The 72,089-nt window shown below is 38.4% G+C and overlaps 5 protein-coding genes across 7 annotated transcripts; all 5 read left to right on the forward strand.

The window, feature by feature from the left end:
- The first annotated feature begins 1,102 nt into the window (after positions 1 to 1,102).
- Positions 1,103 to 27,660, forward strand: LOC137172073 (microfibril-associated glycoprotein 4-like). Its single transcript, XM_067576332.1, has 6 exons — positions 1,103 to 1,116; positions 1,392 to 1,547; positions 2,313 to 2,351; positions 2,483 to 2,579; positions 18,682 to 18,849; positions 27,294 to 27,660. Exons 1-6 carry the CDS (start codon positions 1,108 to 1,110, stop codon positions 27,545 to 27,547), a joined length of 723 nt encoding a protein of 240 aa, XP_067432433.1. The 5' UTR covers positions 1,103 to 1,107; the 3' UTR covers positions 27,548 to 27,660.
- Positions 27,661 to 31,791: 4,131 nt separating this feature from the next.
- On the forward strand, positions 31,792 to 35,378 carry LOC137172075 (microfibril-associated glycoprotein 4-like). The gene is made up of 6 exons (XM_067576337.1): positions 31,792 to 31,915; positions 32,184 to 32,339; positions 32,794 to 32,832; positions 32,970 to 33,066; positions 33,167 to 33,334; positions 34,888 to 35,378. The coding sequence occupies exons 1-6, from the start codon at positions 31,907 to 31,909 to the stop codon at positions 35,139 to 35,141; spliced, it is 723 nt and encodes a 240-aa protein (XP_067432438.1). The 5' UTR covers positions 31,792 to 31,906; the 3' UTR covers positions 35,142 to 35,378.
- A 6,724-nt stretch (positions 35,379 to 42,102) lies between these two features.
- Positions 42,103 to 43,294, forward strand: LOC137172076 (microfibril-associated glycoprotein 4-like). The gene is made up of 3 exons (XM_067576338.1): positions 42,103 to 42,179; positions 42,396 to 42,551; positions 43,152 to 43,294. The coding sequence occupies exons 1-3, from the start codon at positions 42,171 to 42,173 to the stop codon at positions 43,275 to 43,277; spliced, it is 291 nt and encodes a 96-aa protein (XP_067432439.1). The 5' UTR covers positions 42,103 to 42,170; the 3' UTR covers positions 43,278 to 43,294.
- A 2,837-nt stretch (positions 43,295 to 46,131) lies between these two features.
- On the forward strand, positions 46,132 to 51,433 carry LOC137172594 (microfibril-associated glycoprotein 4-like). Its single transcript, XM_067577102.1, has 7 exons — positions 46,132 to 46,295; positions 48,119 to 48,197; positions 48,466 to 48,621; positions 49,076 to 49,114; positions 49,253 to 49,349; positions 49,450 to 49,617; positions 51,171 to 51,433. The coding sequence occupies exons 2-7, from the start codon at positions 48,189 to 48,191 to the stop codon at positions 51,431 to 51,433; spliced, it is 732 nt and encodes a 243-aa protein (XP_067433203.1). The 5' UTR covers positions 46,132 to 46,295; positions 48,119 to 48,188.
- Positions 51,434 to 58,219: 6,786 nt separating this feature from the next.
- On the forward strand, positions 58,220 to 66,519 carry LOC137172074 (microfibril-associated glycoprotein 4-like). Of its 3 annotated transcripts, none has more exons than XM_067576333.1 (6): positions 58,220 to 58,297; positions 58,514 to 58,669; positions 59,270 to 59,308; positions 65,146 to 65,242; positions 65,343 to 65,510; positions 66,009 to 66,515. In XM_067576333.1, exons 1-6 carry the CDS (start codon positions 58,289 to 58,291, stop codon positions 66,260 to 66,262), a joined length of 723 nt encoding a protein of 240 aa, XP_067432434.1. In that variant the 5' UTR covers positions 58,220 to 58,288; the 3' UTR covers positions 66,263 to 66,515. The 3 variants fall into 3 exon arrangements, with proteins under 3 accessions (XP_067432434.1, XP_067432436.1, XP_067432437.1); XM_067576335.1 differs by lacking the exon at positions 59,270 to 59,308 and adding an exon at positions 64,974 to 65,012; XM_067576336.1 differs by lacking the exons at positions 58,220 to 58,297; positions 58,514 to 58,669; positions 59,270 to 59,308 and adding exons at positions 64,184 to 64,201; positions 64,974 to 65,012 and having other exon boundaries at positions 66,009 to 66,519.
- The last annotated feature ends 5,570 nt before the right edge of the window (positions 66,520 to 72,089 follow it).

Here is a 72,089-nt window from a genome sequence, read left to right on the forward strand (position 1 = left end):
GTTGTTGCTATTATCCTAATTTGTTTGTAATGACCTGATCTACTGACAATTGGCTTCATGGGTGTTCAATCAGTCCTTGATCATTGATTGATGCACCAGTAGAGTAACCTACATACAGGCTGATTCATCATGTATGCCTCATTTTGTACTGAGGAAAGTCCAACATGGACTGAAATGTTTGCACTGTATGGTGTTGCTGAATGAAGATGAGGAAGGATGTTGACTTGTGGCTGACTAAACCTATCTGAGATAGGCAGGGCCTCCTACAGCAGCTATGGTTGAACGTCAGGCCTACAGGGGGTTCTAATGGGTCTTACTTCCCGTTCTTTCTTTTTTGCCTCCTCCTCTGGGATGGCCCTGCGGCTAGCTCCAAAGCTGATAGAGGCTTGGAGGGTTTACTGACGCCACTTAGACTGATCTGTAGCAATGGACCAATATTGCAATTGGCGAAGGTCCTTTTGAGAGTGTCTTTATAGCATTTGTGTGGATCCTTTCTGTCACTGTGGCCACTAGACAGTTCACTGTACAGGACGAGGACCTTTAGGAGGTGGTGACCATCCATGCTAAAGATGTGGCCCACACAGCCTCAATGCTGGTGAGCCCTGCTGTTTGCAGCACCTCAACATCAGTGATGTAACCACTTCAACGAATGTTGAGGATGGAGCGGAGGCACTGCTGATGGAAATGTTCAAGTACAGGACCCACTACTCAGCACCTTACAGGAGGGTGGTCAGCACGATGGCATGGTACACGATGACTTTAGGTGGCTTGTCTGCTGTCCATCTCTTTGTCAATGTTGGTGTCAGAGGAGATGACATTGCCCAGGTAGCTGAATTCAACCCTAAAATCAAATATTATCTTAACTTAATGGAGCAGAATTCTCACAATGTGGGTGGATGTCTGGTTTGGATCCAAACAAAGTCATATAAACAGAGACACAGACACTCAACGACATTATGTTTCCACTCCTTCAACAAATAGTTTTATCGGTGTGGAGCAGCAGCTGTTCAGTCATTTATTAATCTTTGGGATATAAATATAGCTCAGACACATCAGAGTGTCTAGACTGACTGACATCAAGATTTTCATCACCTCCGCAGAACTCTGATGATGGAGGTGAGTTTGTGACTTTATACACCTGACTGAATTAATATTGATCAGTAGTTTCTGTCAGATTCTCTGAAATAGTCTGTGGTGACAAGAGTTTCTTACAATTAACTTTTCTTTATTTTCTCTGTATTTTGCACTTTTAAATCTTCACTCTGTGATTCTGTTTAAGAACCCACAAAATGCCAAAATACAGTCACTTGTTTTAACTAAATTGGAGAGTGAATCTTCCACTGAGTTTAGTTTTAGTTCATTTTGTGTCTGCTGCTGTGTTTCTGTTGCAGCTGGTTTCAGTGGTTCTCCTCCTGCTGGCTCCAGCGTTGACCTCCTGCTTACCTCTCGTCCTCCCGCTGGACTGCAGTGACATCTATAACCATGACAACACCCAACCCAGTGGAGTGTACACCATCTATCCCATCGGAGCCACATCTGCTGTCCAGGTACACTTCATCCTCTCTGGGACTCAGTTAGAAGATGTTGGTTCAAAGATGAGTCACCATGTGAAGACAGTTCAGGTTGATTCTACTAAACCAGCAGATATAAGTGGAGGTAGTTGTGTTACTGGTTGGATACACAGACTGTATATAAAGATGGATGTAGCAAGGTGTGACATCACCCATTAGTTTGCCTTGAAACCAGTTTGAAGCCCAGAGTTGCAGCTTGTGTACATATGGGCTAACGTTAGCTACTATAGCTAAATTGTGCTAAGGTTTCATAATAAAGTAACAGTATTTGTGGTCAACTGACTCACTCAACCTCTCTTTGACCTTATGAACCAACACATTTTTCATAAGACTTTCTTTTTGCTAATTATTGGGCAGCATTTTTGATATACACTCCAGATAGTACATATATTTTTCTTCCAAACCTAGGATAAGAAAGATCAGTGCTCCTCACCATGGGCGTCTGGTTATGTTTTAAAATGGAGGAGAAAACTTTGAAGGATACACAATTGAGAGGGGTCCCCCTACCCCTCCCCCCTATAAAGAAAAATTATTTGTAATTTAAAACCACCTAACCTCTTGAATGCATCACAAACAGTATGTATTGAGTGCATCAGGAAAGGAAATGATTGTTGGAATAATGTTTTTATCATTATTTTATCAATTTAAGATACTTCAACCTCAAGACGTGGCAGCTGCTGATTGATTGAATGTAGTTTTAAGTAAAGCATCATATTTACTAATGAGAGTGTTTGTGTGTAGGTGTACTGTGACATGGACTCAGACGGAGGACGTTGGATGGTGAGTGTTTGAACTGAAGTCATCAAGTCACAGCTGAGTGTTTTTCAGTATGAACACTTCCTGTTGGACCTTCACAATAAATCATGAGCTGTCAGAGATCCTGTGTTTATCGAGTTAACCCCCCCCCTCAGGTGTTCCAGAGGAGGATGGACGGCTCGGTGAACTTCTACAGGTCCTGGGATCAGTACAAGGAGGGCTTTGGTATCGCTGCTGGAGAGTACTGGCTCGGTGAGAAATGAAACCAAACTAACAGTCATGTGACTTCATGAAACTGTTCATAAAAACAAACATTAAACTCTGACGTGACTTCATGTTTGTGTGTTTTCAGGTCTTGAGAATCTCTTCCATCTGACTCTGAGGAAAAAATACGAGCTGCTGGTCGACATGGAGGACTTCAGTGGAAACAATGTGTCTGCTCGTTACTCCTCGTTCTCCATTGATCCAGAGTCCTATGAATACACACTGCATGTGTCTGGATTCACTAATGGAGGAGCAGGTCAGTTACTGTTAGCAGGTAGTAGTTTTGTTTTTATGATGTTTAGTTTCCACATGGAGACACTGAAGATTTCTGTCCTTATATTGGATTATTTGTGTGATTCCTTAAGCTAAAGACAGATTCACAAAGATTTTCAAGTCAGTAACAACAAATCTGTGGTCTGTTCATGTTTTATTAATTACATGGAAGCTTTGGTTTTTATAAACACATTTAAAGGGAAACAATGTAAATGAGGCCCATCAGATTCCAGGTGTTTATATCCCTTCAACCTTTTGCAGTTCTTGTCTACATGACATACTGTATGTTGTTATGTTACAGTAGCAGCAGCAGATGCAGTACTAGTAGTACTAGAAGTATTTGTACAAGTGGTAGCCATAGCAGTAGTACTGTATTAGTAGTGACAGTTGTAGTGTTAATAGTTATATAACATTATATAATATGGTGTCATTAGCAGTAGTGTTGTGATCATACACTTGTTGTTTTCTTGTGTTTCTGTAGGAGACTCCCTGAGTTATCACAACGGACATAAGTTCACCACCCTCGACAAAGACCAGGACTCCAGGACAGGAGGGAACTGTGCCAAACTTCGCCTGGGGGCATTCTGGTACAACGACTGTCACAAAGCAAACCCCAACGGGATTTATCGCTTGGGGGCTGATGACACTGTGACTTATGTAGGAGTGGAGTGGCAGTCTTGGAAGGGCTCTAACTACTCCCTGAAGACCATCAGCATGAAGATTCGTCCTGTGCAGTAATTCTCCAGAACAAAGAAACTAGTCTGTAACTTCACATATACTTCAAATAAATATTTCCAGCATCAATAAAAGTCAGGTGTAGAGTGTGTTTGTGAGCAGCTGCTGTCGTGTAAAGTCTTGTGTCAAACAGCTGCTGGTGTAGAGAAATGATTGGACAGGTGGGGAACTTAGTGGAGGATCCAGAGGAACAAATACAGAGCAGCTTCCATCAAGAACATCACATGACATCACTGAAGTGATGAAGAACCAAATGACAGATGGAGTTGACTTGTATTGGAGCTAAAAGCAGCTTGAACTCTGTTGAAATGAACACGTTCCACCACTAGATGTCTCTGTTGTCTGTATTAGTTCCATCTAGTTGTATCCACAGACTGACTGTATATCTGAGCTTTCAGCAGGACACAAACTACACATGAACCCACACACTGTCACACAGTGGTGGAAAGTAACTGACTACATTTACTCAAGTACTGTACTTAAGAACAATTTTTAACTACTTGTACTTTACTTGAGTATTTCATGTGATGCTACTTTCTACATTTCTACATTTCTCACATGCTTTCATTTCAATAAATGTTCAAATGATCCAATATTTCAGCAAAAATCAAAGATTAGAGAAAAAGTCCAAAAACTGAAAACAGATTTGTGTATCAGAACTTTGTTTTTTCTTCTTTCCTCTCCCATTAATCATCTCACCACCCCTCAGATTTATCTGCTGACCCTTTGGAGGGGCCCGACCCCTAAGTTGGGAACCACTGGACTAAACTAGCTAACTGTATATAAAGTAGTGTAAACTAGCTCCACCTCCAGCAGCTACAACAGTAACATGCTGCTCTAACACTGATGCTTCACTATTAATAATCTAATGATGTCATATATAATAATATATCAGTCAGAGGGACCAAACCACTACTTTTACTGCAATACTTTAACTACATCAAGCTCATAATACTTATGTACTTTTACTACAATACTTTAACTACATCAAGCTCATAATACTTATGTACTTTTACTGTAGGAGGATTTTTCATGCAGGACTTTTACTTGTAATGGAGTATTTTTACATTGTTTTTTTGGTAGTTTTACTGCAGTAAAGGATCTGAATACTTCTTCCACCATTATTAGCAAATACATATTCACAAATACAAAGAACACAAGTTCTTTATGTGTGCACACTTAATATCACTGGGTCAAAATTTACCCAGTTTGAGTCGAACTGAACTCGTTGTGTGGAACACAAAATTAATTAACACAAAATAAATTACAGGTCAAAATTACAGACTGGTACTTGACAAAGTTGACCTAATCTTGCATTGGTGCCATATTGACCCAGACCAGGTAAAATTCTCACCCAAAGGAATTTGTTTTGGGGAAACAAATTCCTTTGTCTTATTTTTTTACCATGAAATTAGAAACAATTGATTAAATATCTCAGCAGTAACAGACACAATGACACCAGTCGATTCAGCACTAAAGTCAAATAATGAATCTCTACTTCCTTCCTCTAACATGCAGTTATTCTATTACTGTAATTACTTTGTTTTTCTCCCTTTTTCTGTTGTGTCTTTAATATATGTTTCATGTCACTCTTTCAAATTAAAATGAAAGGAAATAATAGATCACAGCTTGTTACATAAACAAAAAAACAGTTTAACAGTTCAAGACCAGCTTTAATTTGTCATAATTTATTGATTTCTTTTCAGTTTAAAGAACAATTAATTATAACTGTTTATCAGAAGAAACAGTAGCTGTTAAATTATAAATGTTCTGATTTATATACATTCACTCACACACACACACACACACACACACACACACACACACACACACACACACACAGCGACAGTTTGAAACAGTTCGGTCTCTGAACTTTTGTCCATCGCAGCATCGACTCCTGAAGTTTTTCTGTTTCATCCTGAACAGTCGACTCGTCACTTCGACCACAAGCGACATGAAAAACAAACATCTGCAAGTGAAATGTAGAAAAATAATCCAGGTTCTCTTCTCTTAGAAATATTACACCTACAAAGAAATATTTTGTCTTTTATTAAAGTCTGAAAACCTTTTTAACTCGCAGTGAGATTAATTTTACAGATAGGTTTGATTAATTTCAAAAATTTTCTAGAATCAACACACAAACACATTTTGGTTTTGTATTTGGGGAATTTTCCATGAATTAATTTCTGGGATAAAATCTGTACAAAAGAGACGCTGCAGTTTGAAAAGACGCATTATGCTACAACTTTTTCTTGTTTTAAGCAAAATAAAAATGAAACAAATGTTTTTCAGCATAAACATCTGTTTTTAGTGGCTGATGTATTACAGACTATTCTAAATTAATTGTATTATTAACCCTGCAATATGCCACAACCTGGCTCCTAGGCCATGACAAATGTAGGAACAGACACAACGGATGGCAGTAAATTAAAGATGCTTATTATTATAAAGTAAACAACTGAAGAAATAATTGCAAAAGTGTGTCAGTCAGTAACATCAGTAATGTAGGTGTGAATGTGTGAACAATGAAGTGTAAGGTGTTGTGAAATAAAAACAAAACTAGAATCATGGTTGGAATGACTCAAGGTGAGAGAGAGAGCTCGAACAACGCTGGGAGTTGGCCTTTTATCCTCCGGCAGCATTAGGAACAGGTGCTCCAAATTTGGCTGGCTGCCACATCCACATTCTCCCAGATACCTTTATGGACACAAGAATATAACAATAACTCATTACCAGACCGGCATCAATACACTTAAGGTAGGTTAGGCAGGGACCGTCACAGAAGGCAAATGTAAACAGTATCTTAGAAATGGAAAGAATAAGCTATACAATCAGCTATCAAGAACAGGAACATTTGAAATTGTGGCATAAGTGGAATAAATATGTGGACAACAATTAAACAATATTGATGGATTCAGCCCTGAAGAGTTAGAGGAGTTAATCTCCTTCCTTTTTTTTCTTTGTATATGTATGTATTATTGAGTTATTTATTTTATTTCCCCCTTTTTTTCTTTATTATTAATATTTCACACTATAAAATATATAAACGTTGTAGGAATTATGTAGGTATGAACAATTTCATATGTATAACTCTTGCACTCCTGCATTAAACTGTAAAAAAAAGGAAACACTTTCTGTGAATGTCCTTTTTTAATGGACTCTGCTACTGAGACTTTTAACCATTTTAGTTTGTTTTTAGGCATTTTTAATTTATTGGTAATGTACTGTAGTTATTCGTGTTGTTTTAGTATTCCTAGTTTAAGTTTTATTCTATTTTGGGACATATTTTTAAGATTTTAACATCCTTTTAACAATTCTTGGGTTTTGGTGATCCTTTGGTACCACGTGCTGCTTTTTTAATGACAGAAACATTGTTCAGTGCAGACTAAATACTGAATCACCATCACTTGAGTTCCTGTAGGTTAAGTACCAGAGTAATATTAACATCTTCATTATTATCATTATGGATATTGAGATTTATAATCAACGTAGTGGGTGACGTACTGCGAGTTGGGCAGTGCTTGGTTTTTGCTTGCAAACAATCTCACTTTACAGCTAAACAGTTCACTAAAGTAAAGCTGCAAGCAGCGTTGAACGGGCCTTCGCGCCCTTGCGCACATTGTTTGGAGATGATCAGTGTGAGAGTCTTTTGACACACAATACTAACCACTTTCTCTCTGTGAGCCCACCCCTCTGTTTATCACAGACAATTATGAATTATGAAATCAAAATATTGTTAACCTTAATCAATAATTCGAGCACCAACTGTTGGATCTGTGAGGAACACAGTTGATTATTTGCAATAATTATCAATTATCAAAGATAATTAACTAATTACAACAATTAATAGAATTATTAATATGAACTAACAAATACGGAGCACCACCCGGAAACCGGGACCAATAACCAAACAAGGTAATCTCATAAATGGGAGTTCACCTAGAATGTTAATATCTGAGAGATATCAACATTCAAGGGTGAACAAAGAGAGTTGAATTCGTGCTCTGACTCCTTCAATCAGCCACTGTTCAAAATATCACACACTAATGACAGAAGAACTTCTCTTTAAAGATATAACTTCTCTTTAAACTTAGCAAAATTAACAAAGTTAACAAATGCTTCATTCAATAAACAGCTATTCTAAAATCTAATTCTACCAAACAAAACACAAACAGCTTTGCACTGGGTTGGACACATGCAGGGGAATGCATGTGTGTGTGTGTGTGTGTGTGTGTGTGTGTGTGCGTGCGCGTGAGACAAGATGGCGACTGGGCCTGACGTGATGACGTCGTCGGTCTGCGACGTGGACGTGACTGTGGGAGTAAGTCACGTCACACGAGACCGGAATGGCAGAAGTACGGCGGTGTCTTGGCTAGACAAAAACAAGATGGCGCCGCCTGGTGGTCGGTGTCTTGCTCTCACCCAATTCCGTGAAAAACACACATGTCTGATGGCGGATAAGGAAAGACAACACAAAGCTTTGTGCGACGTTATCTGACCATCAGATGTGCAAAAAGATGTCGGTGCGTGTATCTGTGCGCGCGTGTGAGTGTGTGTGTGTTAGTCGCAACAGAGGGAGAGAAGCGGTTCTTTTGTCCACAGAGGGCGCACGTACGGACGGCAGTCTATAACGCACGTTGTCTGGTTTCTGATCGACAAAGCAATTTACTTTCTCACTCACGGTGGCACAAACACAGCAGTAGTCCCGACCGGGACAAACACAAAACAGTCTAGCGTGGTGAACACGACTAATCAGGCAACAAACTTTAAATACTTCTAAGAGTAGAGCAGAGAAAATGGACTCGGTGGTCCGTCAATCCACACAACAAGAAACAATAGCAATAAAGCTAAAAAGCCTAATGCTAAAAAACAGCAACTGATGCTGAAAAGAACACACAACTAACACTGCCTATGCCCAGACTTATGCCTCTTACTTGGTCGCTTCAGAAAGCGAGCAGGGTGTGTGTGTAGTCCGTCTTAATGTCCAACTTTGTCCTTGGCTCAGGGGCAGACGGTGGCCGTTCTCACACGGTCGGCGAAAATCACGGCAGCTGGCTCTGAGTGGAGTGGCGGAGAGAACAGCAGAGTCGACTTGGCGAAGACGAGCAGGGCAGAGACGTTCCACGTTTTCCTGAAGTAACTTTATTTCTTCCTTCTCGAGGGAATTTGAGGACGCTGGTTGCAGCAGCGGTCTCTCTCGGATCCAGGAATGTGTTCGGGTGAACACGGGTGAAGTCTCGTCTCGTCTGACGAGGGGAGTCTTCGATGAGGGGAAAACATGTGCGTGGGGTACCCCCTTTAGTCAAGCTAACTCACTCAGGGGAACAGAAGTTACCCCTAGCTCAGTGACATGGGAGAGACGTGTATTTCAGGGCGTGCTCAGTTATAAAGGGGTGGTGATGTCATGGCTGCGTCATCAGGACGCTCCACTGTGCAGGAGCGTCTCCGCCAATGAGAGACTGTATGTTGACTGTTCCCTGCTGAGGTGTGAAAATCGCAAAGCATCCTTGGAAATGGAGTTTGCAATGGTCTCCCATTGTCTGTAAGCAGCATTTTGGCGCTATTCCTTTGTCTCTACACATTAATCCTTGTTTTTTTAATAAACTAAAAAAAAAAAACTGCTGCTCCACCCTCATGGCAGGTCCATTAAAGTTTTAATGCTGAGCTCCGGAACTCCAGTCTTCCTGAGTTCTTCCCTCATATAGGCTATAGTCTTTCTTGATCATTAGTACAATATATGATTACATGTGTAATAGTCTCCTTAGCCAAGAGGGAGAAAATATGTGCATATATCAACATCAGCAATTGGCAAAAATTACAGTCAAAAAGTGATCATGTTAAATAATCATGATCTCAATATTGAACAAAAATGATCGTGATTATGATTTTTGATCCCAGATGCCCCAGTTTGGCACAAAGTCCATGCCCAGAGATTGCCTCCCCATTGGTTACATTGTAAGGTGTGATGTCACACTCCAACTTTCAGGGCTTACAAGATCTAAACCGTTCAAGTTATTACAAAGTTTTTAATAATTTTTGTTCAGCACAGTGTGATAAGTCATGTATTAAAGTTTGAAGCCAATACCATTAACGCCCTAGGAGGAGATAGCGTTTATTCAAGGTCCAAAATTGGCACTTTGAAATTGACAAAAAACATACTCAAAAACTCACCAAATTTGGCAGGCACATCAGGTCTGGTGAAAAATTTGATAAAATGTAAAAATTAACCCCCGAAGTGCCAAAATGTGCTCGAGAGCGCCACCTATGTATCTAAAACAGCCGCCACGGCCCGTAGGAATGTCGTAGAGAGATCGAACCAAAACTCAATTATTCGTCTCATCAAGACCTACAAATCATACGCTGACACCCCTGACCTAAATCCAACAGGAAGTCTGCAATCAGCTTTTCAAAATAAGACTTTGCCCCAATTTTGGCCCCCGAACAAACGCTATCTCCTCCGAGGGCGTTAATGGTATCGGCCTCAAACTTTAATAGATGACTTATGACACTATGCTGAAAAAAAGTTGTTAAAAACTTTGTAATAACTCGAACGGTTTGGATTTAATAAGCCCTGAAAGTTGCAGTCCCACATCACCCTTACAATGTAAACCAATGGGGAGGTAATCTATGGGCATGAACTTTGTGTCAAACAGAGGCTTCTGACGTCTAAACTATAAGTCTGACCACTTTCAAACCTGTATCAATGGATTCGCAACGAAATTTCCTACTAAAATATGATTTTTAATGTTAGATTTGGCCAATCTCCCTCAGTGCTGTGAAACATTCCGCAATACACACTCATTATAAAATCACAGGAGGAGCAAGAAAAGACTTTAAAACTCACACTCTAATATCTCAAAAACAATAAAAGATAGAAAACACATGTAAATTCAAGATTTGTAGGTCAAAGTCTCGTGACTCATTTAAAGTTCAAATGAAGTTTGTATCTAAAATTATGTGGAAGCAGTAAATGTTCAAAAAGGTGTGGGTTCGCGCACACTCTCCATTCCAAATATATGAGTATTTTTCTGTGTCCAGCTGCAGTTACTTATTGTCTCTACACACCTGACAGTACAAATGTCAATCAAACTTTCAAAATAAAAGCACACCACACTTGTAAGAAATATCCCTCATTTTTAAAAAGCGTGATCTGATCCCGACGGGCCAGAGTGCGAGGTCCCGACCAACGCTGCTTGCAGCTTCAATTAGTTAATTATCTTTGATAATTGATAATTATTGCAAATAATCAACTGTGTTCCTCACAGATCCTATTGTTGGTGCCCGAATTATTGATTAAGGTTAACAATATTTTGATTTCATAATTCATAATTATCTGTGATAAACAGAGGGGTGGGCTCACAGAGAGAAAGTGGTTAGTATTGTGTGTCAAAAGACTCTCACACTGATCATCTCCAAACGTTTTCTTGGTTCCCAGAAATTTAGGTGACTGCACCGCGGCCCCATGTGCCCAAGGGCGCGAAGGCCCGTTCAGCGCTGCTTGCAGCTTTAATTAAAGTTGTAATCCTTCAAATTTCAGTCCGGGTTGATTTGGCAACACCTGTGGTTACCATGGTAACATCAGGTGTGTTTTAACAGGACGTCAAACACTGTTGGAGAAGCTGGTGTTTGTGTTTACAGATGTTTTAATGAAGAAGTTGGTTTTGTTGCTGAGGAGGTGGAGACGTATATCTAACAGCTCACTGTGGCTTCTTCTTCCATCAATATATTTACAGCTCATCCACTGACACAACATCAACTAAACGACACATTAATGCTTAATGAAGATTTAACATCTGTGACAAACACAATGTGCTTCTTGTTTTTAATGTGAAGCAGCAGGAGGAAATGTTAGCATTAGCAGGAAGCTAATCCAGCTGTGATGCAGCTGTAGGAGAGTGAACAATAACCAATGAGGCTGATATCGATCCATATTTGGACAAGTGGGTGGAGATGTCCATCGCTCTAGCTGCTAGCTTGGTTAGCATGTTGCATTTACAATCTATTGTTAACAGTGACAATGCTAATACTAATGCTATTTCTTCTAGCGCAAAACAGTCCGAAAACCATTTTAACAAAATGTACTCACTGAAAAAACTGAACATCCAACTCCTTAGAGGATTTCTTATCACAACCGAATGCTGGATGAGACTTTTTTAGGTGACCAAAACGTAACAATTAACTTTCATGAACTGAAAACACATTGTGAAACAGCAGCAGCTACGCCTATACTCTGTGAATCTGTGTTACGCCATGGTTACGTTACATAATCAACGTTGCTGCCGTGGTACCGACTTGTGAATCACAACGTAGCCATGCCCTAAAGCATACACTGATTTATTGTCTATTTCACTCTAAATGGGGCCAAAATGAACATCATGATGCATTGAAGAAGACTTGATACTAGTGATTGAAACCATAAACTCATTAGGAAATAGTTTACTGAGGTAATAAATCAAGTGAGAAGGGCAAGGGGCAAGGGTTAGGGCAAGAGACACAGAGAAGCAAAATATCAACAATAATAACAATAACAATAATAGTAATGGAGATGTGACCAGCAACAACAAACAGCAGCAATGGCCGGAGAAGGACATCAACAGGACCGTGAAGGCTCAGCCTGGGTCCCGGGGTTTCCTGCAAGGTGAGAAAGCACAAAAAACCATTAATGGTAGATGAATGCATATAGATGGACGGGAGAAGGAGGAGAGAGGAGCTCAGTGCATCATGGGAAGTCCCCCGGCAGTCTAGACCTATAGCAGCATAACTAGGGGCCAAGCCTGGGTGGCCCTAACTATAAGCTTTATCAAAAAAGGAAAGTTTTAAGCCCACTCTTGAATGTAGAGAGGGTGTCTGCCCTCAGGACCAAATCTGGAAGACGGTTCCACAGGAGAGGAGCCTGATAGCTGAAGGCTCTGCCTCCCATTCTACTTTTGGAGACTGTAAGAACCACAAGTAAGCCTGCATTCTGGGAGTGCAGTGTTCTAGTGGGATAATAAAGTACTATGAGCTCTTTAAGATATGATGGCGCTTGACCAATAAGCCAGCAGCTACCACACAAGTCTGCTGGCAGGTTTAACAAGTACAGGAGCCACGAAACAGAGTTAGCTTGCCGCTAACTCTACACAAAGGAGTGACCTGGGCCCTCTGACCTGCACGGCTGGAGTACCGTCTACCCTGCATCTTTCAGCTTTGGAGCCAAACCCTTCTCAGCCTGTCTCTTCCACGGATTCACCAGCTAAGAAGCAGAACACCACAAAGCATCTCTTTCTTCATGGACTGGGCATAGCCTTGCAACATAGTGAAGCATAGCACGGCAAAGCAAGAATGTTTAACTTAATCAATGTACTGTACATGTATTGATTTGGCTAAGGTTATTCATTGAACTATTGTTGTGATGTCTTTGTTGTTCACAATCAGGTTACTGCATAGCCACACCGCTAGGTTAATGTTAGCATGCTTAGCACATATTACACCCAGTAACTAGGCCTTGCATGCAACTAACCTCTCCCTAACCTGGTACCTTGATCCTACATCAATTGGTCTTGAATAGAGAACCACACAGTTAAGAGGTTCAAAACCTAGTTTTGCAAACTTTGGTTCAAGCAGCACATGTGGTTCAAGACACCATCTTGCCATTGTCTTTCCCACACACACTCACACACACATACACACTCACACACATACACTTGTATGTAGGTACACTTAGCCAGATTAATATTGTGTGTTTTGCTATTTTACCTTTTGTTAAATAAATGCTTTTGGATATACCTGTTGTCTGTTTTAATGTTGCACAAGAATGAGTTTTGCCAACCTCTGCTGTGTAAAGAACTTCAAACTCCTTCAACCTTAACTAGCTATTGATATGGTAATTTTGTTTATAGTTATTAAGTTAATTGTTAATCAAAGTTCCAAATTGATAGATTAGTACACTTTGAGACTGAATTGGCTATCTTTTTCCCTGAGTCCAGGGTGGTGCCCCGTTATTATTAATTCTTATTGATAATTTTATTGATTTTAATGATTAATAATTATCTTGATAATCATGAATTATTACTGATAGCCAAACTTGTAGCCAAGGCCCAACATAGGTGAGGAGAATGATTATAAATTCAATTCTGGATTTTACGGGAAGCCAATGCAGCGAGGCTAAAATGGGAGAAATATGGTCTCTTTTTCTAGTTTTTGTCAGTACATGTGCAGCTGCATTCTGGACCAGCTGGAGAGACTTGTTAGGGCAGCCTGATAATAAGGAACTAAAATAATCCAGCCAACAAGTAACAAATGACTACCTAAGTGAAAAAAGGCAGTCCTTGAGATTTGTTTTATGTGGGAGTTAAGGGACATATCCTGATCAAAGATAACACCCAGATTCCTTACAGTGGTGCTGGAGGCCAGGGTAATGCCATCCAGAGTAGCTTTATCATTATATAAAGAGTTTCTAAGGTGTTTAGGGCCAATCACAATAGGTTTTGTCTGAGTTTAATAGTAGAAAATTGCAGGTCATCCATTGTCATCTGTCTTCATTGATAAATATTATTGCATGTCATCTACATAGCAGTGAAAATGAGTGTTACCTAATAATATTACGTAAAGGAAGCATATATAAGGTGAATAGTATTGGTCCAAGCACAGAACCTTGTGGAACTCTGTGTCTAACTTTTGCGTGCATGGAGGATTCATCATAAACATGTACAAACTAAAATCAATCTAATAAGTAGAATTTAAACCAGCTTAATGCAGTTCCTCTAATACCAGTTAAATGTTCCAGTCTCTGTAATAGGATGTGATGGTCAATGGTGTCAAATGCAGCACTAAGATCTAAGACAAGTACAGAGAGAAATCCTTTCCTTCATCCGATGCATTTAGGAGATCATTGTGACTTTCACCAGTGCTGTCTCTGTGCTATGATGCGCTCTAAATCCTGACTGAAAATCCCCAAATAAACTATTGTTATGTAGAAAGTCAGATAACTGATTGGCAACAGCTTTCTCAAGGATCTTAGAGAGAAAGGGAAGGTCAGATATAGGTCTATAGTTGGCTAAAATGCCTGAATCAAGAGTAGGCTTTTTAAGAAGAGGTTTAATTACAGCTACTTTAAAGGACTGTGCTACATAGCCTGTTACTAAAGGCAGATTGATCATATCGAGTGAAGAAGTGCTAACTAAGGGTAAGACTTCCTTAAGCAGCCTAGTTGAGATGGAGTCTAAGAGACAGGTTGATGGTTTAGATGAGGAAATTGTTGAAGTTAGTTCAGGAAGGTCAACTGGAGAAAAACAGTCTAAATACATGTCAGGTTTACATGGTTAGGTTACTGTGTTTGTGGATAAATCGGTGCCTGTTGAGGGCAAGAGGTGATGAATTTTATCATTAAAGAAGCTCACGAAGTCATTACTACTGAGAGCTATTGGAATACATGGATCAATAGAGTTACAACTCTTTGTCAGCCAAAGTGCTGAAAAGGAGCTTAGGGCTGTTTTTATACTCCTCTATTAACAAGCATAGAAAGCAGAAGGATATGAATCCATAGCTGAGGTATTAGATTGAATACTGGCAGCATTTGTTCTTGGTCTGTGCCATTTTGCTGATATGATATGAATGCTGTTATTTTATGATGCTATCCAGTTGAAAAAAACACTGTGTGCCATAAAAATAATTATCAGAAAACATTTGTAAAACAGGCTCATGGTGAATGGATTTGAACTGTGATTTTCTCATCCTCCCATAGTCAGGCTGGATCCAGCAGCCAGCTGTAGGGACGACTATGGTTCAAATTTTATCGTTACCTTATCCACAAACAATTTATTTGTCTCGTTTTGCACATATCACAGATATTCAACAGACTGCATTAATGCCATCTCAGCACTTTTTATTTCCTTGTTGGAATAAAAGGAACACATCAGACTTCATGATCCAACTGATAAAGCTTTATACTGTCTGTCAATATTTGACTTTTGTTCCAGGTTTTTTATTCCAGAGTTCAGAGCTGCTGTTCTGTGATCATATTTCCGTAAAGAACACTTCAGGTTAAAGATGAATACAGAGAGTTGAGACTGTTTGTGAATCCTTAGACCTTAAAAACTTCCTGCTGTCAGTTACATGTTTGTCTTTCTTCTGGTTGGTTTCCTGGTTGAAGCTGCTGATTAATTTCACCTTCGCTCATCAGCTTGATTCAGATTACTTTCAGCATAAAAAGGTAACGTAACCAACAGTTTTCATCATGTTTGTGTCTGCAGGTGTTAAAATGATCTGATAACAGCAGAGACGGTCGTTATAGGGATGTGTTATGTTGCTTTGTTGACTGCATTCATGGAATGAATTTAACTCCAGAAGAAAGAAATAAGAATATTTATCAATACTCTTATTGGTTCTTTTTCATTATGTTTTTGAATTATTACTTGAAAAATAATAATAAATTCAGAACACGATTAGAATAGCTTTATATTTTAATATGACAAAATATAATTACTTACAGCAGCAACATTCATGTTTCCATCAGCAAAGTCACCATATAATTCAATAATATCTCACTTGAAAAAAAAAAAATGTCAGTAAAATAAATAACATTCCTGACATTAAAATACTGAATGAAGATTAGAAAGAATGAAGAACATGGACATCAGTCAGTATCTTCATCCTGTCCTCCTCCTCCTCCCTCTGCTGCTGGTTGAGAGGAGGCGCTGTTTCAGCCAGTAGCTATAAGTTTACAAGAATTTGCCAAATTTTAAAAGATGTTACATCTTAACATCATAACCTAACATCTAGCTCCAAAGCTGATAGAGGCTTGGAGGGTTTACTGACGCCACTTAGACTGATCTGTAGCAATGGACCAATATTGCAATTGGCGAAGGACCTTTTGAGAGTATCTTTATAGCATTTGTGTGGATCCTTTCTGTCACTGTGGCCACTAGACAGTTCACTGTACAGGACGAGGACCTTTAGGAGGTGGTTACCATCCATGCTAAAGATGTGGCCCACACAGCCTCAATGCTGGTGAGCCCTGCTGTTTGCAGCACCTCTACATCAGTGATGTAACCACTTCAACGAATGTTGAGGATGGAGCGGAGGCACTGCTGATGGAAATGTTCAAGTACAGGACCCACTACTCAGCACCTTACAGGAGGGTGGTCAGCACGATGGCATGGTACACGATGACTTTAGGTGGCTTGTCTGCTGTCCATCTCTTTGTCAATGTTGGTGTCAGAGGAGATGACATTGCCCAGGTAGCTGAATTCAACCCTAAAATCAAATATTATCTTAACTTAATGGAGCAGAATTCTCACAATGTGGGTGGATGTCCGGTTCGGATCCAAACAAAGTCATATAAACAGAGACACAGACACTCACAGACATTATGTTTCCACTCCTTCAGCAAATAGTTTTATCGGTGTGGAGCAGCAGCTGTTCAGTCATTTATTAATCTTTGGGATATAAATATAGCTCAGACACATCAGAATGTCCAGACTGACTGACATCAAGATTTTCATCATATCACCTCCGCAGAACTCTGATGATGAAGGTAAGTTTGTGACTTTATACACCTGACTGAATTAATATTGATCAGTAGTTTCTGTCAGATTCTCTGAAATAGTCTGTGGTGACAAGAGTTTCTTACAATTAACTTTTCTTTATTTTCTCTGTATTTTGCACTTTTAAATCTTCACTCTGTGATTCTGTTTAAGAACCCACAAAATGCCAAAATACAGTCACTTGTTTTAACTAAATTGGAGAGTGAATCTTCCACTGAGTTTAGTTTTAGTTCATTTTGTGTCTGCTGCTGTGTTTCTGTTGCAGCTGGTTTCAGTGGTTCTCCTCCTGCTGGCTCCAGCGTTGACCTCCTGCTTACCTCTCGTCCTCCCGCTGGACTGCAGTGACATCTATAACCATGACAACACCCGACCCAGTGGAGTTTACACCATCTATCCCATCGGAGCCACGTCTGCTGTCCAGGTACACTTCATCCTCTCTGGGACTCAGTTAGAAGATGTTGGTTCATAGATGAGTCACCATGTGAAGACAGTTCAGGTTGATTCTACTAAACCAGCAGATATAAGTGGAGGTAGTCGTGTTACTGGTTGGATACACAGACTGTATATAAAGATGGATGTAGCAAGGTGTGACGTCACCCATTAGTTTGCCTTGAAACCAGTTTGAAGCCCAGAGTTGCAGCTTGTGTACATATGGGCTAACGTTAGCTACTTTAGCTAAATTGTGCTAAGGTTTCATAATAAAGTAACAGTATTTGTGGTCAACTGACTCACTCAACCTCTCTTTGACCTTATGAACCAACACATTTTTCATAAGACTTTCTTTTTGCTAATGGGTGTTTATTGGGCAGCATTTTTGATATACACTCCAGATAGTACATATATTTTTCTTCCAAACCTAGGATAAGAAAGATCAGTGCTCCTCACCATGGGCGTCTGGTTATGTTTTAAAATGGAGGAGAAAACTTTGAAGGATACACAATTGAGAGGGGTCCCCCTACCCCTCCCCCCTATAAAGAAAAGTTATTTGTAATTTAAAACCACCTAACCTCTTGAATGCATCACAAACAGTATGTATTGAGTGCATCAGGAAAGGAAATGATTGTTGGAATAACGTTTTTATCATTATTTTATCAATTTAAGATACTTCAGTCTCAAGACGTGGCAGCTGCTGATTGATTGAATGTAGTTTTAAGTAAAGGATCATATTTACTAATGAGAGTGTTTGTGTGTAGGTGTACTGTGACATGGACTCAGACGGAGGACGTTGGATGGTGAGTGTTTGAACTGAAGTCATCAAGTCACAGCTGAGTGTTTTTCAGTATGAACACTTCCTGTTGGACCTTCACAATAAATCATGAGCTGTCAGAGATTCTGTGTTTATCGAGTTAACCCCCCCCTCAGGTGTTCCAGAGGAGGATGGACGGCTCGGTGAACTTCTACAGGCCCTGGGATCAGTACAAGAAGGGCTTTGGTAGCGCTGCTGGAGAGTACTGGCTCGGTGAGAAATGAAACCAAACTAACAGTCATGTGACTTCATGAAACTGTTCATAAAAACAAACATTAAACTCTGACGTGACTTCATGTTTGTGTGTTTTCAGGTCTTGAGAGTCTCTTCCATCTGACTCTGAGGAAAAAATACGAGCTGCTGGTCGACATGGAGGACTTCAGTGGAAACAATGCGTCTGCTCGTTACTCCTCGTTCTCCATTGAATCAGAGTCCGACGGATACAAACTGCATGTGTCTGGATTCACTGATGGAGGAGCAGGTCAGTTACTGTTAGCAGGTAGTAGTTTTGTTTTTATGATGTTTAGTTTCCACATGGAGACACTGAAGATTTCTGTCCTTATATTGGATTATTTGTGTGATTCCTTCAGCTAAAGACAGATTCACAAAGATTTTCAAGTCAGTAACAACAAATCTGTGGTCTGCTCATGTTTTATTAATTACATGGAAGCTTTGGTTTTTATAAACACATTTAAAGGGAAACAATGTAAATGAGGCCCATCAGGTTTCAGGTGTTTATATCCCTTCAACCTTTTGCAGTTCTTGTCTACATGACATACTGTATATTGTTATGTTACAGTAGCAGCAGCAGATGCAGTACTAGTAGTACTAGAAGTATTTGTACAAGTGGTAGCCATAGCAGTAGTACTGTATTAGTAGTGGCAGTTGTAGTGTTAATAGTTATATAACATTATATAATATGGTGTCATTACCAGTAGTGTTGTGATCAGACACTTGTTGTTTTCTTGTGTTTCTGTAGGAGACTCCCTGAGTTATCACAACGGACAGAAGTTCACCACCTTCGACAAAGACCAGGACTCCAGCAGCAAGAACTGTGCCAGAGACCGCCTTGGGGCGTTCTGGTACAACGGCTGTCACAATGCAAACCCCAACGGGGTTTATCGCTTGGGGGCTGATGACACTATCTCTGCTGTAGGAGTGGAGTGGTACCAGTGGAAGGGTCGTGACTACTCCCTGAAGACCATCAGCATGAAGATTCGTCCTGTGCAGTAATTCTCCAGAACGAACAAACAGCAGAATATCTGTTGATCTCTTTCTTTCTTTCTCTCTGATCTAGTCTGTAACTTCACAGATATTTCAAATAAATATTTCCAGCATCAATTAAAGTCAGGTGTAGAGTGTGTTTGTGAGCAGCTGCTGGGTGTAAAGTCTTGTGTCAAACAGCTGTTGGTGTAGAGAAATGATTGGACAGGTGGGGAACTTAGTGGAGGATCCAGAGGAACAAATACAGAGCAGCTTCCATCAGAAACATCACATGACATCACTGAAGTGATGAAGAACCAAATGACAGACGGAGTTGACTTGTATTGGAGCTAAAAGCAGCTTGAACTCTGCTGAAATGAACACGTTCCACCACTAGATGTCTCTGTTGTCTGTATTAGTTCCATCTAGTTGTATCCACAGACTGACTGTATATCTGAGCTTTCAGTCTCCAGCAGCTACAACAGTAACATGCTGCTCTAACACTGATGCTTCACTATTAATAATCTAATGATGTCATATATAATAATATATCAGTCAGAGGGACCAAACCACTACTTTTACTGCAATACTTTAACTACATCAAGCTCATAATACTTATGTACTTTTACTGCAATACTTTTACTACATCAAGCTCATAATACTTATGTACTTTTACTGTAGGAGGATTTTTCATGCAGGACTTTTACTTGTAATGGAGTATTTTTACATTGTTGTTTTGGTAGTTTTACTGCAGTAAAGGATCTGAATACTTCTTCCACCATTATTAGCAAATACATATTCAATAAAGTTTTCAAGTTCTTTACGTGTGCACTCTTAATATCACTGGGTCAAAATTTACCCAGTTTGAGTCGAACTGAACTCGTTGTGTGGAACACAAAATTAATTAACACAAAATAAATTAGAGGTCAAAATTACAGACTGGTACTTGACAAAGTTGACCTAATCTTGCATTGGTGCCATATTGACCCAGATCAGGTAAAATTCTCACCCAAAGGAATTTGTTTTGGGGAAACAAATTCCTTTGTCTTATTTTTTTTTACCATGAAATTAGAAACAATTGATTAAATATCTCAGCAGTAACAGACACAATGACACCAGTCGATTCAGCACTAAAGTCAAATAATGAATCTCTACTTCCTTCCTCTAACATGCAGTTATTCTATTACTGTAATTACTTTGTTTTTCTCCCTTTTTCTGTTGTGTCTTTAATATATGTTTCATGTCACTCTTTCAAGTTAAAATTAAAGGAAATAATAGATCACAGCTTGTTACATAAACAAAAAAAAACATTTTAACAGTTCAAGACCAGCTTTAATTTGTCATAATTTATTGATTTCTTTTCAGTTTAAAGAACAATTAATTATAACTGTTTATCAGAAGAAACAGTAGCTGTTAAATTATAAATGTTCTGATTTATGTACATTCACTCACACACACACACACACACACTCACACTCACACTCACACTCACACTCACACACTCTCACACACTCTCTCACACACACACACACACACACACACACACACACACACACAGCGACAGTTTGAAACAGTTCGGTCTCTGAACTTTTGTCCATCGCAGCATCGACTCCTGAAGTTTTTCTGTTTCATCCTGAACAGTCGACTCGTCACTTCGACCACAAGCGACGTGAAAAACAAACATCTGCAAGTGAAATGTAGAAAAATAATCCAGGTTCTCTTTTCTTAGAAATATTACACCTACAAAGAAATATTTTGTCTTTTATTAAAGTCTGAAAACCTTTTTAACTCGTAAAATAAAAGTGAGATTAATTTATCTGTTTCTAATTCTTTTAAGTTCTTTCAAGAGTTTTCTAGAATCGACACACAAACACATGTTTGTTTGGTTTTTAGGGAATTTTCCATGAATTAATTTCTGGGATAAAATCTGTACAAAAGAGACGCTGCACTTTGAAAAGACGCATTATGGTGCAACTTTTTCTTGTTTTAAGCAAAATAAGAAACCTAATGAAAACAAATGTTTTTCAGCGTAAACGTCTTTTTTTAGTAGCTGATGTATTAAAGATTATATTCATTTCAAAGAAAGAAAAGTTTTGTTTTTACATTTGGCGTTTGCTCGGCATGTATTAGAATCCAAAAACAGGTTTAGTTTTTGTCAGATCTCACAAAAGAATCATTTTGTCTTTTATTAAGGCCTAAAAACATTGTGAACTCGTGTAAAATAAGAGCGAGTTTAATTTATCTGTATATGAATCACAGATCACTTTTTTCCAGGATTTTCCAGAAATTTTTAAATTTCTGTAAACAAAAGAGACAATTTGTCTTTTTCTTCTTCTACACAAAATAAGTCTCAGAGGCTGAAAACAAATGTTTTATCAATTAATCAATTAGTTGTTTGTCTATAAAATGCAGGACTACCAGACTATTTAATATGCCAGAAAACGATGCCAAAAACACCAGAATGTCCTGCTGCATCCGGTCGTATTTTGCAGATTAATTTACTAGTTGGCAACTAATCTATGAATTGACTAATTGTTACTGAAAATATTTCCATTTCAAAGAAAGAAAAGAGTCTTGGATCATTTTTCTCTGCTTTCCTGTTGCTCGGACTCTAATAATAACCCCACAAACAGGTCCGGGTTGAGTTTTTCGGCGTCCTCTCTGTCAGTTGTAGCTGTATCCCGGCAGAGGGAGCTTCTGACCCTCCTTGGCCTCGAAGAAGGTGTAGGACAGAGTGATGGTGTCCACTCGGGCCATCCTCGGGTCCTCGTCGAACTCCGGGTCGATGTAGAAGAAGACGGGCATGTCGATCTCCTCGTGAGGGTTCAGACGCTGCTCCTCGAAGCAGAAACACTGCAGAGATAAATATTATCTTGTCATTTGTTGGGAGACACTGATGCAGAACAGCTGAGAGACGTTAGAAGAGACCATCGATTTGATTTTAGAGATTTATAAACGTCAAAACCAGACAACAAGTTTCCTAACAGAACATTTTAAGTCCTTTTAGCACATAATTCTGTCTGTTTGTTAGGAAAGGTGAGTGTAGGTGAACGTATGTAGAACCCTAACCTTCACAATAAATCATGAGCTATGAGAGATTTTGTGTGTTTATCAAGTTTACATCCCTGTGAACCACCTGAAAAACAAAAACAACGTGTATCATAGACTGTAGTAGTATAAATAGCACACTTCAGTGTTGCATCTGTCCAGGAATGCAACACTGAAGGACTGGGATATTACTGCAGATTGCTGATGTGTTTCATATAGGCCACTAGAGTAATAAATCTACAAGTACACAACACTACACAGACAGTGATGGGATATTATCAACATAGAATTAAGTTATTTGGGCATGTTGTCATATAAAACAAAGTAAAAATGAAACTCACTGTGTAGTTTGGAGCATCAGAATCACAAGTCCAGCTCCGCTCCCAGAAATGTTGACTTGCTGCTGAAACAAGACATTATTTTAGCAACAGTACAGATGTAGTAGTTAGCAAAACTGATTTCAAAACTTAACTCCTGCATCTTCAGTCCTATGCCTTTTACATTTCAACAGAATTAAATTCACTTCAGGAAAACAATTTGAGTAAAAAATATATACACAAAATAGCTTTTTGTTTGATGTTGTGATTGGATGACACGGTACCAAATACCAAAAGCAAGGGCATATAGCACAATTCAAACTGATTGGAAACGTAATGTATTTTGACAATGCTACCAAGCCAAACAAAAAGGAACTCATCTGGTGATTTGCTGGATGAAGATGGGTGAGAAAAAAAAACAAAGTCATACACCGCTGTCCAGGTGCACATGTGCCAACTCTACTGTTGCGAGCTGCTACAATAGTGTGATCGCTTGCAGTAATCACACTAATTATCAGCCTTGACTTACAGTATTACATACACACATGCTGACAGTCACACAGTTTGGACGTGGGGATGAAAGGACTGTAGTTAAGAGATATTACAGCACCGTAATGTAAAGCTGCCTGTTCCCTTTTACTCAGCATCTACTGATCACTGTCTGTCTCTCACCCCTCCTCTCCCTTTCCCTCCCTCATTTTTTGACCCACTAGTGTTCTGTTTGTTGTCTTATATGAATAGATAATGGGCAAAAAGCAAATCTCTTCATTTACATGCAATACAATTTAAACGTTAAATTAAATCCTAAAGGATTTTGGATCAAAAAGACAATCGACAAGATAGGAAACAAGAAAAACGAAACATTTCTGCAACCTTTTCTGGCTTTGTACAATTATTTGCTGTTTTACTGTGAAATAAAGTTTTACCTGTGAGGAAGCTTTGTCAGAGTATCAAGGAAGGTGATAAGGGACAGACTCAGAGGCTACCAAATGAAAACAAGCAAAATCAAACTCACCTTCACACAGCTACGCTGACATCCTCTTTGGTTTCTGCGCTCTCAGACTATACAATATATATCTAAAAAACACAGCAGTAGAGTGGACAAAAGAGTCATTAAGTTTCATTCAGCGTATTCTGCTCATTCGTCATTCACCACAGTTGGATCACTCATTCAGTATACAGCAGGTTTAAATGTTTAGTGTGTTCATAATGGAGAAGGGACAAAATTGACTTTTGATTTATTTTTGTGTGTGCTATTGATGGATAATATTCTCCCACAATGCAATGCATAAAACAAATTGAGGGAGCTACAAAAAATATCCCTCTGAAGAAGAGTGTCAGATGGATATATTGGATAGTTGCTTGTAATTACTGTCAAATACTATTTATATACAGTAAATCTCATACATTAATTGGAGAAGTCTGTAGATCTATTGGATAGTTGCTTTTAATTACTTTCAGATAATGTTTATATAAGGTAATGATTATTAAAATTATGTTTTTGTAAGCCATTTTCGCATGTTCCTATTTTTTTGTACAGTATCAAACCAATATTTTTACCAGGAATTTACTGTAAATAGATGAGATAATCACATATAATTAAAGCCTAAAGCTCTCAAGATAGTATTAATGGGTGTTAATGGGTGTTACAGTTTATGTTTTACATCCAGAAATTTGTGCTTTGATGGGGCAGTCTTAAGGATAAATTGGGTAATTCTATGCATTTACAAAAGAATACTATATAAAACAAGCCATTATTTAAATTAGGTACTTTTAAAGTACTTCTGCAATGTTTTTCATTTTTTTGTGCACATGTATACATGTTTTTATTTTACAACAGTTGGACTGTAAAAATGCAGATAATGTCTACAGTAAATATCTGTATTTAAAAAAAATTCTTTGTAGAATAACTAAAGGTTTTTTTTACCGTTATTTGATGGTAAACTTTACTTTAACTTTTTTTTTACATTAAATTTAAAGTAAAAAAACAGAAAGTTGCCTTAATTTTACATTCAGTAATAGGATGTGTATTATTTGTATTTTTACAGAGAATTCAATTCAATTCAACGTAACATTCAAGACCATTAAGTAATTGAAAAACCCTGTTAAAAAACTATAATATTCCCTTATATTAATTTACAGATTACAGCCTTTATGGTGAATATTTTTAATAAAAATAATTTACTGTGTTTTTATGGCTTTTACACTTAATGTAGAAAAAAAAACAACTGTAAAATAGTGCAGTAAATTTCTGTGAAATAACTTCTTTTTTTTTACAGTGTACTTCTCACATGATTTTTTTTTACCTCAGTAAACTGTTTCCTAATGAGTTTATGGTTTCAATTGCTAGTATCAAGTCTTCTTCAATGCATCATGATGTTAATTTTGTAAATTATGGCTTCATTTAGAGTGAAACAGAGGATAAATCAACGTATGCTTTAGGGTGTGCCTACGTTGTAATTCACAAGTTGGTACCACAGCGACAACATTGATTACATAACATAACCATGGCATAACCCCAGCTTCACAGAGTATAAGCGTAGTTGCTGCTGTTTCACAGTTTGTTTTTCAATTCATGAAAGTTAATTGAGAACGGCCTCTTTGGTCGTGTAAACAGAGACACAGACACTCAACGACATTATGTTTCCACTCCTTCAGTAAATAGTTTTATCGGTGTGAAGCAGCAACTGTTCAGTTATTTATTCATCTTTGGGGTATAAATACAGCTCAGACACATCAGAGCGTCCAGACTGACTGACATCAAGATTTTCATCATATCACCTCCGCAGAACTCTGATGATGAAGGTGAGTTTGTGTCTTTATACACCTGACTGAATTAATATTGATCAGTAGTTTCTGTCAGATTCTCTGAAATAGTCTGTGGTGATAGAAACAATTTACTTTGCTCTGTTTTCTCTGTATTTTGCACTTTTAAAGCTTCACTCTGGGTTTCTGTTTAAGAACCCACAAAATGCCAAAATACAGTCAGTTGTTTTAACTAAATTGGAGAGTGAATCTTCCCACTGAGTTTAGTTTTAGTTCATTTTGTGTCTGCTGCTGTGTTTCTGTTCCAGCTGGTTTCAGTGGTTCTCCTCCTGCTGGCTCCAGCGTTGACCTCCTGCTTACGTCTCGTCCTCCCGCTGGACTGCAGTGACATCTATAACCATGACAACACCCGACCCAGCGGAGTGTACACCATCTATCCCATCGGAGCCACGTCTGCTGTCCAGGTACACTTCATCCTCTCTGGGACACAGTTAGAAGATGTTGGTTCAAAGATGAGTCACCATGTGAAGACAGTTCAGGTTGATTCTACTAAACCAGCAGATATAACTGGTGGAAGTCATATGACTGGTTGGATACACAGACTGTATATAAAGATGGACGTAGCAAGGTGTGATGTCACCCATTAGTTTGCAAAAAAAACTGTTTGAAGCCCAGAGTTGCAGCTTGTGTACATATGTGCTAACGTTAGCTACTTTAGCTAAATTGTGCTAACAGGGCAGGTTTCAAAATCAAGTAACATTAAACTTAGTGAAATAATCTTACAAACTGGTCCTTTAATGGAACAGTAATATCCAAAATGACCACCTGCACACTTATTAGAGGGACTGAATATAGAGACTGAGACTGAAATGACTTGAAAACAATGATTGACTCACTATTTCTAGAGAGAAGTTGAGGCTTTTTGAATGGGAGTCAGTTGGAGCAGCTAGCAGCCGTTGGGGGCACTTTAAGATACTTCAGATTCAAGACGTGGCAGCTGCTGATTGATTGAATGTAGTTTTAACTAAAGCAGCATATTTATTAATGAGAGTGTTTGTGTGTAGGTGTACTGTGACATGGACTCAGACGGAGGACGGTGGACGGTGAGTTTTGGAACTGAAGTCATCAAGTCACAGCTGAGTGTTTTTCAATATGAACACTTCCTGTTGGACCTTCACAATAAATCATGAGCTGTCAGAGATCTTGTGTGTTTATTCCCCCCCCCCAGGTGTTCCAGAGGAGGATGGACGGCTCGCTGAATTTCTACAGGTTCTACAGGAAGCTTTGGTTTTTATAAACACATTTAAAGGGAAACAATGTAAATGAGGCCCAGCAGATTTCAGGTGTTTATATCCCTTCAACCTTTTGCAGTTCTTGTCTACATGACATACTGTATGTTGTAATGTTACAGTAGCAGCAGCAGATGCAGTACTAGTAGTACTAGAAGTATTTGTGCAAATGGTAGTCATAGCAGTAGTACTGTATTAGTAGTGACAGTTGTAGTGTTAATAGTTATATAACATTATGTAATATGGTGTCATTAGCAGTAGTGTTGTGATCAGACACTTGTTGTTTTCTTGTGTTTCTGTAGGAGACGGCCTGGAAACTCACAACGGACAGAAGTTCTCCACCTTCGACAAAAACCAGGACTCCGACAACGCTAACTGTGCCAGACAATTCCTGGGGGCGTTCTGGTACAACGTCTGTAGACAAGCAAACTCCAATGGGATTTATCGCTGGGTGGCTGATGACACTATCTTTACTGTAGGAGTGGAGTGGGGCCCATGGAAGGGCTCTAACTACTCCCTGAAGACCATCAGCATGAAGATTCGTCCTGTGCAGTAATTCTCCAGAACGAACAAACAGCAGAATATCTGTTGATCTCTTTCTTTCTTTCTCTCTGATCTAGTCTGTAACCTCACATATACTTCAAATAAATATTTCCAGCATCAATAAAAGTCAGATGTAGAGTCGGGGTCACATTTCACATGTCTATGAGTTGTTAACAGCTCCACCAAATAGTGATTTTTCCCTCTAAACTTCTCACATGCTTTCATTTCAATAAATGTTCAAATGATCCAATATTTCAGCAAAAATCAAAGATTAAACAGTAAACAGGCCACACTGTCATTACAGTACACACACACATTAAACAGTCTGTTTCCAGACATCTTAGTGATGACGAGATAAAACGCTTAAATATTTAAATTTGAAAATGAGACATTAGACTGACAGGTTCTCTTTCAGACTCGCTCGATTCCTGGCAGCAGTAATATGTGTTCAGGGTGGGAAGACAGTGAGGGATCACAGCCAGCAGTGAACCTTCCAGATGTTCCTCCTCCAGGTGAAGCTGACAGGCAAACAAATCTTCATCTGAAAAGTAACTAAAGCTGTCAAATAAATGTAGTGGAGTAGAAAGTACAATATTTCCCTCTGAAATGTAGTGGAGTGGAATTACACAGTAGCATCACATGGAAATACTCAAATGAAATATAAGTACCTCAGTTGTACTTAAGTACAGTACTTGAGTAAATGTATACAGAGTGCAGCTACTGATTGTGTCAACACAACAACATACAGCTGATTTACAGCATTTATCTAAAGATCAAAGTTAAGCTTCATGTCATACAGCAGATATTAATATTTTTGTTTTATTAGTGTTATATATTTGCTGTGGTTTGAATATTTTAAATGTTTCTGTATTTAATTGCTTTCCTTTTTTGCAGTAACTGGGTTTTTATTGCTGTAATTGCAGTTTATATAAATTATTTGCATGCGGCTGTAATTGGACATCAGACACTTGATGAACTAATCAGTGCACCTCGATGGGCCAATGCCGTGGCTGTGAGGGAGGATCCAGTGTCCAGACAGCAGAAGATATACAGAGATAAAAGCTGCATCAAACATCCTTTAAACAATTCTTGGGTTTTGGTGATCCTTTGGTACCAAATGCTGCTTTTTAATGTCAGAAATATTTTTCAATGCAGACTAAATACTGAATCACCATCACTGGAGTTCCTGTAGGCTAAGTACCAGAGTAATATTAACATCTTTGTTATTATCATTATGCATATACTCTACCTTAAAACGATGCACCCTAGTGCAGTGGTTCTTAACCTTTTTGGGCCAGTGCCCCCCTATCCATTATCCAGGTCCCTTACTTCCCCCCATCAATTAAAATGTAGGCTGATTGTCTCCCCTGAATATTAATGTTGATTATTAGTTTGTGTTATATCATTAAAAATGCATGTCATTGGATGCCAAATATCAGATTTGATTGAAGTGGACAATTGGAATATCATTATCATTAGTTTCCCATGCAGGGAGCAAATAAACCATGTGAATAGAAATTATATTTATGAGTTAAAAAAAAAGCAACAGTTAGAAATTTGACAGCCGGCCAAGCAAAGAGCATTCTATTAATTATTCCAACAGAAAACAGCCTACTAAGGAAAAAGTCTGATGCTACTGGAAAAAAAGAAGGATATGAATCCATAGCTGAGGTATTAGATAGAATAGCCCACTGGTAGCATTTTGTCTTGGTCTGCACCATTTTCCTGATATGATATGATTGTTGTTGTTTATTATAATGCTATGCAGTTAATTAAATAATTGGACCTGCAGCAGTCAAATAAAATATCCAGTTCAAGGGCCTGGCCCACAGCGGTTTTGGTTGGGAGGTTTGGGGTTCCTCTCCCAAGAAATTTTGATGTTATTTGACTAAAAACTATGCATTTTCACACAATTTTGGACAATTATCATTACAGTATTCATTAAGAAAATGCATCGTGTGCCATAAAAAATAATAATCAATCACCAAACATTGGTAAAACAGGCTTATAGTGAATGGATTTGAACTGTGATAGTCAGGCTGGAGCCACCAGCCAGCTGTAGGGACGACTATGGTTCAAATTTTATCGTTATCTTATCCACAAACAATTTATTTGTCCCGTTTTGCACATATCACAGATATTCAACAGACTGCATTAATGCCATCTCAGCACTTTTTATTTCCTTGTTGGAATAAAAGGAACACATCAGACTTCATGATCCAACTGATAAAGCTTTATACTGTCTGTCAATATTTGACTTTTGCTCCAGGTTTTTTATTCCAGAGTTCAGAGCTGTTGTTCTGTGATCAGATTTCCTTAAAGAACACTTCAGGTTAAAGATGAATACAGAGAGTTGAGACTGTTTGTGAATCCTTAGACCTTAAAAACTTCCTGCTGTCAGTTACATGTTTGTCTTTCTTCTGGTTGGTTTCCTGGTTGAAGCTGCTGATTAATTTCACCTTCACTCATCAGCTTGATTCAGATTATTTTTTAGCATAAAAAAGAAACGTAACCAACAGTTTTAATCATGTTTGTGTCTTCAGGTGTTAAAATGATCTGATAACAGTAGAGATGGTCGTTATAGGGATGTGTTATGTTGCTTTGTTGACTGCATTCATGGAATGAATTTAACTCCAGAAGAAAGAAGTAAGAATATTTATCAATACTCTTATCGGTTCTTTTTCATAACCAAAGAAAAAAAAGAAAAAAAAATTAGAACACGGTTAGAATAGATTTATATTTTAAATATGACAAAATATTGTTTCTTACAACAGCAACAGTAGAATAAAGTAAAATAAATAACATTCCTGACATTAAAATAATGAGTGAAGTTTAGAAAGACTGAAGAACATGGACATCAGTCAATATCTTCATCCTGTCCTCCTCCTCCTCCCTCTGCTGCTGGTTGAGAGGAGGGACTGTTTCAGCCAGTAGCTATAAGTTTACAGGAATTTGCCAAATTTTAATAGACGTTACAAACTAAGCTAAATACAGGCACCTGCAAATACAGCAGAGGAGAGGACAGAGAAGCTAGAGCGACCATAAATGAGAGCAAAATGCAGCCCCCAACATTCTCTAGCTGCCCCCTGGGGGGTAGCACCACCCCGTTGAGAAACGCTACCCTAGTGGCTTGAAAGAAGAGTCAGATAAGACCAGTTATCTGTGACTCCATCTTATTGTCTTTCTGTGTCGGTGGGTCCTATTCTTGGTGTAAATTCTAACATTTGTATGTATATAAATCAGTATGTGTATGAGAATGTGTTGTAGCTATTATCCTAATTTGTTTGTAATGACCTGATCTGCTGACAATTGGCTTCATGGGTGTTCAATCAGTCCTTGATCATTGATTGATGCACCTGTAGAGTAACCCATATACAGGCTGATTCATCATGTATGCCTCATTTTGCACTGAGGAAAGTCCAACATGGACTGAAATGTTTGCATTGTATGGTGTTGCTGAATGAAGATGAGGAAGGATGTTGACTTGTGGCTGACTAAGCCTATCTGAGATGGGCAGGGCCTCCTACAGCAGCTATGGTTGAACGTCAGGCCTACAGGGGGTTCTAATGGGTCTTACTTCCCGTTCTTTCTCTTTTGCCTCCTCCTCTGGGATGGCCCTACAGCTACCTCCAAAACTGGTAGAGTCTTGGAGGGTTTACAGACGCCACCTAGCCTGATCCGTAGCGATGGACCAATATTGCAATTGGCGAAGGACCTTTTGAGAGTATCTTCATAGCATTTGTGTGGATCCCCTCTGTCACTGTGGCCACTAGACAGTTCACTGTACAGGACGAGGACCTTGGGGAGGCGGTGACCATCCATGCTAAAGATGTGGCCCACACAGCCTCAATGCTGGTGAGCCCTGCTGTTTGCAGCACCTCAACATCAGTGATGTAATCACTTCAACGAATGTTGAGGATGGAGCGGAGGCACTGCTGATGGAAATGTTCAAGTACAGGACCCACGACTCAGCACCATACAGGAGGGTGGTCAGCACGATGGCATGGTACACGATGACTTTAGGTGGCTTGTCTGCTGTCCATCTCTTTGTCAATGTTGGTGTCAGAGGAGATGACATTGCCCAGGTAGCTGAACTCAACTCTAAAATCAAATATTATCTTAACTTTATGGAGCAGAGTTCTCACGATGTGGGTGGATGTCCGGTTTGGATCCAAACAAAGTCATATAAACAGAGACACAGACACTCAACGACATTATGTTTCCACTCCTTCAGTAAATAGTTTTATCGGTGTGAAGCAGCAACTGTTCAGTTATTTATTCATCTTTGGGGTATAAATACAGCTCAGACACATCAGAGCGTCCAGACTGACTGACATCAAGATTTTCATCATATCACCTCCGCAGAACTCTGATGATGAAGGTGAGTTTGTGTCTTTATACACCTGACTGAATTAATATTAATCAGTAGTTTCTGTCAGATTCTCTGAAATAGTCTGTGGTGATAGAAACAATTTACTTTGCTCTGTTTTCTCTGTATTTTGCACTTTTAAAGCTTCACTCTGTGATTCTGTTTAAGAACCCACAAAATGCCAAAATACAGTCACTTGTTTTAACTAAATTGGAGAGTGAATCTTCCACTGAGTTTAGTTTTAGTTTATTTTGTGTCTGCTGCTGTGTTTCTGTTGCAGCTGGTTTCAGTGGTTCTCCTCCTGCTGGCTCCAGTATTGACCTCCTGCTTACGTCTCGTCCTCCCGCTGGACTGCAGTGACATCTATAACCATGACAGCACCCGACCCAGCGGAGTGTACACCATCTATCCCATCGGAGCCACGTCTGCTGTCCAGGTACACTTCATCCTCTCTGGGACACAGTTAGAAGATGTTGGTTCAAAGATGAGTCACCATGTGATGACAGTTCAGGTTGATTCTACTAAACCAGCAGATATAACTGGTGGAAGTCATATGACTGGTTGGATACACAAACTGTATATAAAGAAGGATGTCGCCAAGTGTGACATCAAACCAGTTTGAAGCCCAGAGTTGCAGCTTGTGTACATATGGGCTAACGTTAGCTACTTTAGCTAAATTGTGCTAACAGGGCAGGTTTCAAAATCAAGTAACAGTACTCGTGGTCAAATGAACCAACAACCCTTTTTGGTGATTTGTGTTTACTGGGCAGCATTTTATCATTATTTTATCAATTTAAGATAATTCAGATTCAAGACTTGGCAGCTGCTGATTGATTGAATGTAGTTTTAACTAAAGCATCATATTTACTAATGAGAGTGTTTGTGTGTAGGTGTACTGTGACATGGACTCAGACGGAGGACGGTGGACGGTGAGTTTTTGAACTGAAGTCATCAAGTCACAGCTGAGTGTTTTTCAGTATGAACACTTCCTGTTGGACCTTCACAATAAATCATGAGCTGTCAGAGATCTTGTGTGTTTATTGAGTTAACCCCCCCCCTCCCTCAGGTGTTCCAGAGGAGGATGGACGGCTCGGTGAACTTCTACAGGCCCTGGGATCACTACAAGAAGGGCTTTGGTATCGCTGCTGGAGAGTACTGGCTCGGTGAGAAATGAAACCAAACTAACAGTCATGTGACTTCATGAAACTGTTCATAAAAACAAACATTAAACTCTGATGTGACTTCATGTTTGTGTGTTTTCAGGCCTTGAGAATCTCTTCCATCTGACACAGAGGAAGAAGGTCGAGCTGCTGGTCGACATGGAGGACTTCAGTGGAAACAAAGTGTCTGCTCGTTACTCCTCGTTCTCCATCGAATCAGAGTCCAACGGATACAAACTGCATGTGTCTGGATTCACTGATGGAGGAGCAGGTCAGTTACTGTTAGCAGGTAGTAGTTTTGTTTTTATGATGTTTAGTTTCCACATGGAGACACTGAAGATTTCTGTCCTTATATTGGATTATTTGTTTGATTCCTTCAGCTAAAGACAGATTCACAAAGATTTTCAAGTCAGTAACAACAAATCTGTGGTCTGTTCATGTTTTATTAATTACATGGATGCTTTGGTTTATAAACACATTCAAAGGGAAACAATGTAAATGAGGCCCAGCAGGTTTCAGGTGTTTATATCCATTCAACCTTTTGCAGTTCTTGTCTACATGACATACTGTATGTTGTTATGTTACAGTAGCAGCAGCAGATGCAGTACTAGTAGTACTAGAAGTATTTGTACAAGTGGTAGCCATAGCAGTAGTACTATATTAGTAGTGAGAATTGTAGTGTTAATAGTAATATAACATTATATTGTTGGGACTACATGTGGACCACAGTTTACCACATTTTTCAAGACTCCAAGAAACCTGAGCCCTGGGGGTTCGCACCTAAAGTGTGAAGCTCCACCCATGGATCCAGGTTATCACAACTAGAGATTCAGCTCCTTGCTCTTTTTCACCTCCAGCTGCTGACGGAGCAGCTCTCAGCTCCTCCCCTCAACTGGGCATAGCTTTGCAACATAGTGAAGCATAGCACAGTTAAGCAAGAATGTTTAATTTAATCAATGTACTGCACATATATTGATTTGGCTAAGGTTATTCATTGAACTATTGTTGTGATGTCCTTGTTCATAGTCAGGTTATTGCATAGCCACACCGCTAGGTTAATGATAGCATGCTTAACACGTGTTACATCCAGTAACTAGGCCTTGCATGCAACTAACCTCTCCCTAACCTGGCACCTTGATCCTACATCAATTGGCCTTGAATAGAGAACCACACAGTTAAGAGTTTCAAAACCTAGTTTTGCAAACTTTGGTTCAAGACACCACATGGTCTGGCCTTTTATCTCTGTAGTTCCCTTTGTCAGTCATATTGTCGGTATGCCATGTGCTCAGTCACCAGGTGACTGCAGCCATCTTGCCATTGTCTTCCACACACACACACACACACACACACACACACACACACACACACTTGTATATAGGTACACTTACCTAGACTAGTATTGTGTGTTTTGTTAAATAAATGCTTTTGGATATACCTGTTGTCTGTTTTAATGTTGCACAAGAATGAGTTTTGCCAACATGTGTAACCTTGTGTAAAGAACTCAAAACTCCTTCAACCTTAACTAGCTATTGATATGGTAATTTAGTTTATAGTTATTAAGTTAATTATTAATCAAAGTTCCAAATTCATAGATTAGTACACTTTGAGACTGAATTGGCTATCTTTTTCCCTGAGTCCAGGGTGGTGCCTCATTATTATTAATTCTTATTGATAATTTTATTGATTTTAATAATTAATAATTATCTTGATAATCATGAATTATTGCTGATAGCCAAACTTGTAGCCACGGCCCAACAATATAGTATGGTGTCATTAGCAGTAGTGTTATGATCACACACTTGTTGTTTTCTTGTGTTTCTGTAGGAGACGGCCTGGAAACTCACAACGGACAGAAGTTCACCACCCTCGACAAAGACCAGGACTCCGACAACGCTAACTGTGCCAAACAATTCCTGGGGGCGTTCTGGTACAACGTCTGTTTCAATGCAAACCCCAATGGGGTTTATCGCTGGGGGGCTGATGGGACTGTCTATGCTGTAGGAGTGGAGTGGTACCAGTGGAAGGGTCATGACTACTCCCTGAAGACCATCAGCATGAAGATTCGTCCTGTGCAGTAATTCTCCAGAACGAACAAACAGCAGAATATCTGTTGATCTCTTTCTTTCTTTCTCTCTGATCTAGTCTGTAACCTCACAGATATTTCAAATAAATATTTCCAGCATCAATAAAAGTCAGGTGTAGAGTGTGTTTGTGAGCAGCTGCTGGGTGTAAAGTCTTGTGTCAAACAGCTGTTGGTGTAGAGAAATGATTGGACAGGTGGGGAACTTAGTGGAGGATCCAGAGGAACAAATACAGAGCAGCTTACATCAGAAACATCACATGACATCACTGAAGTGATGACGAACCAAATGACAGACGGAGTTGACTTGTATTGGAGCTAAAAGCAGCTTGAACTCTGCTGAAATGAACACGTTCCACCACTAGATGTCTCTGTTGTCTGTATTAGTTCCATCTAGTTGTATCCACAGACTGACTGTATATCTGAGCTTTCAGCAGGACACAAACTACACATGAACCCTCACACTGTCACACAGGGGTGGAAAATAACTGACTACATTTACTCAAGTACTGTAGAACAATTTTTAACTACTTGTACTTTACTGGAGTATTTCCATGTGATGCTACTTTCTACATTTCAGAGGGAAATATTGTACTTTCTACTCCACTACATTTATTTGACAGCTTTAGTTACTTTTCAGATGAAGATTTGACACAATGGATAATATAACAAGCTTTTAAAATACAACACATTGTTAAAGATGAAACCAGTGGTTTCCAACCTTTTTGGCTTTTGACGTCTTACAAAAAGCAGTGTGTAGTCGGGGTCACATTTCACATGTCTATGAGTTGTTAACAGCTCCACCAAATAGTGATTTTTCCCTCTAAACTTCTCACATGCTTTCATTTCAATAAATGTTCAAATGATCCAATATTTCAGCAAAAATCAAAGATTAGAGGAAAAGTCCAAAAACTGAAAACAGATTTGTGTATCAGAACTTTGTTTTTTCTTCTTTCCTCTCCCATTAATCATCTCACCACCCCTCAGATTTATCTGCTGACCCTTTGGAGGGGCCCCACCCCTAGGTTGGGAACCACTGGACTAAACTAGCTAACTGTATATAAAGTAGTGTAAACTAGCTCCACCTCCAGCAGCTACAACAGTAACATGCTGCTCTAACACTGATGCTTCACTATTAATAATCTAATGATGTCATATATAATAATATATCAGTCAGAGGGACCAAACCACTACTTTTACTGCAATACTTTAACTACATCAAGCTCATAATACTTATGTACTTTTACTGCAATACTTTAACTACATCAAGCTCATAATACTTATGTACTTTTACTGCAATACTTTAACTACATCAAGCTCATAATACTTATGTACTTTTACTGCAATACTTTAACTACATCAAGCTCATAATACTTATGTACTTTTACTGCAATACTTTAACTACATCAAGCTCATAATACTTATGTACTTTTACTGCAATACTTTAACTACATCAAGCTCATAATACTTATGTACTTTTACTGTAGGAGGATTTTTCATGCAGGACTTTTACTTGTAATGGAGTATTTTTACATTGTTTTTTTGGTAGTTTTACTGCAGTAAAGGATCTGAATACTTCTTCCACCATTATTAGCAAATACATATTCAATAAAGTTTTCAAGTTCTTTATGTGTGCACTCTTAATATCACTGGGTCAAAATTTACCCAGTTTGAGTCGAACTGAACTCGTTGTGTGGAACACAAAATTAATTAACACAAAATAAATTAGAGGTCAAAATTACAGACTGGTACTTGACAAAGTTGACCTAATCTTGCATTGGTGCCATATTGACCCAGACCAGGTAAAATTCTCACCCAAAGGAATTTGTTTTGGGGAAACAAATTCCTTTGTCTTATTTTTTTTACCATGAAATTAGAAACAATTGATTAAATATCTCAGCAGTAACAGACACAATGACACCAGTCGATCCAGCACTAAAGTCAAATAATGAATCTCTACTTCCTTCCTCTAACATGCAGTTATTCTATTACTGTAATTACTTTGTTTTTCTCCCTTTTTCTGTTGTGTCTTTAATATATGTTTAATGTCACTCTTTCAAATTAAAATTAAAGGAAATAATAGATCACAGCTTGTTAAATAAACAAAAAAACAGTTTAACAGTTCAAGACCAGCTTTAATTTGTCATAATTTATTGATTTCTTTTCAGTTTAAAGAACAATTAATTATAACTGTTTATCAGAAGAAACAGTAGCTGTTAAATTATAAATGTTCTGATTTATATACATTCACTCACACAAACACACACACACACACACACACACACACACACACACACACACACACACACACACACACTCACACACTCACACACACACACACACACACACACACACACACACACACACACACACACACTCACACACACACACACACACACACACACCGACAGTTTGAAACAGTTCGGTCTCTGAACTTTTGTCCATCGCAGCATCGACTCCTGAAGTTTTTCTGTTTCATCCTGAACAGTCGACTCGTCACTTCGACCACAAGCGACGTGAAAAACAAACATCTGCAAGTGAAATGTAGAAAAATAATCCAGGTTCTCTTCTCTTAGAAATATTACACCTACAAAGAAATATTTTGTCTTTTATTAAAGTCTGAAAACCTTTTTAACTTGTAAAATAAAACTGAGATTAATTTATCTGTTTCTAATTCTTTTAAGTTCTTTCAAGAGTTTTCTAGAATCGACACACAAACACATGTTTGTTTGGTTTTTAGGGAATTTTCCATGAATTAATTTCTGGGATAAAATCTGTACAAAAGAGACGCTGCACTTTGAAAAGACGCATTATGGTGCAACTTTTTCTTGTTTCAAGCAAAATAAGAAACCTAATGAAAACAAATGTTTTTCAGCGTAAACGTCAAGACGTCAAGAAAGAAAGGTTTTGTTTTTACATTTGGCGTTTGCTCGGCATGTATTAGAATCCAAAAACAGGTTTAGTTTTTATCAGATCTCACAAAAGAATCATTTTGTCTTTTATTAAAGCCTAAAAACATTGTGAACTCGTGTAAAATAAGAGCGAGTTTAATTTATCTGTATATGAATCACAGATCACTTTTTTTCAGGATTTTCCAGAGATTTTTAAATTTCTGTGAACAAAAGAGACAATGCAGGATTTGTCTTTTTCTTCTTCTACACAAAATAAGTCTCAGAGGCTGAGAACAAATGTTTTATCAATTAATCAATTAGTTGTTTGTCTATAAAATGTCAGAAAATGCTGAAAAATGTCGCTCACTGGGTGCGTTCCAGTATCCAGACTACCAGACTATTTAATATGCCAGAAAAAGATGCCAAAAACACCAGAATGTCCTGCTGCATCCGGTCGTATTTTGCAGATTAATTTACTAGTTGGCAACTAATCTATGAATTGACTAATTATTACTGAAAATATTTCCATTTCAAAGAAAGAAAAGAGTCTTGGATTATTTTTCTCTGCTTTTCTGTTGCTCGGACTCTAATAATAACCCCACAAACAGGTCCGGGTTGAGTTTTTCGGCGTCCTCTCTGTCAGTTGTAGCTGTATCCCGGCAGAGGGAGCTTCTGACCCTCCTTGGCCTCGAAGAAGGTGTAGGACAGAGTGATGGTGTCCACTCGGGCCATCCTCGGGTCCTCGTCGAACTCCGGGTCGATGTAGAAGAAGACGGGCATGTCGACCTCCTCGTGAGGGTTCAGACGCTGCTCCTCGAAGCAGAAACACTGCAGAGATAAATATTATCTTGTCATTTGTTGGGAGACACTGATGCAGAACAGCTGAGAGACGTTAGAAGAGACCATCGATTTGATTTTAGAGATTTAGAAACGTCAAAACCAGACAACAAGTTTCCTAACAGAACATTTTAAGTCCTTTTAGCACATTATTCTGTCTGTTTGTTAGGAAAGGTGAGTGTAGGTGAACGTATGTAGAACCCTAACCTTCACAATAAATCATGAGCTATGAGAGATTTTGTGTGTTTATCAAGTTTACATCCCTGTGAACCACCTGAAAAACAAAAACAATGTGTATCATAGACTGTAGTAGTATAAATAGCACACTTCAGTGTTGCATCTGTCCAGGAATGCAACACTGAAGGACTGGGATATTGCTGCAGATTGCTGATGTGTTTCATATAGGCCACTTGAGTAATAAATCTACAAGTACACAACACTACACAGACAGTGATGGGATATTATCCACATAGAATTAAGTTATTTGGGCATGTTGTCATATAAAACAAAGTAAAAATGAAACTCACTGTGTAGTTTGGAACATCAGAATCACAAGTCCAGCTCCGCTCCCAGAAATGTTGACTTGCTGCTGAAACAAGACATTATTTTAGCAACAGTACAGATGTAATAGTTAGCAAAACTGATTTCAAAACTTAATTCCTGCATCTTCAGTCCTATGCCTTTTACATTTCAATGGAATTAAATTCACTTCAGGAAAACAATTTGAGTAAAAAATATATACACAAAATAGCTTTTTGTTTGATGTTGTGATTGGATGACACGGTACCAAATACCAAAAGCAAGGGCATATAGCACAATTCAAACTGATTTGAAATGTAATGTATTTTGACAATGCTACCAAGCCAAACAAAAAGGAACTCAACTAGTGATTTGCTGGATGAAGATGGGTGAGAAAAAAAAACAAAGTCATACACCGCTGTCCAGGTGCACATGTGCCAACTCTACTGTTGCGAGCTGCTACAATAGTGTGATCGCTTGCAGTAATCACACTAATTATCAGCCTTGACTTACAGTATTACATACACACATGCTGACACTCACACAGTTTGGACGTGGGGATGAAAGGACTGTAGTTAAGAGATATTACAGCACCGTAATGTAAAGCTGCCTGTTCCCTTTTACTCAGCATCTACTGATCACTGTCTGTCTCTCACCCCTCCTCTCCCTTTCCCTCCCTCATTTTTTGACCCACTAGTGTTCTGTTTGTTGTCTTATATGAATAGATAATGGGCAAAAAGCAAATCTCTTCATTTACATGCAATACAATTTAAACGTTAAATTAAATCCTAAAGGATTTTGGATCAAAAAGACAATCGACAAGATAGGAAACAAGAAAAACGAAACATTTCTGCAACCCTTTCTGGCTTTGTACAATTATTTGCTGTTTTACTGTGAAATAAAGTTTTACCTGTGAGGAAGCTTTGTCAGAGTATCAAGGAAGGTGATAAGGGACAGACTCAGAGGCTACCAAATGAAAACAAGCAAAATCAAACTCACCTTCACACAGCTACGCTGACATCCTCTTTGGTTTCTGCGCTCTCAGACTATACAATATATATCTAAAAAACACAGCAGTAGAGTGGACAAAAGAGTCATTAAGTTTCATTCAGCGTATTCTGCTCATTCGTCATTCACCACAGTTGGATCACTCATTCAGTATACAGCAGGTTTAAATGTTTAGTGTGTTCATAATGGAGAAGGGACAAAATTGACTTTTGATTTATTTTTGTGTGTGCTATTGATGGATAATATTCTCCCACAATGCAATGCATAAAACAAATTGAGGGAGCTACAAAAAATATCCCTCTGAAGAAGAGTGTCAGATGGATATATTGGATAGTTGCTTGTAATTACTGTCAAATACTATTTATATACAGTAAATCTCATACATTAATTGGAGAAGTCTGTAGATCTATTGGATAGTTGCTTTTAATTACTTTCAGATAATGTTTATATAAGGTAATGATTATTAAAATTATGTTTTTGTAAGCCATTTTCGCATGTTCCTATTTTTTTGTACAGTATCAAACCAATATTTTTACCAGGAATTTACTGTAAATAGATGAGATAATCACATATAATTAAAGCCTAAAGCTCTCAAGATAGTATTAATGGGTGTTAATGGGTGTTACAGTTTATGTTTTACATCCAGAAATTTGTGCTTTGATGGGGCAGTCTTAAGGATAAATTGGGTAATTCTATGCATTTACAAAAGAATACTATATAAAACAAGCCATTATTTAAATTAGGTACTTTTAAAGTACTTCTGCAATGTTTTTCATTTTTTTGTGCACATGTATACATGTTTTTATTTTACAACAGTTGGACTGTAAAAATGCAGATAATGTCTACAGTAAATATCTGTATTTAAAAAAAATTCTTTGTAGAATAACTAAAGGTTTTTTTTACCGTTATTTGATGGTAAACTTTACTTTAACTTTTTTTTTACATTAAATTTAAAGTAAAAAAACAGAAAGTTGCCTTAATTTTACATTCAGTAATAGGATGTGTATTATTTGTATTTTTACAGAGAATTCAATTCAATTCAACGTAACATTCAAGACCATTAAGTAATTGAAAAACCCTGTTAAAAAACTATAATATTCCCTTATATTAATTTACAGATTACAGCCTTTATGGTGAATATTTTTAATAAAAATAATTTACTGTGTTTTTATGGCTTTTACACTTAATGTAGAAAAAAAAACAACTGTAAAATAGTGCAGTAAATTTCTGTGAAATAACTTCTTTTTTTTTACAGTGTACTTCTCACATGATTTTTTTTTACCTCAGTAAACTGTTTCCTAATGAGTTTATGGTTTCAATTGCTAGTATCAAGTCTTCTTCAATGCATCATGATGTTAATTTTGTAAATTATGGCTTCATTTAGAGTGAAACAGAGGATAAATCAACGTATGCTTTAGGGTGTGCCTACGTTGTAATTCACAAGTTGGTACCACAGCGACAACATTGATTACATAACATAACCATGGCATAACCCCAGCTTCACAGAGTATAAGCGTAGTTGCTGCTGTTTCACAGTTTGTTTTTCAATTCATGAAAGTTAATTGAGAACGGCCTCTTTGGTCGTGTAAACAGAGACACAGACACTCAACGACATTATGTTTCCACTCATTCAGCAAATAGTTTTATTGGTGTGGAGTAGCAGCTGTTCAGTCATTTATTAATCTTTGGGATGTAAATACAGCTCAGACACATCAGAGTGTCCAGACTGACTGATATCAAGATTTTCATCATATCACCTCAGTAGAACTCTGATGATGAAGGTAAGTTTGTGACTTTATACACCTGACTGAATTAATATAGATCAGTACTTTCAGTCAGATTCTCTGAAATAGTCTGTGGTGACAAGAGTTTCGTACAATTAACTTTTCTTTATTTTCTACAGGAAAGTCACTTGTTTTAACTAAATTGGAGAGTGAATCTTCCCACTTAGTTTAGTTTTAGTTCATTTTGTGTCTGCTGCTGTGTTTCTGTTCCAGCTGGTTTCAGTGGTTCTCCTCCTGCTGGCTCCAGCGTTGACCTCCTGCTTACGTCTCGTCCTCCCGCTGGACTGCAGTGACATCTATAACCATGACAACACCCGACCCAGCGGAGTGTACACCATCTATCCCATCGGAGCCACGTCTGCTGTCCAGGTACACTTCATCCTCTCTGGGACACAGTTAGAAGATGTTGGTTCAAAGATGAGTCACCATGTGAAGACAGTTCAGGTTGATTCTACTAAACCAGCAGATATAACTGGTGGAAGTCATATGACTGGTTGGATACACAGACTGTATATAAAGATGGACGTAGCAAGGTGTGATGTCACCCATTAGTTTGCAAAAAAAACTGTTTGAAGCCCAGAGTTGCAGCTTGTGTACATATGTGCTAACGTTAGCTACTTTAGCTAAATTGTGCTAACAGGGCAGGTTTCAAAATCAAGTAACATTAAACTTAGTGAAATAATCTTACAAACTGGTCCTTTAATGGAACAGTAATATCCAAAATGACCACCTGCACACTTATTAGAGGGACTGAATATAGAGACTGAGACTGAAATGACTTGAAAACAATGATTGACTCACTATTTCTAGAGAGAAGTTGAGGCTTTTTGAATGGGAGTCAGTTGGAGCAGCTAGCAGCCGTTGGGGGCACTTTAAGATACTTCAGATTCAAGACGTGGCAGCTGCTGATTGATTGAATGTAGTTTTAACTAAAGCAGCATATTTATTAATGAGAGTGTTTGTGTGTAGGTGTACTGTGACATGGACTCAGACGGAGGACGGTGGACGGTGAGTTTTGGAACTGAAGTCATCAAGTCACAGCTGAGTGTTTTTCAATATGAACACTTCCTGTTGGACCTTCACAATAAATCATGAGCTGTCAGAGATCTTGTGTGTTTATTCCCCCCCCCCCAGGTGTTCCAGAGGAGGATGGACGGCTTGCTGAACTTCTACAGGTTCTACAGGAAGCTTTGGTTTTTATAAACACATTTAAAGGGAAACAATGTAAATGAGGCCCAGCAGATTTCAGGTGTTTATATCCCTTCAACCTTTTGCAGTTCTTGTCTACATGACATACTGTATGTTGTAATGTTACAGTAGCAGCAGCAGATGCAGTACTAGTAGTACTAGAAGTATTTGTGCAAATGGTAGTCATAGCAGTAGTACTGTATTAGTAGTGACAGTCGTAGTGTTAATAGTTATATAACATTATGTAATATGGTGTCATTAGCAGTAGTGTTGTGATCAGACACTTGTTGTTTTCTTGTGTTTCTGTAGGAGACGGCCTGGAAACTCACAACGGACAGAAGTTCTCCACCTTCGACAAAAACCAGGACTCCGACAACGCTAACTGTGCCAGACAATTCCTGGGGGCGTTCTGGTACAACGTCTGTAGACAAGCAAACTCCAATGGGATTTATCGCTGGGTGGCTGATGACACTATCTTTACTGTAGGAGTGGAGTGGGGCCCATGGAAGGGCTCTAACTACTCCCTGAAGACCATCAGCATGAAGATTCGTCCTGTGCAGTAATTCTCCAGAACGAACAAACAGCAGAATATCTGTTGATCTCTTTCTTTCTTTCTCTCTGATCTAGTCTGTAACCTCACATATACTTCAAATAAATATTTCCAGCATCAATAAAAGTCAGATGTAGAGTCGGGGTCACATTTCACATGTCTATGAGTTGTTAACAGCTCCACCAAATAGTGATTTTTCCCTCTAAACTTCTCACATGCTTTCATTTCAATAAATGTTCAAATGATCCAATATTTCAGCAAAAATCAAAGATTAGAGAAAAAGTCCAAAAACTGAAAACAACACAACGCAGATTGTAAACAGGCCACACTGTCATTACAGTACACACACACATTAAACAGTCTGTTTCCAGACATCTTAGTGATGACGAGATAAAACGCTTAAATATTTAAATTAGAAAATGAGACATTAGACTGACAGGTTCTCATTCAGACTCGCTCGGTTCGACTCCTGGCAGCAGTAATGTGTGTTCAGGGTGGGAAGACAGTGAGGGATCACAGCCAGCAGAGGTGAACCTTCCAGATGTTCCTCCTCCAAGAACAGTACTTGAGTAAATGTACACAGAGTGCAGCTACTGATTGTGTCAACACAACAACATACAGCTGATTTACAGCATTTATCTAAAGATCAAAGTTAAGCTTCATGTCACTCAGCAGATATTAATATTTTTGTTTTATTAGTGTTATATATTTGCTGTGGTTTGAATATTTTAAATGTTTCTGTATTTAATTGCTTTCCTTTTTTGCAGTAACTGGGTTTTTATTGCTGTAATTGCAGTTTATATAAATTATTTGCATGCGGCTGTAATTGGACATCAGACACTTGATGAACTAATCAGTGCACCTCGATGGGCCAATGCCGTGGCTGTGAGGGAGGATCCAGTGTCCAGACAGCAGAAGATATACAGAGATAAAAGCTGCATCAAACATCCTTTAAACAATTCTTGGGTTTTGGTGATCCTTTGGTACCAAATGCTGCTTTTTAATGTCAGAAATATTGTTCAATGCAGACTAAATACTGAATCACCATCACTGGAGTTCCTGTAGGCTAAGTACCAGAGTAATATTAACATCTTTGTTATTATCATTATGCATATACTCTACCTTAAAACGATGCACCCTAGTGCAGTGGTTCTTAACCTTTTTGGGCCAGTGCCCCCCTATCCATTATCCAGGTCCCTTACTGCCCCCCATCAATTAAAATGTAGGCTGATTGTCTCCCCTGAATATTAATGTTGATTATTAGTTTGTGTTATATCATTAAAAATGCATGTCATTGGATGCCAAATATCAGATTTGATTGAAGTGGACAATTGGAATATCATTATCATTAGTTTCCCATGCAGGGAGCAAATAAACCATGTGAATAGAAATTATATTTATGAGTTAAAAAAAAAGCAACAGTTAGAAATTTGACAGCCGGCCAAGCAAAGAGCATTCTATTAATTATTCCAACAGAAAACAGCCTACTAAGGAAAAAGTCTGATGCTACTGGAAAAAAAGAAGGATATGAATCCATAGCTGAGGTATTAGATAGAATAGCCTACTGGTAGCATTTTGTCTTGGTCTGCACCATTTTCCTGATATGATATGATTGTTGTTGTTTATTATAATGCTATGCAGTTAATTAAATAATTGGACCTGCAGCAGTCAAATAAAATATCCAGTTCAAGGGCCTGGCCCACAGCGGTTTTGGTTGGGAGGTTTGGGGTTCCTCTCCCAAGAAATTTTGATGTTATTTGACTAAAAACTATGCATTTTCACACAATTTTGGACAATTATCATTACAGTATTCATTAAGAAAATGCATCGTGTGCCATAAAAAATAATAATCAATCACCAAACATTGGTAAAACAGGCTTATAGTGAATGGATTTGAACTGTGATAGTCAGGCTGGAGCCACCAGCCAGCTGTAGGGACGACTATGGTTCAAATTTTATCGTTATCTTATCCACAAACAATTTATTTGTCCCGTTTTACACATATCACAGATATTCAACAGACTGCATTAATGCCATCTCAGCACTTTTTATTTCCTTGTTGGAATAAAAGGAACACATCAGACTTCATGATCCAACTGATAAAGCTTTATACTGTCTGTCAATATTTGACTTTTGTTCCAGGTTTTTTATTCCAGAGTTCAGAGCTGTTGTTCTGTGATCATATTTCCGTAAAGAACACTTCAGGTTAAAGATGAATACAGAGAGTTGAGACTGTTTGTGAATCCTTAGACCTTAAAAATGTCCTGCTGTCAGTTACATGTTTGTCTTTCTTCTGGTTGGTTTCCTGGTTGAAGCTGCTGATTAATTTCACCTTCACTCATCAGCTTGATTCAGATTATTTTTTAGCATAAAAAGTAACGTAACTAACAGTTTTCATTATGACTTTATCTGCAGGTGTTAAAATGATCTGATAACAGTAGAGACAGTCGTTATAGTGATGAGTTATGTTGCTTTGTTGACTGTGTTAGTGGGATGAACTTAACTCCAGAAGAAAGAAATGAGAATATTTATCAATACTCTTATCGGTTCTTTTTCATTACTAAAGAATTTGAGGTTTTTGAATTATTATTTGAAAAATAATAATAAATTCAGAACAGGATTAGATGAGCTTTATATTCTAAATATGACAAAATATCGTTTCTTACAACAGCAACAGTAGAATAAAGTAAAATAAATAACATTCCTGACATTAAAATAATGAGTGAAGTTTAGAAAGACTGAAGAACATGGACATCAGTCAATATCTTCATCCTGTCCTCCTCCTCCTCCCTCTGCTGCTGGTTGAGAGGAGGGACTGTTTCAGCCAGTAGCTATAAGTTTACAGGAATTTGCCAAATTTTAATAGACATTACAAACTAAGCTAAATACAGACACCTGCAAATACAGCAGAGGAGAGGACAGAGAAGCTAGAGCAACCATAAATGAGAGCAAAATGCAGCCCCCAACATTCTCTAGCTGCCCCCTGGGGGTAGCACCACCCCGTTGAGAAACGCTACCCTAGTGGCTTGAATGAAGAGTCAGATAAGACCAGTTATCTGTGACTCCATCTTATTGTCTTTCTGTGTCGGTGGGTCCTATTCTTGGTGTAAATTCTAACATTTGTATGTATATAAATCAGTATGTGTATGAGAATGTGTTGTTGCTATTATCCTAATTTGTTTGTAATGACCTGATCTGCTGACAATTGGCTTCATGGGTGTTCAATCAGTCCTTGATCATTGATTGATGCACCTGTAGAGTAACCCACATACAGGCTGATTCATCATGTATGCCTCATTTTGCACTGAGGAAAGTCCAACATGGACTGAAATGTTTGCATTGTATGGTGTTGCTGAATGAAGATGAGGAAGGATGTTGACTTGTGGCTGACTAAGCCTATCTGAGATGGGCAGGGCCTCCTACAGCAGCTATGGTTGAACGTCAGGCCTACAGGGGGTTCTAATGGGTCTTACTTCCCGTTCTTTCTCTTTTGCCTCCTCCTCTGGGATGGCCCTACAGCTACCTCCAAAACTGGTAGAGTCTTGGAGGGTTTACAGACGCCACCTAGCCTGATCCGTAGCGATGGACCAATATTGCAATTGGCGAAGGACCTTTTGAGAGTATCTTCATAGCATTTGTGTGGATCCCCTCTGTCACTGTGGCCACTAGACAGTTCACTGTACAGGACGAGGACCTTGGGGAGGCGGTGACCATCCATGCTAAAGATGTGGCCCACACAGCCTCAATGCTGGTGAGCCCTGCTGTTTGCAGCACCTCAACATCAGTGATGTAACCACTTCAACGAATGTTGAGGATGGAGCGGAGGCACTGCTGATGGAAATGTTCAAGTACAGGACCCACGACTCAGCACCATACAGGAGGGTGGTCAGCACGATGGCATGGTACACGATGACTTTAGGTGGCTTGTCTGCTGTCCATCTCTTTGTCAATGTTGGTGTCAGAGGAGATGACATTGCCCAGGTAGCTGAACTCAACTCTAAAATCAAATATTATCTTAACTTTATGGAGCAGAGTTCTCACGATGTGGGTGGATGTCCGGTTTGGATCCAAACAAAGTCATATAAACAGAGACACAGACACTCAACGACATTATGTTTCCACTCCTTCAGTAAATAGTTTTATCGGTGTGAAGCAGCAACTGTTCAGTTATTTATTCATCTTTGGGGTATAAATACAGCTCAGACACATCAGAGCGTCCAGACTGACTGACATCAAGATTTTCATCATATCACCTCCGCAGAACTCTGATGATGAAGGTGAGTTTGTGTCTTTATACACCTGACTGAATTAATATTAATCAGTAGTTTCTGTCAGATTCTCTGAAATAGTCTGTGGTGATAGAAACAATTTACTTTGCTCTGTTTTCTCTGTATTTTGCACTTTTAAAGCTTCACTCTGTGATTCTGTTTAAGAACCCACAAAATGCCAAAATACAGTCACTTGTTTTAACTAAATTGGAGAGTGAATCTTCCACTGAGTTTAGTTTTAGTTTATTTTGTGTCTGCTGCTGTGTTTCTGTTGCAGCTGGTTTCAGTGGTTCTCCTCCTGCTGGCTCCAGTGTTGACCTCCTGCTTACGTCTCGTCCTCCCGCTGGACTGCAGTGACATCTATAACCATGACAACACCCGACCCAGCGGAGTGTACACCATCTATCCTATCGGAGCCACGTCTGCTGTCCAGGTACACTTCATCCTCTCTGGGACACAGTTAGAAGATGTTGGTTCAAAGATGAGTCACCATGTGATGACAGTTCAGGTTGATTCTACTAAACCAGCAGATATAACTGGTGGAAGTCATATGACTGGTTGGATACACAGACTGTATATAAAGAAGGATGTCGCCAAGTGTGACATCAAACCAGTTTGAAGCCCAGAGTTGCAGCTTGTGTACATATGGGCTAACGTTAGCTACTTTAGCTAAATTGTGCTAACAGGGCAGGTTTCAAAATCAAGTAACAGTACTCGTGGTCAAATGAACCAACAACCCTTTTTGGTGATTTGTGTTTACTGGGCAGCATTTTATCATTATTTTATCAATTTAAGATAATTCAGATTCAAGACTTGGCAGCTGCTGATTGATTGAATGTAGTTTTAACTAAAGCATCATATTTACTAATGAGAGTGTTTGTGTGTAGGTGTACTGTGACATGGACTCAGACGGAGGACGTTGGACGGTGAGTTTTTGAACTGAAGTCATCAAGTCACAGCTGAGTGTTTTTCAGTATGAACACTTCCTGTTGGACCTTCACAATAAATCATGAGCTGTCAGAGATCTTGTGTGTTTATTGAGTTAACCCCCCCCCCTCCCTCAGGTGTTCCAGAGGAGGATGGACGGCTCGGTGAACTTCTACAGGCCCTGGGATCACTACAAGAAGGGCTTTGGTATCGCTGCTGGAGAGTACTGGCTCGGTGAGAAATGAAACCAAACTAACAGTCATGTGACTTCATGAAACTGTTCATAAAAACAAACATTAAACTCTGACGTGACTTCATGTTTGTGTGTTTTCAGGCCTTGAGAATCTCTTCCATCTGACACAGAGGAAGAAGGTCGAGCTGCTGGTCGACATGGAGGACTTCAGTGGAAACAAAGTGTCTGCTCGTTACTCCTCGTTCTCCATCGAATCAGAGTCCAACGGATACAGACTGCATGTGTCTGGATTCACTGATGGAGGAGCAGGTCAGTTACTGTTAGCAGGTAGTAGTTTTGTTTTTATGATGTTTAGTTTCCACATGGAGACACTGAAGATTTCTGTCCTTATATTGGATTATTTGTTTGATTCCTTCAGCTAAAGACAGATTCACAAAGATTTTCAAGTCAGTAACAACAAATCTGTGGTCTGTTCATGTTTTATTAATTACATGGATGCTTTGGTTTATAAACACATTCAAAGGGAAACAATGTAAATGAGGCCCAGCAGGTTTCAGGTGTTTATATCCATTCAACCTTTTGCAGTTCTTGTCTACATGACATACTGTATGTTGTTATGTTACAGTAGCAGCAGCAGATGCAGTACTAGTAGTACTAGAAGTATTTGTACAAGTGGTAGCCATAGCAGTAGTACTATATTAGTAGTGAGAATTGTAGTGTTAATAGTAATATAACATTATATTGTTGGGACTACATGTGGACCACAGTTTACCACATTTTTCAAGACTCCAAGAAACCTGAGCCCTGGGGGTTCGCACCTAAAGTGTGAAGCTCCACCCATGGATCCAGGTTATCACAACTAGAGATTCAGCTCCTTGCTCTTTTTCACCTCCAGCTGCTGACGGAGCAGCTCTCAGCTCCTCCCCTCAACTGGGCATAGCTTTGCAACATAGTGAAGCATAGCACAGTTAAGCAAGAATGTTTAATTTAATCAATGTACTGCACATATATTGATTTGGCTAAGGTTATTCATTGAACTATTGTTGTGATGTCCTTGTTCATAGTCAGGTTATTGCATAGCCACACCGCTAGGTTAATGATAGCATGCTTAACACGTGTTACATCCAGTAACTAGGCCTTGCATGCAACTAACCTCTCCCTAACCTGGCACCTTGATCCTACATCAATTGGCCTTGAATAGAGAACCACACAGTTAAGAGTTTCAAAACCTAGTTTTGCAAACTTTGGTTCAAGACACCACATGGTCTGGCCTTTTATCTCTGTAGTTCCCTTTGTCAGTCATATTGTCGGTATGCCATGTGCTCAGTCACCAGGTGACTGCAGCCATCTTGCCATTGTCTTCCACACACACACACACACACACACACACACACACACACACACACTTGTATATAGGTACACTTACCTAGACTAGTATTGTGTGTTTTGTTAAATAAATGCTTTTGGATATACCTGTTGTCTGTTTTAATGTTGCACAAGAATGAGTTTTGCCAACATGTGTAACCTTGTGTAAAGAACTCAAAACTCCTTCAACCTTAACTAGCTATTGATATGGTAATTTAGTTTATAGTTATTAAGTTAATTATTAATCAAAGTTCCAAATTCATAGATTAGTACACTTTGAGACTGAATTGGCTATCTTTTTCCCTGAGTCCAGGGTGGTGCCCCATTATTATTAATTCTTATTGATAATTTTATTGATTTTAATAATTAATAATTATCTTGATAATCATGAATTATTGCTGATAGCCAAACTTGTAGCCACGGCCCAACAATATAGTATGGTGTCATTAGCAGTAGTGTTATGATCACACACTTGTTGTTTTCTTGTGTTTCTGTAGGAGACGGCCTGGAAACTCACAACGGACAGAAGTTCTCCACCTTCGACAAAGACCAGGACTCCGATAGCCGTAGCTGTGCCAAACTCTACCTGGGGGCGTTCTGGTACAACAACTGTCATAGAGCAAACCCCAACGGGATTTATCTCTGGGGTGATGATAGCACTCATGATGCTGCTGGAGTGGAGTGGTCCTACTGGAAGGGCTGGAACTACTCCCTGAAGACCATCAGCATGAAGATTCGTCCTGTGCAGAATATCTGTTGATCTCTTTCTTTCTTTCTCTCTAGTCTGTAACCTCACATATACTTCCAATAAATATTTCCAGCATCAATAAAAGTCAGGTGTAGAGTGTGTTTGTGAGCAGCTGCTGGGTGTAAAGTCTTGTGTCAAACAGCTGTTGGTGTAGAGAAATGATTGGACAGGTGGGGAACTTAGTGGAGGATCCAGAGGAACAAATACAGAGCAGCTTGCATCAGAAACATCACATGACATCACTGAAGTGATGACGAACCAAATGACAGACGGAGTTGACTTGTATTGGAGCTAAAAGCAGCTTGAACTCTGCTGAAATGAACACGTTCCACCACTAGATGTCTCTGTTGTCTGTATTAGTTCCATCTAGTTGTATCCACAGACTGACTGTATATCTGAGCTTTCAGCAGGACACAAACTACACATGAACCCACACACTGTCACACAGTGGTGGAAAATAACTGACTACATTTACTCAAGTACTGTAGAACAATTTTTAACTACTTGTACTTTACTGGAGTATTTCCATGTGATGCTACTTTCTACATTTCAGAGGGAAATATTGTACTTTCTACTCCACTACATTTATTTGACAGCTTTAGTTACTTTTCAGATGAAGATTTGACACAATGGATAATATAACAAGCTTTTAAAATACAACACATTGTTAAAGATGAAACCAGTGGTTTCCAACCTTTTTGTCTTTTGATGTCTTACAAAAAGCAGTGTGTAGTCGGGGTCACATTTCACATGTCTATGAGTTGTTAACAGCTCCACCAAATAGTGATTTTTCCCTCTAAACTTCTCACATGCTTTCATTTCAATAAATGTTCAAATGATCCAATATTTCAGCAAAAATCAAAGATTAGAGAAAAAGTCCAAAAACTGAAAACAGATTTGTTTTTTCTTCTTTCCTCTCCCATTAATCATCTCACCACCCCTCAGATTTATCTGCTGACCCTTTGGAGGGGCCCCAACCCCTAGGTTGGGAACCACTGGACTAAACTAGCTAACTGTATATAAAGTAGTGTAAACTAGCTCCACCTCCAGCAGCTACAACAGTAACATGCTGCTCTAACACTGATGCTTCACTATTAATAATCTAATGATGTCATATATAATAATATATCAGTCAGAGGGACCAAACCACTACTTTTACTGCAATACTTTAACTACATCAAGCTCATAATACTTATGTACTTTTACTGCAATACTTTAACTACATCAAGCTCATAATACTTATGTACTTTTACTGCAATACTTTAACTACATCAAGCTCATAATACTTATGTACTTTTACTGCAATACTTTAACTACATCAAGCTCATAATACTTATGTACTTTTACTGTAGGAGGATTTTTCATGCAGGACTTTTACTTGTAATGGAGTATTTTTACATTGTTTTTTTAGTAGTTTTACTGCAGTAAAGGATCTGAATACTTCTTCCACCATTATTAGCAAATACATATTCAATAAAGTTTTCAAGTTCTTTATGTGTGCACTCTTAATATCACTGGGTCAAAATTTACCCAGTTTGAGTCGAACTGAACTCGTTGTGTGGAACACAAAATTAATTAACACAAAATAAATTAGAGGTCAAAATTACAGACTGGTACTTGACAAAGTTGACCTAATCTTGCATTGGTGCCATATTGACCCAGATCAGGTAAAATTCTCACCCAAAGGAATTTGTTTTGGGGAAACAAATTCCTTTGTCTTATTTATTTTACCATGAAATTAGAAACAATTGATTAAATATCTCAGCAGTAACAGACACAATGACACCAGTCGATCCAGCACTAAAGTCAAATAATGAATCTCTACTTCCTTCCTCTAACATGCAGTTATTCTATTACTGTAATTACTTTGTTTTTCTCCCTTTTTCTGTTGTGTCTTTAATATATGTTTAATGTCACTCTTTCAAATTAAAATTAAAGGAAATAATAGATCACAGCTTGTTAAATAAACAAAAAAACAGTTTAACAGTTCAAGACCAGCTTTAATTTGTCATAATTTATTGATTTCTTTTCAGTTTAAAGAACAATTAATTATAACTGTTTATCAGAAGAAACAGTAGCTGTTAAATTATAAATGTTCTGATTTATATACATTCACTCACACACACACACACACACACACACACACACACACACACACTCACACACTCACACACACACACACACACACACACACACACTCACACACTCACACACACACACACACACACACACACACCGACAGTTTGAAACAGTTCGGTCTCTGAACTTTTGTCCATCGCAGCATCGACTCCTGAAGTTTTTCTGTTTCATCCTGAACAGTCGACTCGTCACTTCGACCACAAGCGACGTGAAAAACAAACATCTGCAAGTGAAATGTAGAAAAATAATCCAGGTTCTCTTCTTTTAGAAATATTACACCTACAAAGAAATATTTTGTCTTTTATTAAAGTCTGAAAACCTTTTTAACTTGTAAAATAAAACTGAGATTAATTTATCTGTTTCTAATTCTTTTAAGTTCTTTCAAGAGTTTTCTAGAATCGACACACAAACACATGTTTGTTTGGTTTTTAGGGAATTTTCCATGAATTAATTTCTGGGATAAAATCTGTACAAAAGAGACGCTGCACTTTGAAAAGACGCATTATGGTGCAACTTTTTCTTGTTTTAAGCAAAATAAGAAACCTAATGAAAACAAATGTTTTTCAGCGTAAACGTCAAGACGTCAAGAAAGAAAGGTTTTGTTTTTACATTTGGCGTTTGCTCGGCATGTATTAGAATCCAAAAACAGGTTTAGTTTTTATCAGATCTCACAAAAGAATCATTTTGTCTTTTATTAAAGCCTAAAAACATTGTGAACTCGTGTAAAATAAGAGCGAGTTTAATTTATCTGTATATGAATCACAGATCACTTTTTTTCAGGATTTTCCAGAGATTTTTAAATTTCTGTGAACAAAAGAGACAATGCAGGATTTGTCTTTTTCTTCTTCTACACAAAATAAGTCTCAGAGGCTGAAAACAAATGTTTTTTTAGTTTTATCAATTAATCAATTAGTTGTTTGTCTATAAAATGTCAGAAAATGCTGAAAAATGTCGCTCACTGGGTGCGTTCCAGTATCCAGACTACCAGACTATTTAATATGCCAGAAAAAGATGCCAAAAACACCAGAATGTCCTGCTGCATCCGGTCGTATTTTGCAGATTAATTTACTAGTTGGCAACTAATCTATGAATTGACTAATTATTACTGAAAATATTTCCATTTCAAAGAAAGAAAAGAGTCTTGGATTATTTTTCTCTGCTTTTCTGTTGCTCGGACTCTAATAATAACCCCACAAACAGGTCCGGGTTGAGTTTTTCGGCGTCCTCTCTGTCAGTTGTAGCTGTATCCCGGCAGAGGGAGCTTCTGACCCTCCTTGGCCTCGAAGAAGGTGTAGGACAGAGTGATGGTGTCCACTCGGGCCATCCTCGGGTCCTCGTCGAACTCCGGGTCGATGTAGAAGAAGACGGGCATGTCGACCTCCTCGTGAGGGTTCAGACGCTGCTCCTCGAAGCAGAAACACTGCAGAGATAAATATTATCTTGTCATTTGTTGGGAGACACTGATGCAGAACAGCTGAGAGACGTTAGAAGAGACCATCGATTTGATTTTAGAGATTTAGAAACGTCAAAACCAGACAACAAGTTTCCTAACAGAACATTTTAAGTCCTTTTAGCACATTATTCTGTCTGTTTGTTAGGAAAGGTGAGTGTAGGTGAACGTATGTAGAACCCTAACCTTCACAATAAATCATGAGCTATCAGAGATTTTGTGTGTTTATCAAGTTTACATCCCTGTGAACCACCTGAAAAACAAAAACAATGTGTATCATAGACTGTAGTAGTATAAATAGCACACTTCAGTGTTGCATCTGTCCAGGAATGCAACACTGAAGGACTGGGATATTGCTGCAGATTGCTGATGTGTTTCATATAGGCCACTTGAGTAATAAATCTACAAGTACACAACACTACACAGACAGTGATGGGATATTATCCACATAGAATTAAGTTATTTGGGCATGTTGTCATATAAAACAAAGTAAAAATGAAACTCACTGTGTAGTTTGGAACATCAGAATCACAAGTCCAGCTCCGCTCCCAGAAATGTTGACTTGCTGCTGAAACAAGACATTATTTTAGCAACAGTACAGATGTAATAGTTAGCAAAACTGATTTCAAAACTTAATTCCTGCATCTTCAGTCCTATGCCTTTTACATTTCAATGGAATTAAATTCACTTCAGGAAAACAATTTGAGTAAAAAATATATACACAAAATAGCTTTTTGTTTGATGTTGTGATTGGATGACACGGTACCAAATACCAAAAGCAAGGGCATATAGCACAATTCAAACTGATTTGAAATGTAATGTATTTTGACAATGCTACCAAGCCAAACAAAAAGGAACTCAACTAGTGATTTGCTGGATGAAGATGGGTGAGAAAAAAAAACAAAGTCATACGCCGCTGTCCAGGTGCACATGTGCCAACTCTACTGTTGCGAGCTGCTACAATAGTGTGATCGCTTGCAGTAATCACACTAATTATCAGCCTTGACTTACAGTATTACATACACACATGCTGACACTCACACAGTTTGGACGTGGGGATGAAAGGACTGTAGTTAAGAGATATTACAGCACCGTAATGTAAAGCTGCCTGTTCCCTTTTACTCAGCATCTACTGATCACCGTCTGTCTCTCACCCCTCCTCTCCCTTTCCCTCCCTCATTTTTTGACCCACTAGTGTTCTGTTTGTTGTCTTATATGAATAGATAATGGGCAAAAAGCAAATCTCTTCATTTACATGCAATACAATTTAAACGTTAAATTAAATCCTAAAGGATTTTGGATCAAAAAGACAATCGACAAGATAGGAAACAAGAAAAACGAAACATTTCTGCAACCCTTTCTGGCTTTGTACAATTATTTGCTGTTTTACTGTGAAATAAAGTTTTACCTGTGAGGAACCTTTGTCAGAGTATCAAGGAAGGTGATAAGGGACAGACTCAGAGGCTACCAAATGAAAACAAGCAAAATCAAACTCACCTTCACACAGCTACGCTGACATCCTCTTTGGTTTCTGCGCTCTCAGACTATACAATATATATGTAAAAAACACAGCAGTAGAGTGGACAAAAGAGTCATTAAGTTTCATTCAGCGTATTCTGCTCATTCGTCATTCACCACAGTTGGATCACTCATTCAGTATACAGCAGGTTTAAATGTTTAGTGTGTTCATAATGGAGAAGGGACAAAATTGACTTTTGATTTATTTTTGTGTGTGCTATTGATGGATAATATTCTCCCACAATGCAATGCATAAAACAAATTGAGGGAGCTACAAAAAATATCCCTCTGAAGAAGAGTGTCAGATGGATATATTGGATAGTTGCTTGTAATTACTGTCAAATACTATTTATATACAGTAAATCTCATACATTAATTGGAGAAGTCTGTAGATCTATTGGATAGTTGCTTTTAATTACTTTCAGATAATGTTTATATAAGGTAATGATTATTAAAATTATGTTTTTGTAAGCCATTTTCGCATGTTCCTATTTTTTTGTACAGTATCAAACCAATATTTTTACCAGGAATTTACTGTAAATAGATGAGATAATCACATATAATTAAAGCCTAAAGCTCTCAAGATAGTATTAATGGGTGTTAATGGGTGTTACAGTTTATGTTTTACATCCAGAAATTTGTGCTTTGATGGGGCAGTCTTAAGGATAAATTGGGTAATTCTATGCATTTACAAAAGAATACTATATAAAACAAGCCATTATTTAAATTAGGTACTTTTAAAGTACTTCTGCAATGTTTTTCATTTTTTTGTGCACATGTATACATGTTTTTATTTTACAACAGTTGGACTGTAAAAATGCAGATAATGTCTACAGTAAATATCTGTATTTAAAAAAAATTCTTTGTAGAATAACTAAAGGTTTTTTTTACCGTTATTTGATGGTAAACTTTACTTTAACTTTTTTTTTACATTAAATTTAAAGTAAAAAAACAGAAAGTTGCCTTAATTTTACATTCAGTAATAGGATGTGTATTATTTGTATTTTTACAGAGAATTCAATTCAATTCAACGTAACATTCAAGACCATTAAGTAATTGAAAAACCCTGTTAAAAAACTATAATATTCCCTTATATTAATTTACAGATTACAGCCTTTATGGTGAATATTTTTAATAAAAATAATTTACTGTGTTTTTATGGCTTTTACACTTAATGTAGAAAAAAAAACAACTGTAAAATAGTGCAGTAAATTTCTGTGAAATAACTTCTTTTTTTTTACAGTGTACTTCTCACATGATTTTTTTTTACCTCAGTAAACTGTTTCCTAATGAGTTTATGGTTTCAATTGCTAGTATCAAGTCTTCTTCAATGCATCATGATGTTAATTTTGTAAATTATGGCTTCATTTAGAGTGAAACAGAGGATAAATCAACGTATGCTTTAGGGTGTGCCTACGTTGTAATTCACAAGTTGGTACCACAGCGACAACATTGATTACATAACATAACCATGGCATAACCCCAGCTTCACAGAGTATAAGCGTAGTTGCTGCTGTTTCACAGTTTGTTTTTCAATTCATGAAAGTTAATTGAGAACGGCCTCTTTGGTCGTGTAAACAGAGACACAGACACTCAACGACATTATGTTTCCACTCATTCAGCAAATAGTTTTATTGGTGTGGAGTAGCAGCTGTTCAGTCATTTATTAATCTTTGGGATGTAAATACAGCTCAGACACATCAGAGTGTCCAGACTGACTGATATCAAGATTTTCATCATATCACCTCAGTAGAACTCTGATGATGAAGGTAAGTTTGTGACTTTATACACCTGACTGAATTAATATAGATCAGTACTTTCAGTCAGATTCTCTGAAATAGTCTGTGGTGACAAGAGTTTCGTACAATTAACTTTTCTTTATTTTCTACAGGAAAGTCACTTGTTTTAACTAAATTGGAGAGTGAATCTTCCCACTTAGTTTAGTTTTAGTTCATTTTGTGTCTGCTGCTGTGTTTCTGTTCCAGCTGGTTTCAGTGGTTCTCCTCCTGCTGGCTCCAGCGTTGACCTCCTGCTTACGTCTCGTCCTCCCGCTGGACTGCAGTGACATCTATAACCATGACAACACCCGACCCAGCGGAGTGTACACCATCTATCCCATCGGAGCCACGTCTGCTGTCCAGGTACACTTCATCCTCTCTGGGACACAGTTAGAAGATGTTGGTTCAAAGATGAGTCACCATGTGAAGACAGTTCAGGTTGATTCTACTAAACCAGCAGATATAACTGGTGGAAGTCATATGACTGGTTGGATACACAGACTGTATATAAAGATGGACGTAGCAAGGTGTGATGTCACCCATTAGTTTGCAAAAAAAACTGTTTGAAGCCCAGAGTTGCAGCTTGTGTACATATGTGCTAACGTTAGCTACTTTAGCTAAATTGTGCTAACAGGGCAGGTTTCAAAATCAAGTAACATTAAACTTAGTGAAATAATCTTACAAACTGGTCCTTTAATGGAACAGTAATATCCAAAATGACCACCTGCACACTTATTAGAGGGACTGAATATAGAGACTGAGACTGAAATGACTTGAAAACAATGATTGACTCACTATTTCTAGAGAGAAGTTGAGGCTTTTTGAATGGGAGTCAGTTGGAGCAGCTAGCAGCCGTTGGGGGCACTTTAAGATACTTCAGATTCAAGACGTGGCAGCTGCTGATTGATTGAATGTAGTTTTAACTAAAGCAGCATATTTATTAATGAGAGTGTTTGTGTGTAGGTGTACTGTGACATGGACTCAGACGGAGGACGGTGGACGGTGAGTTTTGGAACTGAAGTCATCAAGTCACAGCTGAGTGTTTTTCAATATGAACACTTCCTGTTGGACCTTCACAATAAATCATGAGCTGTCAGAGATCTTGTGTGTTTATTCCCCCCCCCCCAGGTGTTCCAGAGGAGGATGGACGGCTTGCTGAACTTCTACAGGTTCTACAGGAAGCTTTGGTTTTTATAAACACATTTAAAGGGAAACAATGTAAATGAGGCCCAGCAGATTTCAGGTGTTTATATCCCTTCAACCTTTTGCAGTTCTTGTCTACATGACATACTGTATGTTGTAATGTTACAGTAGCAGCAGCAGATGCAGTACTAGTAGTACTAGAAGTATTTGTGCAAATGGTAGTCATAGCAGTAGTACTGTATTAGTAGTGACAGTCGTAGTGTTAATAGTTATATAACATTATGTAATATGGTGTCATTAGCAGTAGTGTTGTGATCAGACACTTGTTGTTTTCTTGTGTTTCTGTAGGAGACGGCCTGGAAACTCACAACGGACAGAAGTTCTCCACCTTCGACAAAAACCAGGACTCCGACAACGCTAACTGTGCCAGACAATTCCTGGGGGCGTTCTGGTACAACGTCTGTAGACAAGCAAACTCCAATGGGATTTATCGCTGGGTGGCTGATGACACTATCTTTACTGTAGGAGTGGAGTGGGGCCCATGGAAGGGCTCTAACTACTCCCTGAAGACCATCAGCATGAAGATTCGTCCTGTGCAGTAATTCTCCAGAACGAACAAACAGCAGAATATCTGTTGATCTCTTTCTTTCTTTCTCTCTGATCTAGTCTGTAACCTCACATATACTTCAAATAAATATTTCCAGCATCAATAAAAGTCAGATGTAGAGTCGGGGTCACATTTCACATGTCTATGAGTTGTTAACAGCTCCACCAAATAGTGATTTTTCCCTCTAAACTTCTCACATGCTTTCATTTCAATAAATGTTCAAATGATCCAATATTTCAGCAAAAATCAAAGATTAGAGAAAAAGTCCAAAAACTGAAAACAACACAACGCAGATTGTAAACAGGCCACACTGTCATTACAGTACACACACACATTAAACAGTCTGTTTCCAGACATCTTAGTGATGACGAGATAAAACGCTTAAATATTTAAATTAGAAAATGAGACATTAGACTGACAGGTTCTCATTCAGACTCGCTCGGTTCGACTCCTGGCAGCAGTAATGTGTGTTCAGGGTGGGAAGACAGTGAGGGATCACAGCCAGCAGAGGTGAACCTTCCAGATGTTCCTCCTCCAAGAACAGTACTTGAGTAAATGTACACAGAGTGCAGCTACTGATTGTGTCAACACAACAACATACAGCTGATTTACAGCATTTATCTAAAGATCAAAGTTAAGCTTCATGTCACTCAGCAGATATTAATATTTTTGTTTTATTAGTGTTATATATTTGCTGTGGTTTGAATATTTTAAATGTTTCTGTATTTAATTGCTTTCCTTTTTTGCAGTAACTGGGTTTTTATTGCTGTAATTGCAGTTTATATAAATTATTTGCATGCGGCTGTAATTGGACATCAGACACTTGATGAACTAATCAGTGCACCTCGATGGGCCAATGCCGTGGCTGTGAGGGAGGATCCAGTGTCCAGACAGCAGAAGATATACAGAGATAAAAGCTGCATCAAACATCCTTTAAACAATTCTTGGGTTTTGGTGATCCTTTGGTACCAAATGCTGCTTTTTAATGTCAGAAATATTTTTCAATGCAGACTAAATACTGAATCACCATCACTGGAGTTCCTGTAGGCTAAGTACCAGAGTAATATTAACATCTTTGTTATTATCATTATGCATATACTCTACCTTAAAACGATGCACCCTAGTGCAGTGGTTCTTAACCTTTTTGGGCCAGTGCCCCCCTATCCATTATCCAGGTCCCTTACTGCCCCCCATCAATTAAAATGTAGGCTGATTGTCTCCCCTGAATATTAATGTTGATTATTAGTTTGTGTTATATCATTAAAAATGCATGTCATTGGATGCCAAATATCAGATTTGATTGAAGTGGACAATTGGAATATCATTATCATTAGTTTCCCATGCAGGGAGCAAATAAACCATGTGAATAGAAATTATATTTATGAGTTAAAAAAAAAGCAACAGTTAGAAATTTGACAGCCGGCCAAGCAAAGAGCATTCTATTAATTATTCCAACAGAAAACAGCCTACTAAGGAAAAAGTCTGATGCTACTGGAAAAAAAGAAGGATATGAATCCATAGCTGAGGTATTAGATAGAATAGCCTACTGGTAGCATTTTGTCTTGGTCTGCACCATTTTCCTGATATGATATGATTGTTGTTGTTTATTATAATGCTATGCAGTTAATTAAATAATTGGACCTGCAGCAGTCAAATAAAATATCCAGTTCAAGGGCCTGGCCCACAGCGGTTTTGGTTGGGAGGTTTGGGGTTCCTCTCCCAAGAAATTTTGATGTTATTTGACTAAAAACTATGCATTTTCACACAATTTTGGACAATTATCATTACAGTATTCATTAAGAAAATGCATCGTGTGCCATAAAAAATAATAATCAATCACCAAACATTGGTAAAACAGGCTTATAGTGAATGGATTTGAACTGTGATAGTCAGGCTGGAGCCACCAGCCAGCTGTAGGGACAACTATGGTTCAAATTTTATCGTTATCTTATCCACAAACAATTTATTTGTCCCGTTTTACACATATCACAGATATTCAACAGACTGCATTAATGCCATCTCAGCACTTTTTATTTCCTTGTTGGAATAAAAGGAACACATCAGACTTCATGATCCAACTGATAAAGCTTTATACTGTCTGTCAATATTTGACTTTTGCTCCAGGTTTTTTATTCCAGAGTTCAGAGCTGTTGTTCTGTGATCATATTTCCGTAAAGAACACTTCAGGTTAAAGATGAATACAGAGAGTTGAGACTGTTTGTGAATCCTTAGACCTTAAAAATGTCCTGCTGTCAGTTACATGTTTGTCTTTCTTCTGGTTGGTTTCCTGGTTGAAGCTGCTGATTAATTTCACCTTCACTCATCAGCTTGATTCAGATTATTTTTTAGCATAAAAAGTAACGTAACTAACAGTTTTCATTATGACTTTATCTGCAGGTGTTAAAATGATCTGATAACAGTAGAGACAGTCGTTATAGTGATGAGTTATGTTGCTTTGTTGACTGTGTTAGTGGGATGAACTTAACTCCAGAAGAAAGAAATGAGAATATTTATCAATACTCTTATCGGTTCTTTTTCATTACTAAAGAATTTGAGGTTTTTGAATTATTATTTGAAAAATAATAATAAATTCAGAACAGGATTAGAAGAGCTTTATATTCTAAATATGACAAAATATCGTTTCTTACAACAGCAACAGTAGAATAAAGTAAAATAAATAACATTCCTGACATTAAAATAATGAGTGAAGTTTAGAAAGACTGAAGAACATGGACATCAGTCAATATCTTCATCCTGTCCTCCTCCTCCTCCCTCTGCTGCTGGTTGAGAGGAGGGACTGTTTCAGCCAGTAGCTATAAGTTTACAGGAATTTGCCAAATTTTAATAGACATTACAAACTAAGCTAAATACAGGCACCTGCAAATACAGCAGAGGAGAGGACAGAGAAGCTAGAGCAACCATAAATGAGAGCAAAATGCAGCCCCCAACATTCTCTAGCTGCCCCCTGGGGGGTAGCACCACCCCGTTGAGAAATGCTACCCTAGTGGCTTGAATGAAGAGTCAGATAAGACCAGTTATCTGTGACTCCATCTTATTGTCTTTCTGTGTCGGTGGGTCCTATTCTTGGTGTAAATTCTAACATTTGTATGTATATAAATCAGTATGTGTATGAGAATGTGTTGTTGCTATTATCCTAATTTGTTTGTAATGACCTGATCTACTGACAATTGGCTTCATGGGTGTTCAATCAGTCCTTGATCATTGATTGATGCACCTGTAGAGTAACCTACATACAGGCTGATTCATCATGTATGCCTCATTTTGCACTGAGGAAAGTCCAACATGGACTGAAATGTTTGCATTGTATGGTGTTGCTGAATGAAGATGAGGAAGGATGTTGACTTGTGGCTGACTAAGCCTATCTGAGATGGGCAGGGCCTCCTACAGCAGCTATGGTTGAACGTCAGGCCTACAGGGGGTTCTAATGGGTCTTACTTCCCGTTCTTTCTCTTTTGCCTCCTCCTCTGGGATGGCCCTGCGGCTTGCTCCAAAGCTGATAGAGGCTAGGAGGGTTTACTGACGCCACTTAGACTGATCTGTAGCAATGGACCAATATTGCAATTGGCGAAGGACCTTTTGAGAGTATCTTTATAGCATTTGTGTGGATCCTTTCTGTCACTGTGGCCACTAGACAGTTCACTGTACAGGACGAGGACCTTTAGGAGGTGGTTACCATCCATGCTAAAGATGTGGCCCACACAGCCTCAATGCTGGTGAGCCCTGCTGTTTACAGCACCTCTACATCAGTGATGTAACCACTTCAACGAATGTTGAGGATGGAGCGGAGGCACTGCTGATGGAAATGTTCAAGTACAGGACCCACGACTCAGCACCATACAGGAGGGTGGTCAGCACGATGGCATGGTACACGATGACTTTAGGTGGCTTGTCTGCTGTCCATCTCTTTGTCAATGTTGGTGTCAGAGGAGATGACATTGCCCAGGTAGCTGAACTCAACTCTAAAATCAAATATTATCTTAACTTAATGGAGCAGAGTTCTCACGATGTGGGTGGATGTCTGGTTTGGATCCAAACAAAGTCATATAAACAGAGACACAGACACTCAACGACATTATGTTTCCACTCCTTCAGCAAATAGTTTCGGAGCCACGTCTGCTGTCCAGGTACACTTCATCCTCTCTGGGACTCAGTTAGAAGATGTTGGTTCAAAGATGAGTCACCATGTGAAGACAGTTCAAGTTGATTCTACTAAACCAGCAGATATAAGTGGAGGTAGTCGTGTTACTGGTTGGATACACAGACTGTATATAAAGATGGACGTGGCAAGGTGTGACATCACCCATTAGTTTGCCTTGAAACCAGTTTGAAGCCCAGAGTTGCAGCTTGTGTACATATGGGCTAACGTTAGCTACTTTAGCTAAATTGTGCTAAGGTTTCATAATAAAGTAACAATATTTTTGGTCAACTGACTCACTCAACCTCTCTTTGACCTTATGAACCAACACATTTTTCATAAGACTTTCTTTTTGCTAATTTGTGTTTATTGGGCAGCATTTTTGATATACACTCCAGATAGTAAATATATTTTTCTTCCAAACCTAGGATAAGAAAGATCAGTGCTCCTCACCATGGGCGTCTGGTTATGTTTTAAAATGGAGGAGAAAACTCTGAAGGATACACAATTGAGAGGGGTCCCCCTACCCCTCCCCCCTATAAAGAAAAGTTATTTGTAATTTAAAACCACCTAACCTCTTGAATGCATCACAAACAGTATGTATTGAGTGCATCAGGAAAGGAAATGATTGTTGGAATAATGTTTTTATCATTATTTTATCAATTTAAGATACTTCAGCCTCAAGACGTGGCAGCTGCTGATTGATTGAATGTAGTTTTAACTAAAGCAGCATATTTATTAATGAGAGTGTTTGTGTGTAGGTGTACTGTGACATGGACTCAGACGGAGGACGTTGGACGGTGAGTTTTTGAACTGAAGTCATCAAGTCACAGCTGAGTGTTTTTCAGTATGAACACTTCCTGTTGGACCTTCACAATAAATCATGAGCTGTCAGAGATCTTGTGTTTATCGAGTTAACCCTCCCTCCCCCAGGTGTTCCAGAGGAGGATGGATGGCTCGGTGAACTTCTACAGGCCCTGGGATCACTACAAGGAGGGCTTTGGTATCGCTGCTGGAGAGTACTGGCTCGGTGAGAAATGAAACCAAACTAACAGTCATGTGACTTCATGAAACTGTTCATAAAAACAAACATTAAACTCTGACGTGACTTCATGTTTGTGTGTTTTCAGGTCTTGAGAGTCTCTTCCATCTGACTCTGAGGAAAAAATACGAGCTGCTGGTCGACATGGAGGACTTCAGTGGAAACAAAGCGTCTGCTCGTTACTCCTCGTTCTCCATCGATCCAGAGTCCTATGGATACACACTGCATGTGTCTGGATTCACTGATGGAGGAGCAGGTCAGTTACTGTTAGCAGGTAGTAGTTTTGTTTTTCTGATGTTTAGTTTCCACATGGAGACACTGAAGATTTCTGTCCTTATATTGGATTATTTGTTTGATTCTTTCAGCTAAAGACAGATTCACAAAGATTTTCAAGTCAGTAACAACAAATCTGTGGTCTGTTCATGTTTTATTAATTACATGGAAGCTTTGGTTTTTATAAACACATTTAAAGGTAAACAATGTAAATGAGGCCCAGCAGGTTTCAGGTGTTTATATCCCTTCAACCTTTTGCAGTTCTTGTCTACATGACATACCGTATGTTGTTATGTTACAGTAGCAGCAGCAGATGCAGTACTAGTAGCACTAGAAGTATTTGTACAAGTGGTAACCATAGCAGTAGTACTGTATTAGTAGTGACAGTTGTAGTGTTAATAGTTATATAACATTATATAATATGGTGTCATTAGCAGTAGTGTTGTGATCATACACTTGTTGTTTTCTTGTGTTTCTGTAGGAGACTCCCTGAGTTATCACAACGGACAGAAGTTCACCACCTTCGACAAAGACCAGGACTCCAGCAGCAGTAACTGTGCCAAACTCCGCCTGGGGGCGTTCTGGTACAGCGACTGTCACAATGCAAACCCCAACGGGGTTTATCGCTGGGGGGCTGATGACACTGTGACTTATGTAGGAGTGGAGTGGTACCAGTGGAAGGGTCATGACTACTCCCTGAAGACCATCAGCATGAAGATTCGTCCTGTGCAGTAATTCTCCAGAACAAACAATCAGCAGAATATCTGTTGATCTCTTTCTTTCTCTCTGATCTAGTCTGTAACTTCACATATACTTCAAATAAATATTTCCAGCATCAATAAAAGTCAGGTGTAGAGTGTGTTTGTGAGCAGCTGCTGGGTGTAAAGTCTTGTGTCAAACAGCTGTTGGTGTAGAGAAATGATTGGACAGGTGGGGAACTTAGTGGAGGATCCAGAGGAACAAATACAGAGCAGCTTCCATCAGGAACATCACATGACATCACTGAAGTGATGACGAACCAAATGACAGATGGAATTGACTTGTATTGGAGCTAAAAGCAGCTTGAACTCTGTTGAAATGAACATGTTCCACCACTAGATGTCTCTGTTGTCTGTATTAGTTCCATCTAGTTGTATCCACAGACTGACTGTATATCTGAGCTTTCAGCAGGACACAAACTACACATGAACCCTCACACTGTCAAACAGTGGTGGAAAATAACTGACTACATTTACTCAAGTACTGTACTTAAGTACAATGTTCAGGTACTTCTACTTTACTGGAGTATTTCCATGTGATGCTACTTTCTACATTTCAGAGGGAAATATTGTACTTTCTACTCCACTACATTTATTTGACAGCTTTACTTTTCAGATGAAGATTTGACAAAATGGATAATATAACAAGCTTTTAAAATACAACACATCGTTAAAGATGAAACCAGTGGTTTCCAACCTTTTTGGCTTTTGACGTCTTGCAAATCAATGATTAGAGAAAAAGTCCAAAAACTGAAAACAGATTTGTGTATCAGAACATTATTTTTTCTTCTTTCCTCTCCCATTAATCATCTCACGACCCCTCAGATTTATCTGCTGACCCTTTGGAGGGGCCCGACCCCTAGGTTGGGAACCACTGGACTAAACTAGCTAACTGTATATAAAGTAGTGTAAACTAGCTGCACCTCCAGCAGCTACAACAGTAACATGCTGCTCTAACACTGATGCTTCACTATTAATAATCTAATGATGTCATATATAATAATATATCAGTCAGAGGGACCAAACCACTACTTTTACTGCAATACTTTAACTACATCAAGCTCATAATACTTATGTACTTTTACTGCAATACTTTAACTACATCAAGCTCATAATACTTATGTACTTTTACTGCAATACTTAAACTACATCAAGCTCATAATACTTATGTACTTTTACTGCAATACTTTAACTACATCAAGCTCATAATACTTATGTACTTTTACTGCAATACTTAAACTACATTAAGCTCATAATAGAAAACCACTCAAGACAAGTGGTTGTTTTCAGCCAGTTTTATTGTTATTTTTTATTATTTACCCAAACTAAAGTTTGTTACAATCTGTTCCACTCTTTTTAAACTTACATGTCACTGTTTGTTATTGGTTCTTAGTAACTTGTATATCATTTTAAAATCATATACACATCATTTTGTACAAGAAACAAAATATTTGTGACAATTTTCAGCTACAACCTGAACTTGTGTGAAACGCTGGTCAAAATTACAGACTGCTACTAGGTTAAGGTAACCTAATATTGCATTGGTGCCATATTGACCCAAACAGGGTAAAATTCTGACCCAGTGATAGATAGATCTCCATCTGGTCTCCATCCGTCCTTATGAGGGCGCTGAAAACATTCATTCATGTGGTTTTGGAGTCATTGGAAATAGATCTACTCTGTCGTCTCGGTGTGAGGACGTGTTGGAGTAGTGGTTTAGAAAGCTTCATGCACATGTAATAATTTGTGTTTTCTTTGGTGTTTTGCATTTCTCTCAGTTACTCAGAGACATTTTGGACTAGACCAACCAACTTTTTATATATTAAACTTACATCTGTCTGCTAATTAGCCATACCATTTAAAGATGATTACATATGACATATCGTTCACAATATTTATTTGAATGGAAGAACTTAGATGTTGCAACTGACCACAAACCTGGGGACAGCTGCATGTTAAAAATACATCAAATTTAACTAATTAACTTCAGCTTTTGGTCTCAATAAGCACAGTATTCTGAAAATATATATTGTTTTACAACAATATTATAGTATTATTTATTTATTTAGTAATATTTGGGAACCCCTCTGTTAGTAACCGTCTTGCTCACTCTTGGCATACTGAAAAACAAACAGAATACTATTTCTACTTTTATTTTATTTATTCACTGAATTACAAACAATTTGAGCAAATGAGCAGGACCTCTCGATCTGTTCTAAACTCAGACTTAAACATCCCTCTGCACAATCTGCTTTTTCATTTACAGCCATTAAACATTGTAATATGCTTCCAGCTGAGCTGAAAACCTGCACAGACTTTCATTCTTTTTCCCACAGTGCAAAAAAACAAAAATGGATACTGAGCAACCAGTCATGTCAACATTAATTTTACAGTGATTCAGATTTTAAATTGTAATGAATTGTAATTCTATAGTTGTACTGGATGAACGTGCTGGTATTTATATGTCGATGTGTGTTTTTAGATTTGTCTGTAGAAGTGTGATAGAGACTACTGTATGTAACGGATGCATGTAAATGAATGTTTATATTATCTGTTGATTGTTCTATGAACCTGCTCAGGAACTGCAGATGGAAATTAGCTAAATCTGGCATAAATCATCTCTTCTCATTTTGAGATTAATGTTTTTTGTGCATGGTCCTTGTTTAATAAAGATTAATAATAACAATAATGGCTAACTGTTTGTTATTGGACCATTACAATAAGACTACATTAATATGAAATAATGAAATGATTGCGTTATTAACTCCAATGATTATGTTCATCACAATGATTTGTTTATGTTTAAAAATACTGTTGTGTGGTCTGTTTTAATATGGCTGCTTAGTTTGGGGACGGTTGCGACCATGAAGCCTTATATAAACAAAACTATGGAAATAATAAATAATATAAATAATAAATAATAATAAATGAAATTAAAGCTGCAAGCAGCGTTGAACGGGCCCTCGTGCCTCCGTGCACGTCAGGCCGCGGCGCAATCGAAGGGCTTCTGTCACGGGCATGTAGATGTCTTCAGACCCGGGCTGTTTTCAGACAGAGCAAGAAGGAGATAAACATCATCTCCTTTGTCCACTATTTTGCCTGCTGCAGGGGCTGCTTCACTGAAATTTTGTAGAGGGTGTTATTCATCCAGTTTGCATCACTGATGGAATATTGTCATATAGACGTGTTCAGGCCGGGACTCTTATCAAACATGTAAAGTTTGGTGTGGACTGGAGCATTTACAATAAAGTTCTAGCAACTTCCTCTGTCGTAGTGAAACATCAAACCTCAACGGTATGAGGATGAGAATTTTCTGCAGGGTGAGACATGTCTGTCTTGCTCACACCTGTGGCATCAAAATTAAGCAAGTTTTTGGTCCATTCACTTGAATTTCAATTAGTGAATTGAAAACTCTTGATGAGTTTGGTTGTAAAACAAATTAATTTCCTCATTTTCATTAAGTCTTCATCAAGTTTTTATAAAAGTAAAGACTTTTAACCCACATGACCTGGTCAAAGTTTGATTGAAATGTGTACTGTCAGGTGGGAGAGACAATAAGTAACTGCAGCTGGACACAGAAAAATTTTCTTTGAATGGAGAGTGTGAGCAAACTCACACTTTTTTGATCATTTACTACTTCCACATAGTTTTGGATACAAACTTCATTTGAACTTTAAATGAGTCACGAGACGTTGACCTACAAATCTTGAATTTACATATGTTTTCTATCTTTTACTGTTTTGGAGATATTAGAGTGTGAGTTTTAAAGTCTTTTCTTGCTCCTCCTCGGTTTTGATAATGAGTGTGTATTGTGTCATGTGTTACAGCACTGAAGGAGTGACATCACCAGGAGCAGTTGGAGAGCAGGATTTCAGAGTACTCTTCTTGTGAAATATCTTCCTAAATCCCATGACTCTGGCCAAATCTTACATTAAAAATCACATTTTTTTGTTTTTCGTCACAAGTCCATTGATAGATTGATTGATTCAGGTTTGAAAGTGGTCAGACTTATAGTTTAGATGTCAGAAGCCTCAGTTTGACACAAAGTTCATGCCCAGAGATTGCCTCCCCATTGGTTTACATTGTAAGGTGTGATGTGACGCTGCAACTCTCAGGGCTTATAAAATCTGAACCGTTCAAGTTATTACAAAGTTTTTAACAACTTTTGTTCAGCACAGTGTCATAAGTCATGGATCAAAGTTTCAAAGTCGATACCATTAACATCCTTGGAGGAGATAGCGTTTGTTCGGGGTCCAAAGTTGGCACAAAGTCGTACTTTGATGAAGGAAAAACTGCAGTACAGAGCTACAAATTTTAGTTTTGATTTTATTTTTCTGCAGCACTTTATCACCAAACTGTCACTCTCACTCCATTTTTTCCCTTCCCCTCATAGGTCATCCTCACTATTAATAATACATATAAGACCTACAATTATTGTAAAATAAATGATAATAACCCCAAACCTCATACAAAGTTTGTATATAATGTACTATAAGTATATAGACCTTTCTGCTATAGCCTATAAAACTGAGCTACATTCAACTGTCAGACCCATCCCCCGCCTTTCTTTCCTCCTTCTCCCTGTCAGATTGAGAGCAGGATTTCAGAGCAGTCTTCTAGTGGAAATGTCTTCATATATCCCATGACTTTGGCCAAATCTTACATTGAAAATCACATTTTAGTAGGAATTTTTGTCGTGAATCCATTGAGGTTTGAAAGTGGTCAGACTTATAGTTAAGACATCAGAAGCCTCAGTTTGACACAAAGTCCATGCCTAGAGATTGCCTCCCCATTGGTTTACATTGTAACGTGCGATGTGGCACTCCAACTTTCAGGGCTTATAAAATCTAAACCGTTTGAGTTATTACAAAGTTTTTAATAACTGTTGTTCAGCACAGTGTGATAAGTCATGTAGTAAGGTTTGAAGCCGATACCATTAACGCCCTAGAAGGAGATAGTGTTTCTTGGGGGTCCAAAATTGGCACAAAGTCATACCTTCATGAGTGAATTGTGGACTTCCTGTTGGATTTAGGTCAGGGATGTCAGTGTATGATTTGTAGGTCTTGTTGAGACAAATAATTGAGTTTTTGTGTGTAGGTGTACTGTGACATGGACTCAGACGGAGGACGGTGGACGGTGAGTGTTTGAACTGAAGTCATCAAGTCACAGCTGAGTGTTTTTCAGTATGAACACTTCCTGTTGGACCTTCACAATAAATCATGAGCTATCAGAGATTTTGTGTGTTTATCAAATTACTGTAGGTTAAGGTAGGTCCCAGACTAACTTAAATTATTAAGGTAGGAGGGAGGTGAATGTTAAGTTGGGTTTGGGTAGATAGTTAATCAAGAAATTCTGAGGCTAATCGTATAGGGAAATTTTGGGCTGAGGCCTTAGAGCGAGAGTAGGCAGGTCTAAAGGTAAGTTAAAGGTTTCTTAGGTATTTTGGAAGTCTAAGAGATTGGATCCTTCCAGGCTGTGGTTGAGTCGTCCTCCAGAGTTTCTTCAGCATCTATGGTCCGTAGGGTTGTCCTAGGTCCGGGTGCATCCGTGGCCTAGCCACCTAAGCTGGACTAGGGGATGGAGAATTTGGGGGTTGTGAGAAAATTTGAAAGAGACCGATTGTTTGGGGGCCAGATTCGTTGTGTGTGGTGCATTGTGGGCTGTTGCATGAGTGAGGCTAACCCTCATAGAAGACTGGGCCACGTTCAAGGTCCTGCCGCCCTGGACCACCACACCCTGTGTGCTGCTCTATAGTCGGGACACAGGGGGGCCGCATACTTACCACCTGACCGCCGCAGGCTATT

This window comes from Thunnus thynnus, chromosome 20, assembly GCF_963924715.1.
Source record: "Thunnus thynnus chromosome 20, fThuThy2.1, whole genome shotgun sequence".
In the NCBI taxonomy this organism is placed as follows: Eukaryota; Metazoa; Chordata; class Actinopteri; order Scombriformes; family Scombridae; genus Thunnus; species Thunnus thynnus.

What these genes read in the sequence shown, in the direction of transcription:
- LOC137172594 (XM_067577102.1), top strand. An exon ending in GAGCCACGTCTGCTGTCCAG is followed by an intron (nt 48,622 to 49,075) that starts GTACACTTCATC and finishes GTTTGTGTGTAG; the next exon opens with GTGTACTGTGACATGGACTC. An exon ending in ATTCACTGATGGAGGAGCAG is followed by an intron (nt 49,618 to 51,170) that starts GTCAGTTACTGT and finishes GTGTTTCTGTAG; the next exon opens with GAGACGGCCTGGAAACTCAC.
- LOC137172075 (XM_067576337.1), top strand. An exon ending in GAGCCACGTCTGCTGTCCAG is followed by an intron (nt 32,340 to 32,793) that starts GTACACTTCATC and finishes GTTTGTGTGTAG; the next exon opens with GTGTACTGTGACATGGACTC. An exon ending in CAGACGGAGGACGGTGGACG is followed by an intron (nt 32,833 to 32,969) that starts GTGAGTTTTTGA and finishes CCCCTCCCTCAG; the next exon opens with GTGTTCCAGAGGAGGATGGA.
- LOC137172073 (XM_067576332.1), top strand. An exon ending in GAGCCACATCTGCTGTCCAG is followed by an intron (nt 1,548 to 2,312) that starts GTACACTTCATC and finishes GTTTGTGTGTAG; the next exon opens with GTGTACTGTGACATGGACTC. An exon ending in CAGACGGAGGACGTTGGATG is followed by an intron (nt 2,352 to 2,482) that starts GTGAGTGTTTGA and finishes CCCCCCCCTCAG; the next exon opens with GTGTTCCAGAGGAGGATGGA.
- LOC137172076 (XM_067576338.1), top strand. An exon ending in GAGCCACGTCTGCTGTCCAG is followed by an intron (nt 42,552 to 43,151) that starts GTACACTTCATC and finishes GTTTGTGTGTAG; the next exon opens with GTGTACTGTGACATGGACTC.
- LOC137172074 (XM_067576333.1), top strand. An exon ending in GAGCCACGTCTGCTGTCCAG is followed by an intron (nt 58,670 to 59,269) that starts GTACACTTCATC and finishes GTTTGTGTGTAG; the next exon opens with GTGTACTGTGACATGGACTC. An exon ending in ATTCACTGATGGAGGAGCAG is followed by an intron (nt 65,511 to 66,008) that starts GTCAGTTACTGT and finishes GTGTTTCTGTAG; the next exon opens with GAGACTCCCTGAGTTATCAC.